We start from the raw sequence: 69,900 nt of genomic DNA, 5'->3' as shown, positions 1-69,900 counted from the left end.
ATGGGACTCTATTTTATTCCTATTTTTAAAATGGGACTCTATTTTATTCCTATTTTTAAAATGGGACTCTATTTTATTCCTATTTTTAAAATGGGACTCTATTTTATTCCTATTTTTAAAATGGGACTCTATTTTATTCCTATTTTTAAAATGGGACTCTATTTTATTCCTATTTTTAAAATGGGACTCTATTTTATTCCTATTTTTAAAATGGGACTCTATTTTATTCCTATTTTTAAAATGGGACTCTATTTTATTCCTATTTTTAAAATATGACTCTATTTTATTGCTATTTTTAAAATATGACTCTATTTTATTCCTATTTTTAAAATATGACTCTATTTTATTCCTATTTTTAAAATATGACTCTATTTTATTCCTATTTTTAAAATATGACTCTATTTTATTCCTTTTTTTTAAATATGACTCTATTTTATTCCTATTTTTAAAATATGACTCTATTTTATTCCTATTTTTAAAATATGACTCTATTTTATTCCTTTTTTTAAATATGACTCTATTTTATTCCTTTTTTTAAATATGACTCTATTTTATTCCTTTTTTTTAAATATGACTCTATTTTATTCCTTTTTTTAAAATATGACTCTATTTTATTCCTTTTTTTAAATATGACTCTATTTTATTCCTTTTTTTAAAATATGACTCTATTTTATTCCTTTTTTTAAAATATGACTCTATTTTATTCCTTTTTTTAAAATATGACTCTATTTTATTCCTATTTTTAAAATATGACTCCATTTTATACCAATTTTTAAAATGTGGCAATATTTTATTTATATTTTTAAAATTCCTCAATCTCAAAGTTTTGCTGGTTTTAAAAATTCGTGGGGAATTTTGAGATTTGAGGTTTTGAAAAGCGACATCTATGCGTGGTGCCCAAATACACCTTGACTGCCTTCCCTGAGATAGCGCGCTTAGGCCTGTATTAATAATAAATTTACTTTTGTTAAAACTTTAAAACTTTTTCGTCGTTAATTTAAGACGAATTTCGTCTCAAAACATCCTTAATTAAAATAAAACTTAAAAAAAAATATTTCCTCGTGTGGATTCGAACTGCGACCCATGGTTCTGCCGCGCAAAAGGCAACTGCTCTAACCACCATACCACGAGCCTAGTTATCCAAGCCACTATGCGTGGTGCCCAAATACACCTTGACTGCCTTCCCTGAGATAGCGCGCTTAGGCCTGTATTAATAATAAATTTACTTTTGTTAAAACTTTAAAACTTTTTCCTCGTTATTTTAAGATGAATTTCGTCTCAAAATATCCTTAATTAAAATAAAACTTAAAAAAAAAAAAATATTTCCTCGTGTGGATTCGAACTGCGACACATGGTTCTGCCGCGTTAAAGGCAACGGCTCTAACCACCATACCACGAGCGTAGTTAATCAAGTTCATATTCTAGGGGTATTTTTTTATAAAGCTCGCGCATGCGTATCAGATTCTTGGTTACACCATGACGTCAGCAAACCACCGCCGGTATTCCACTGGGGAATTTTTCATCGTTTCCCTCTCGTGGGCCCGTATATTTCAATTGACACCCGAGCGTGCTCGACGGGCTTTAAGTCTTCCGTTTATAAAAATATAACTTTTGAACGCCATCTGGCGTGCAAAAGTAAAAATGGGCATTTCTCTATGGAAAAAAATTATAGGCTTAAATAACCAGGGACAATATTCAGGTCCAAATTTTGGCGTTAAATATTTTAAATGATTTGGTAAGCTATCTAATCCCAAATTTTGGGCCTAAATAGCCTATTGTCTTATGAGCACTATTTAGTATTTGGGCACGAAATTTGTGCCTAAATACCAAAGTATTTTATGGCCAATTTTTGGATCTAACTAGTACACCTAAAGAGTATAATGGGTGCAAGCTATTTATTTTGAATAAAAATTTGGGCCTAAATAGTCGTCCCGCTTCCGCTGCTATTTAGCCCCAAAATTGTATGGCTTACATTTTTCGGCCTAATAGCTGAATTTAAGAGGGATGCTATTAAGTTCCGAAATTTGGACCCATTTAGCCACTTTGATAAAGATAAATAAGAACATAATTACCAAATACAGTTGAAGACAATTAACATTCTCACTTTCATGGAAGTCCGTCCCCTATTTGATAAAATACTTCTTTTAAACCTTACAAATTGCATTGTTTAAAATGAAAGAAAAATCGTGATCTTAGGAAAAACCCGCTTTTTAAATATCCGGACCCAAACAACGAGAAACGCATTAGAATCTTATATAAATGTTGGCATACTTTAGTCCTTAAAATTTTCTTTCATCATTTTATATTATGAATAGATAGAGGGGAATTTCTACAGCTGGAAAAGCTTAAACCCGTTTTATTAAATGAAATCTATTCTTTTAATCTTTGCTAACCGTTTAGAGAAAAATATAAAAACTACGATTTAGGCTGGGTAAGGGTTTAACCGAGAAAGAAAAGAAAAATAACCGGTGGTCATTGAAAAAAAACTAGTACCCTGCCTAATGAAGGTCAAATATACATAGATGAAATAGAATCTTTCGCTCCTTAGTTTTACCATTATAAAATTACATTTTTTAAGTGGAAAATCTTATCTAAAGTGAAGGACAGTCACGGATAAAATTTGTGGGAGCACATCACTCAAACTTTGACCATGGTCTAATTATTGGCTATAGTTTTCTTGAAAAAGTTATTGAAAGTAGGAACCATGTAGACATAAAATAAAAATTAAATTATTGGAGTAAAACTCCCTTTATACGTCTGTTAAATTGGCGGAAATAAAATGTTTATTAAATTACTCTATCATAAGTATAATATATATACTTTTAAATACAAGAAAATAAATAAAAATTGTGCCTAATAGTTTAGACTTGTTATTGGGAAAAACATATATTACAGGGTTGCCATAGTACCTGGAAATCCTGGAAAAGTCAGGGAATTTAAAAATGGGCCGAAATGGTCAGGGAAAAGTCAGGGAATTTGATCTTAGTGGGTGAAATTTCTGGGCATAAGTCTTTATTGAAAGTGTAATGAAAGTTGCTCCTCATCCTCTCTTAACACAGAAAACTCTAGAGCAATCCTTAAAAATGTTTAGAGTTGTTTTTGTAAATGTTCTCTAAAAAGTCTCTCAGGCTGTTATTTATAGTTAAAATGTTTCTTTATCATTTTGGGGAAACAAATACATTGGAAAACTTAATGTAGAGAGTTTATTTAACAATAAGCACTTAAAACGTGCTGTAAACATTTACGCTTTCGGCCTAAAAAGGTCAGGGAAAATCGAAGAAAAGGTTCAGGGAAAACCTGGAAAAGTCAGGGAATTTGGTTCTGAAAATTCCGTAGCAACCCTGTATATATATATACATTGAAAATGGAAAAGGATGTAAGTATAGCCCGTCGCTCGATTTGCTGATAATCACATGACCGTGTTGAATAAAAATACAACCTAAACTTTAGTTTCTAATTGAAAATTTCGATCTGACACCCTCGTTGTGAAAGCCCGTGTAACAAAAGCTCGGCATAATCTATCCATTATCTAAGTCATTTTATCTTTATCCGTAATCCAGAGTTATTCAAAGACGTTGTATTTTAATACTATAATATCCACAACCTTTTCTTTGTATACATAATCGATTATTCATATATTTTCAGATAATGAATAGTCGGCCCACACATAGGCTTTAGAGATAGTTTCAAAAACGTTATGTTAAGCCAGAAATGTTCAAACAGTATGTCTCGGCTAATGATGGTATATCATTGTTCAATGACTCAAAACAAGTCGTGCGACTAAACAAAACTTATTTTCATTAGATGTTTATTTTTCAGTCGTTTATATAAAATTAGGACCGATTAGGACGCGAAAATATATATTGCATTATGAAAAAATAATGATGTCTTTAACCCGTTTCAAATTTTAAACAAAAGAGACATTAAGCTTAAAAAACGAGTTATCTCTTAAATAGAGGATTCACTTTGGGCTTCAAAATGGTTTTCCCCTCTTTTGAGAACAAAACATCATTTCACGGACAACAAGCGGTATATTCCCACACCGATTTCTACCAAAATGACTTAGCATAATTTTTCCGACTTTCATTTTTATGCAAATTTTTTTATGTTGAGGTTTTTATGATTTGATACCGACGATGTAGCAGCTCGCACACAGGTGTGTTTAGTAGGTATCCTTCAAAAGCGTGTCAAACTGTCTCAAGGTTTTTATAGTTTTCAAAACTTCAAACCAAGCACGTGGATCAGAGAGGTTTTATTCATTAAAGAGGTAAGTCATTTTAAAATAACCATATTAATCATTCTGATATATTAGCGCGGTTGCAGATATATCATAAATCTATGCTTGGGTAGTTGTTAAAATAAATAAGATTTAAGGAACGTATCGAACCAAAGTAGGTTCTAATTATACAATATGTTCACAAGGAGTTTTTTTTATTATTTGAAAGGCACCCCCTCCCCTCAGCCTGTCGGAATATTTTTGTTACTTTTCTGGCCGCCATTTTTAAAGATAGCGGAAAATCGAACCCGAAATGTCATAAGATTTGTTTAATAATATTGGGAACCTGTGAGTCGGTTGAAACGCGCTAACGTTGTTCTATAACGAAGGCTTATAGCCATATCGTGGTATGATGTACATCTACGATAAGTCTCTTAGTTTGACTTGCCCTGTTGTTGTACTCGTACTCGTACTTGTACTGTACCCGTACTCCTACTCGTTGTCGTGAAAGAGCAGCGCCTTTGTCAGTATAAAAGTTTTCGTTATTTTTCGTTCCTGTGTATGAAAAGGATGAGGATTATAATAGTAAGTTTAAACTAGTAAGGTTAAACATTTTAAATTGTGTTTTACGTTTGCTCGATATATTTGAAACGGGAGAGGGGATTATGGTATTGCCTTAATTTAAATGGGAGGTTTCCTACTCCCTTTAAAATTTCTTTCACCCGTCGACAATAAGAGTTTCACCAAAAGTGGATGAGAGGAAAAATATGAAAATGGCCGAAAGTCGTGAGTTATCAGAGTTTCGCCGTAGTTGACCGTTTTATTGGCGTAGCTATGCTGGGCCTGTTCACTCCCTTAAAATAGGTCTTATGTTAATTCGCGGTTACGCGGTTACCGTCGTCTGCTATTGTGTATGCTAGAACTAACTCGATTTGTGTTTGTAGTCAGGACAGAGTAGCTGGTAATGTTTTAAAAGGTATTTGAAAGTATAATATGGATTTAAGTAAGGTTATCGAAGCAATAGAAGAACACATAAAACTAGATACGTTTAAAACAAATCTCGGTAATTAGCTATAGCGCGAGCAGCTTGCGTCGTGATGCGCGTGATCGAGTGGGCTATGGTTAAACCAAGGAGCATAAATGTCTGAACTACTTTCAGTCGCGAGTTTGCAAGTCCATCAGTCACTAGTAAACTGAATAGTTATTGGCGAAACTTTGATGTCCGCGTTTTTTAACAAAGGCTCTATGACCATTGTCATACTTTCCCTCTCATCCACATTTGGTTTCACGCTTTCAATCCCGCTCCCCTATTTAAACTTTCAATGAAATCAAGGGTAATTTTAAAAGCAAAAGCAAGTATATCCTGACGTTATTTTTAGAATAGTCTTAAAGCGGTGTTTATTACGCTAACATAAGTTACTTGCATTTCTCCCGAACTAGGAATGATTTTCAAAAGCAAAGGAAAGTATATACTTGCTTGTGTCCCTGGGATATTACAATTAAAATATTAATAAATTAGTTGAAGTAAGGATCACGGGTAATAATTTTCAGGGTAGGGCATCGAGGGGCTCTTCACTCAGATTTTCTGTACGGGTAATTATTTCAGCACAATTAAAGATAGGGCATAGTGGGGCTAATCACTCAGGTTTTTTGTATGTCTTTTAAGCGTTAGACATGTTACGGGTATTCGTTTTAGCACAATTAAAGTCAGCGCATTGTGGGGCTACTCACCCCACGTTTTCAGTTTGTGTCGCACTTTTACAATTGCAACAGAAGTTAGGATTGAACATAAGCTTGATATAAGCCCCACCCCTACATGACACATTGTACAGTAACATCCCTCTAAGTCTAGCCTCACGAAAGCACGAAAACATGATTCTATTTTTTCTTTCCCAAAATAGATTTCAAATACCAATTAGAAAATGTTTGGAATCTTCACACTTTCAAAGTTCTTAGGACGGACACTCTTCCTGGCTTGTATTTTTTCCGTGCTGGGAAATTTCTTGGAATCATTGGGCCAAGTTCTACAAAAGAAATTTATAAACGACGACAATGTTTCTCAACTAAGCATGTACAGATGGATTATTGGAGCTATGTACTTTCAACCAATTATGATCTACTCGTGGAAATCAAATCAATACAAAAATGCAACTACAAGCTTCTCCGTTTTAAAATGCGTTTACGTTGCATTGTGGCTGCTTTCTTGGGTTGTATTTCTTTACGCGCTACAATATTCTTTCGTTTATACATCAGCAACCAATTCTATGGCTGTGCGTTCGACGTATGCCATTTTAGTTAGTATAATATCACCAATCTTCACCGACGAAAAGTTCAGAAAGTCAACGCTTATTGGCAGCATATTCGCCGTGATTGGTATATTCATCATGACCAAACCGGTGTTCATTTTTGGTCATGAATACTACTATCAGAATGACACAGAAATTTATGGAATTTTGTTCGCGTTTTTGGGTGCATTATCGTATTCAACTACTTGTATTTTATCAAAGAAAATTACGGATGTGAATCTCTACGGGTTAAATTATTTTCTATATTTAATTTTATCAGTATTAAGTATAGTCAATCAAGTTTTTCAAAAAGACGGGTTACAATTACATTGTGACGTATCTCCAATTATCGTTATAGCATCTTCAATGGCGATATCGGTGTCATCTCTCTGTCTTAGTTTTGCCTATCGTATTGGTGAACCAGGTGTTCAAGCCTTGTTCGGCATGACAGATATACCCATGACATTTGTGCTAGAAATTATTTTAAATAATTACAAACCTACTTGGTTTACCATTGTAGGGTTTATTGTCATATTGCTTGGAGTGTCGTTTCGAATGATTGACAGTTATTTTAAAATATTCAGTAAGAAACGTAAGTTTTCCCTTCGAAATAATAAAAGTAGTTCTGTTTGTTCTAAAAGCAAGGGAGTTGTAACCTTAAATTGTCGCAAAACTATTGCAGTGTTTCACATATCTTGATTAAGATTTCTTAAATATGTTTGTTATTACATTTTATATAGAGCTCGGCATTTTCTATCCATTATCCACAAATTTGTGGATAACCGATTAATTATAAATAAAGTTGTCTAAATTATACGATTTAGCATCAAGTAACGTGGATAAAGATAAAATTACGTGGACAATGGATAGATGATGCCGAGCTTTAAAACATAGGATCCGTTAAACTTCAAATTATTGTTTTTAGATAAAGAATATTTTATACGTGCAGGAAATATAAAAATATATTCAAAAGTTCCGTAGAAATGAGAAAAAACTATTAACCTTAACTTTCAATTCACGCTTGATTTCATATGTTGTTATTCCATTTTATTCTCTTTCATAGATTTTAACTTTTAACAGATTTTTCTTTATCTTTAAAAAATAGTAATTTTAAGACGTACCCAAATAAACTTCCCTTAAAAGAAAACATTTATTAAACGTGTTGGTAATTTTAAAATACAAATAATAATTGAAGTTAATACTGTGATTTTATATATAAATGCTTTTTACCTCTCCGAGTGGCGTATGTCACGGAGAGGTTCTAATTTCGACGTGTCTGTGTGTGTGTGTGTGTCTGTCTGTTGTTACACCCACGTGACCGCGTTCGCAGTTTGCAAATCGGAGCAAACGTGTTCTCAATTTCCGCAAATTTCGAAAATTGTATTACACTTACAGGCTATTACTCCATTGCCTGTCTAACATCACCAGCCTCTGGTCTTTGTCCATCCCACATGGACACCAGTCTGTACACACTGGCTTCTAATCACAATCATCTGCTGCTCTTTGTCCATCCCACATGGACACCAGTCTGTACACACTGGCTTCTAATCCCCACCCTCTTGTGGTCTTTGTCCATCCCACATAGACACCAGTCTGTACACACTGGCTTCTAATCACCACCGTCATCTGCTCTTTGTCCATCCCACATGGACACCAGTCGGTACACCTGGCTTCTAACACCACCATCTTCTGGTCTTTGTTTTTGTCCATCCCACATGGACACCAGTCTGTACACCTGGTTTCTACTCCATCATCATCATTAAGGTTAAGACATACGCGGCGATCGGCCAGGGTTACGAGAAACGTCCGGCCTCCCTAAGGTGGGGCTTCCACCAAAGGTTCACGCAATTGCGCTGTTCTTATCTATAGCTGCGATTCGAAACCCCTATATACTACCTATTTTAGTAAGGTGAAGCAACCGGCGTATGCTTCATTTCAAACGCCAATATTAGTCAAGTCTCTCAAGAATGTTTAATTGTTCTTTTTTATAACGATGTAACGTTCAATAAGGCGAATAACTAACGAAGAAAATATTAAATATTAATTATATTTATTTTAATATTTAAGATAATCTCTTTTCTCAATTCAAAATTAATACAGAAAGATTTATAAAGCAGTCTATTTTTTTGTCTGTGTGTCTGTCGGTTGTCACACTAGTGCGCCGAGTTAGCAGTTCGCTTTGTTTTGATGTGTTAAGAAATCCTACAGAACCTTAATATTCACTTTTTCCATAATATAAAGTGAATATGTGGAAATCCTTTTCGTAATTACGATGCATTTAGTACTTTCGTAGCTTTAAAGCTCTGTTTCATTTTGATATTCCAAGGATGTTTTTTAATATTATTATTTGAAATGGCTGTTTATATATTACTTAAGCTATACTACATCTGTATATAGAACAAACCTTGTTTAAGTTATTTCAAGAAGAAAGCTAAGGTCTGGATTATGTCGGGTAAATCAAGTTTGATCCGCAATAGGCTTAGTGAACCATAGAGTAAATAATTGAGACCTGAGGTGGAGTAAACTTTGGGTTTTGATTATCGTGTCAGTAATGAAGGGACATTAACGGTTCAGAGTGAACCGAAAGTTAAATACACGTTTAAATAATCATATATAGATTTTATAATAGAAGAAAGCATCATGGTAGCATTTGATCAGTGAAAGGGCTAATCGTTATCGGGTTAGTGGTATGCATCAGAGAATAAAATTTAACATAGAACTTATATGTTCTTTGTAAATAATGATTTGAAACCTAGGATTAGCGGATGATTATATATTTTGACAATGTAGAGAAAACTATTCAATGACTTGAGCCTCGTTAGACAAAACAAAGGGAAAAAATGTTGCTCTAGTATTTCGATATTGAGTCGTATACTAGTCTTTTCCCCGACTCGGAGAGGTAATATTTTGGTTTTCCCAACTTGTAGTTTAATGTATGAAAACTAAACAGAAGTTTGTTTCGAATTTTGACTAAGGTGTTTGAGATTTTGAATAAGATTTCAGAAATGTTTAAATCTAAATTTCAAGATGAGATTTTTTGAGATTTATTCAGTAATTCGGGAAAGTTCACGGAATTTCGACAAACGTTGGTCTTTTCGATTAGAAAAAATTGTGTGAATAATCCTTCTTAATATAACTTGAAATAAAGATTAAATTTTAATACTTCACTTCTCAAATAATTAAATTCAAATCGATAAAAGTTTGGAGCCTTCACACTTTGAAAGATTTTAAGACGATAACTTGCTGTTGATAATTTTCTGAATTCCTTGCCCGAATTATCCACGTCTTCGACTTTATTTTTCAAAATTAAACTAGTGTACTTTATGTAATTTTTTATACTGTGCACTTGTAATTTACATATTTCCATTGTTGCAGAAGCTTTCAATTTACTCACTTTGATTGAAATATTGCTTCAAAGATAGTATTATCGTCTTTTGTTAAATGGATATTTTTATGTTACACATTGTTTAATAAACTTTCATTTACTGAAAAACGTTTTGAAAGTTGAATTTATTTCAACATTAAGAAACGCGTGCAATACGTAACGAAAAATTCGAGCTGTTTTCTGAGCGATTTCAGAAATTGATCCAATCTTAGTCATCTTTCAGACCTAATTGCAAATGCATTCACTCCAGGATTTTATACTTTCCTGATAGAGACATAATCGCACAAAAGGTTTAAGCTATAGTGAACTTGAACATTTCATTCTTGAAAATGCTTTTCTTCTAGTATGCTATTTTGAAAGTTTAAATTTCTTTAAAATTACATTAAAATTTCAATACTGCAGCTAATTCATTGGTATATATTATGCGCTTCGTATTAGAAACATAGATTAGTTCATTTTCAATGACTTCGGATTAGCTTATACAGTTTCAAATTCAAAAAGGTCTTTTAATTTGTTTTCTTATTTGAAAATCGAAAACGGCAAAGTACATTAGGTGACATCGTCATAATGATCTGAAGCTCACGAATGGCGTGTGTACGACATGAAACGGTTATTTACACCACAATAGACATTACTCAAAAGATATGACAGGTATGCGTGAAAGAGTTTTTGATAAACTATCTTCAAAATATAATATGTTTCAATCCAAAATTCAATGATTAATTAAGACGCTGTTGCCCCTTTAAAACAGCATCCAACATCATAAACAAAATTACTGGATAGCCAAAGATTTTCACATACATTTTCTTACTTTTTTGTATTATTTGCTAGATAGAAAACATAGTCCATGGATTAACTAACGCTAGGGATTGTTCACTAACCGTGTTTCCCATGTATTTCTATCACCAACTACATGTTCCGAATTATTCCTTTATTCCCCTCTTCATTCCCCCAATTTATTGGACCAAAACGGATGTAGATACAGCGCCATTACTAGGCAAAATAAATAGTTTTAGCGGACTTGAAAGAAGGCGGCGTAGAATTTAGGCAGGATTTCATTTTTAACGTCATATAACACGTGATATTTGGTCCAATTTTCTTATAACTTCCTGCTAGGGATAGTAGCTGCTGCTAGGGTGCGTTTGGAACATGCATGCTTCATCTTTTGGGGGGAAACGAACTATTCCTAGCGTTAGTTAATCCATGCATAGTTATACTTAATATAAAGTGCTTCAGTTTGAAAGTAACGCGCAAAAGGAGCTTTCAATCCGACGGTTCGGAACCGTGTTTCCATTTATAAGTTCAATCAATATTAAATGGCATAAATTTATGAGTTCAACACATTCAAAACTGTCAAATCTTAAAAAATAATAATAATAAATAAATAAATAGTAAATCAACGACATCTTTAAAATCACCGAAAGGAAAAAGATTCGAATCATTGTAAAATCTTTCTATCAGTGTTTATATAAAGCAAATTCTGTGAAGAAGCGAATATAGCAGAGCAAAAGCCAAACTAATCCAGTGAAATATTATTATGAAATATAGTTTGTTGAGTGGAATTGGTGTATAATGCTCAACATCTCTTAAGCCTAGACAACGTTCTCCAAATCTTGATTCTCTTTCCACGTGCTCCTCCAATACACGTCCTTCAAAAGTTCGAAGAGCACTAAAAATGCAGTTAAACAAAAGAAGAAATAGAAAGTAATTCATGAATTGTTTTTTGAGATAGCTCTCTTAGATAAGACTTCATACTGGCTTAAAAGTGTTAGAATGGTTTTTTGATTGAATGTAATATAACTTAGAAGAACTACAACCTATTAACGAGCTCAATATCTTCTATATATCTCGTGCATTCTCTGGAAAAGTTCAAATTTTTTCTTCAAATCCAGAGCAGTTCTGCTCTATGATTGTTAAGGAAAAGTTAAGAAATTGATTTTGAACTGCGTTTGTTTAATATATTTTTTTGGCCCTGCCTCTTAAGTTTCTTCGTATCGGTATTAGCCATTATTGAAGAGCACTTTAGAACTTTTAGAATAAATTAATTGCAACTCACATTGATTTGATCTGACTTTTGGTGATCTCATCCAAATCGCGTCTCATTAAGAACACTTGCATGGCCAGGTTAAAAGGTCTTTTTGAAAGATACAAGTCCATATCTCCGCAAAACTCTCTTATCACATTCAATACGAGCAATGGGACAGTTATTATCGCTGCTTCTCCCTGTTGCATCTGGTAAAATGTGTCCACCCAATTAAACTTATCCAAAGGTAACGCAGAATTATCACCGACTACTTTTTCCCACATGGTTTTTGACAAGGAGTCTCTTGGATGCTGCATGAAACATCGAAGAGTGTTAATTAGCAGTCAGTAGTTTCAATGGAATCTGTTCAATCGGCTAATGACTAAAGGTGATAAGGCTTCACACATAAAGTATGTCATTCTAATAATTCCATAGGTTTGACCATGAATTTTATGGATTTCCCGCCGTATAAACTGACCAGACGAACAAAAAAGCGGTTAACCAATCATAATCCTTTATCCATAGTGTTATAATTATTGTTCTTGAGCAACAACCGAAACTTTCTTTTGTAATAATCTTAATTTATAACTTAAATTAGGTATTAGTAAATTAGAGTTAAACGTATATATTTCAATTAAGCATTATTTCGTAATCTATCCCACTCGGGGTCTCGAGCACCACTGACAACTTTAAAATGATACTAAAAAAAAAACAGATTACAAAAAATAGCAGACGGCTATCTATTTCTTTATCTTATCTGCTCTACACCAATGACGTCATCAGATAAATATCTAATCTAATACAGTCTTTTATCTAACACATAGATAGCGTCTTTAATGCTAGACCAATCGGCGATGACTCCAAAAGTATTTTCTGGCATCGGACCTCGAGTCAACTTTGCCCTTGACCGAACCGGCGAGCTTCCAAAGTGAATTTGCGGTATCGATCTGTAGTCGTTTAAAGCTTAAGATTCTGAAAATTTTGAGTCATTTAATAAGTTTCCAACGAAATATAATGAAATTGTTTTTAAGTTTAAAGGAAAAACGTGCCCTGCGAATAATATTAAACTCAAAAATTACACCAGCCTTGGAAAGGTAATCAGCGGTCGAGCCTGAACGGCCCAGCGCAAGTCGCGCCAGTCGCAGCTGCCAATGAGAAAAAACCACTTCATAAAAACAGTTACACGGCGTCTTAAATAGTCCAAGCAAAAGCTACTCAGATTGACAACATCATAAGTGACTTACTCACGAATAGGCTTTGAAATTGTGATCTAATGATTATTTTTGAGACCCTACTCTATCTTTACAGGATTTCTCGTATTTATGAACCTGATAAATCGACCTTTCCTAGGCGCTTAGAGTATGTCATGTGGCTCGCCCATGTTCTCATGTTACGTACTTCATTTGCGAAGCTTTATCCGCTATTGGTAATGATTATATTTTTAAAAAATTTACTTTCAACTTGTCATATGGAGGAGTGTCTTGAATCACGTATAGCTTGATAGGATGAGTGAGGAAATCTTCTAAACTGTCATATCGAAAGGGAGCATCCTTCTTGGCCAGTTTCGACAATAACAAGCCTGTGAAGGCCATTACTAAATAGAATGAAGATATAACCCACGATATCCATAAAAGCCGGCCGTGGAGCGATTTCACTTTTATATTATCTTAAAAAACAATTACACAATATCAGAAAAATTTAATGTTAGGAAGTTAACTTCAATGTAAAACAAAACTTTGACACCTTTTTGCATAAAGACCGCAAAAACTTGAAACATTGAGTTTTCAAAGGTCTTTAAAAGCGATTGACGTGGTTTTTCACGGAAAACCCTTATTGCTGTCCAAAAACAAGTAAATGCCAGAAAGGCTAGAATCGTGGATATCCATAACTGTAATAAAGGATGTACAACAAATGAATTATCACTACAGTCAGCGTTTATACACGGTGTTTCAGATAAGTTTGCCATAATTTAAAGTGTATGTTCTATGGGTCACGCTAAATAAAAAGTGTCAAAGAATAAGGAGTATACAACATTTACTGTCCAAGATATGGGTCCCAAACATTGGCCCCTACCTAAAAAAGGAAATAGTCACAGATGGGAGTAAGACATGCAAGCCTTCAATAGTCGTCAATCTAAAAAGGTTTTTCGACCTTTTAAAAGCGGAAGTATACCATTAAAATGGTATGCGTTTCGCAGCTATCGCTGGTAAAGCAAAGCTAATTAATCCTCAAGTATAAAATCATAAGATATGCTCGATAAGTTTGTCACTGGTTACTGAGAGCTTGTCATGAAGTGTTGTAGGTGAAACTTTTTAGATTTTCGTAAAGAGACGCCTGGTGAGGCGCTGTCAAAGGCTTAGTACTGTAGGAAGATGGACCAAGTGTAGTCAATTCTCGCGTCGCGCGTCGTTCTCGAACTAGCTCTCAGCAAGTCTCTGGCATTACAAAGTATAGGTAGTGTCATACTTATGGAACATGTGTTATAAACTTATGGTCCACATGTATGGCTCTTTCCTAATTTTATGGGCTAATGTTTAGGAACCGAAATCTCCTTTAATTTAGGGCAGACCTATCAAAAACCACCGGTACATCTGTTTATTGTAAAGTTGGGTTATTAGCTCCTGGTCTATGTAATGCATATTTGAGAAAAGGTAAGTTAAATTTAAATGTTCTATCCATGAACTGTACCGTTTTTTCAAAACATTGAAGTGATTCAAAGTAGTCCTTATTGAATATTTTTGGTGGTCCAGATGCGAAGCTCCACGGAAACACATTTGTTATAGCCGAGTAGTCTAACCATTCCACCGCTTTCGTATTTAGAGTGTGGGTTAAAATGCTGAATTGAGTTTCCTGTCGTTACAGACATTTTTACACTCTGTTTTTAGGGTATTTAACAAGATACTCTCGTACATTACGTATCAGTGATCCTAGTACACCAGTTCCATTATTTTCTGATATTAGCTCTCCTAACTCGCCTTCACCAATAACAGATATATCAAAACTGTAATAAATATTGAAAAAGAAAGAAAATAAATGGGATAATTTCCATTTATGTTAACCTTAATATTTTTGAAACTCTGGCTATTAAAAATATTCGTTTTCGAAGAAAATATTCGCTAATTATGATTCTTGAATAGAGCTCGGCATTTTCGATCAATTATCCACAAATTGGTGGATAACCGATTATTTATAAACAAATTTGTGGATTATAATACGATTTAACATGTAAGTTCTGTGGATAATTTTCGGGTATGGATAAAGATAAAATAAAGTGGATAGTTGATCGAAAATGCCGAGCTCTATTCTTGAATGCACCGGTTTAAAGCTCAACCTACAAGCGCAATAATTTGTGCAAAAAACGTGGGGCCCAGTTGTTTTAAGGGTAGAGCTCGGCATTATCTATCCATTATCCACAAATTGGTGCATAATCGATTATTTATAAATAAAGTTGTGGATTATAATACGATTTAACATGTAAGTTCTGTGGATAATTTTCAAGTATGGATAAAGATAAAATAACGTGGATAATGGATAGATAATGCCCAGCTCTATTTAAGGGGACCCTACACGCTTAATAATTTGCGGAAAAAACGTGGGGCTCGTTTTTTTGGTCAAAAAAGTATAGAATAAACGTTATCCAGAATAACATTTGTGCAAAGTTCAAATATAATGCCACAATCATTTTTTAGGAAATGGAACATGATTTGCAGTAAATTTATTACAATATTTGCTTAAAAAACTGAACATGTATATTGAGTGAGTTTTTTATTTTTCAAAATGTTATTCAAACAATTGAACAATATTTCGCATTCGAATAACATAAAAGTCTGTGTATTTGACGCTTGTTTTGTACAATAAAATTGTACCTGGTCTATGGAGTCAACGTCAACTTCTTTATTGTGACAAAAAGATATTCAAATAAATTGAATAAATAATGTGGAATTTAATTAATTTATTTTTCCAATAAAGATTTATGGTTTTTTCTAAATATTGGGCATACAACATCATGATCGAATTTGATTTGCACAATTTCATGTCTGCAAAATATTGAGCGTGTAAAGGCCGCATAAGTTAGAAAATATAAAAAAACGTTATCCAGACTATCATTTAAGTTCAAAAATAATGCCAGAATATTTTTTTTATGAAAAGGAACATCAATGCGGTATATATTGGATATAATCCGCAAAAAAACTGAACATTTATATTGAATGAGCGTTTTATATATAAATATAACTATATTTCGCCTTCGAATAATATTGAAGTCTGTGTTTTTAACGCTTTTTAGCCATATCGTAGTATACGATAGGCTCTTAGTTTGACCCGAGCCGTCGTAGTAGTAGTAGTAGTAGTAGTAGTAGTAGTGGCCGGGGTTGTCGCTTCGTTATCGTCAGATTTTAGCTTAAAAGGAACTTTATATTACCACAACCCACCCATAGGGGTTACTGGGCTCGGTTAGAGATTTAATTTTAATTAAAATTTTTTTGAGATCGCAGCCGGGATTCGAACCCGGGTCCCTCACGCAGAAGACGGACATTCTACCATTGAGCTATAGAGACTCGATAGAAACCCCGAGTTTTTTATTATTTATTCTTATCTCTAAAATGTCGGGGTGGTGTGGGGTGGGGTACCTCTTAATCTGTGGGGTCGGAAACTTTTGAATTTTTATCTGTGGGGTCGGATACTTATGAATTTGTATGTTTGGGGTTTTTATATTTATTTTCTTTTTATGTATGTGCTAATTAAATAGATAACGATTTTCCCGTTTCGTTCTCGTTCGGTAGCTATCGTCATCTATGTTATGTTTGACTGGAACGTTTTGGCGGTTAATTCAAATGTGGGTTTAGATAGAGCTAACATAGTGTTAAAAGAGCGTTATGCGTTTGATCATTTTAGCATTGCTAAAGGTAATTCGAGGGGATAATCACTAAAATGCGTAATCACTATAACTAAACTTTCTCTTTCAAAAGTTTCTGGGCATAAGTCCTTGCGTCCTTGTTAGAAATTTATAAGATGCGATAAGTGTGCATCGGCATAAGTCTATGTTGTAAACTCATAGAGGGGATTATCACTAAAAACTATCTGTTCTTCGATTCGCCGGAATATTAGAATTACAGCATAAGTAAATTTATACGGTTATAATTTAATCACTGTTTAGAGTAGGGAATCGAGGGGCTATTCACTCTGATTTTATGCACGGTAAATCATTTAAGCATTGAAAAAGATAGCGCTATTCACTCATTAGGGTAAGGTATAGAGGGGTTATCCACTCATTAGGGTAGGGTATAGAGGGGCTATTCACTCGTACGATATGGCTACTATTACGAGCCCTTGGGCCGTCTTTTTATGTAATGTTTGGACAATAAAATTGTACCCGGACAATAGACTCAATATCAACATTTTTAGTGAGACAAAAATATATTCTATATAATTGAAAAAAGCATGTGGAATTTAATCAATTTATTTGTCCTATAAAGTTTTAAGGTTTTTCTAAATATTGGGCAATGAACATCATGTTGGATTTTAATTTGAGGAATTAGTGAAAAGTCTTGGGAATAATCTATAAAATAATGAATTTATAGATATCGCCCATTTAATTAGTGCAAAACATTGAGCGTGTAAAGGCCGCATGACTTAAAGCGGATAATTAATGATCTATGAATCAAGTAAGAGTTATTTTTCATAGGTTACCTTTTGTTTAATTTCATACGAAATACATCAATCGCAATTGAGTATGGGCCAATCGCTTCCTCACCGTCAAATGAAAAAATTGTAGGGATCTAATTTGTCAAATAATTAATGATCCATATTTTTTTTTATTAAAAAACAGATTTTATTTGTCTAAAACGAGTTAAATTTTAAAACTTTGAAAAAGTTCAATTTATTTTTTTCAATAATTTCGAAGATATTTTATCAATATAAATCGATTAAAAATGGTTATCTGACCATTTAATTCACCCTTTAATCGATTTTAAACGCATTTTTTGAGTTGTGCAGTTTTAATTTGTATCTTACCTCTGTAGCAGCAGCTTTCAATTTACTCATTTTGATTGAATTTTTACTTCAAAGATAGTTCGTTTTCTCAAATAATTTATATTCTATTGAATTATGCTGGATTTAAGTTCGATATTATTAGGTTAATTTTGGTCAATAAATTTTCAATTACTTTTTGTTTTGAAAGCCGAGTTGATACTAACGGCAAGAAACGTGTACAATATGCCACGAATATATTGCACCAATTTATTTTGGCGTCATTTGCGAAATGTTTTTAGAAATTGATCCGGCCCTAATTATAATACTTTCCTAGTACAATAAAGGCCCGTTTTCAATCAAGCTTTTCCAGTTGCTTTTTTTACTAGCTTCGCTTCAACAGTAAATCGCGATTTGCCTGACAAAAACGCGATTCAAATGGTGAAGCAAAATCGAAACTCTTCACCCGTTTTCAAATTCACTTCTCTCGCCTCTCCACGCTCGTCAGGACCCGTGTTTATATCAATTGTCTTCTGTTCAATATTTAGGCTAGTTAAAAAATACTCATAAATATCCTTAAAATAGTTAAAAACACCATTAAAATGCTTCTAAATATCCTTAAAATAGTTAAAAACACCATTAATATGCTTCTAAATATCCTTAACACTCCATAATGTTTTTTGAAAATTAGGCCTATTCTCACTTTAAAACACGCGGCGCAAAAAAATTGCTCGAGAGAAATAACGTACCCACGTGACTACTAGGCCAAGCGCTTTTTCGGATAAAAGCGAAAGCAAATATCTACCCGAGGTAGATACCAGCTTTTCGATTATTTCACGCGAATCTGATTCAGAAGCGCCCAAAAAAGCGCGTTTGAAAACGGGTTCCGATTTCGCTTTAGCGTTTTGCTTCAGTTTTTGAAGCAAAAGCTTCATGAAAAGCTTGATTGAAAACGGGCCTTTATAATCGCATGAAATGTTTGTTTATATCAGAAAGTTCTGGTAGCTCTAACGAGTTTGAACTACGCATTGTTCCTTCGCAATGAAGTTTATTTAAAGTGATAAAGTTCGTTGAAATGACTCAACAGCTACGATTGGTCTCAAAATACTGCGATACTCAAAATCTGTAATATAACTCTACGCATATAATGATTTCGCATAAATGAAAATTATTTCTTCTGCATATCAATATAGACGTGCAAAGATTTCAATGAAGCAGAAAGATCGTTAGCTCACGATAGGCTTGCCGTAACTATAGCAACAAGTGACCACAAACAAAGCAATAGACATGACACGTAAATTGCGAACATTTGTTATATACTATAGTCCGGAGTATTATCATTTAAATTGTTTTTTGTTTTAATTCTGGTGGAATGATCGCTATATCATTTAATATTAACGTCTGTTGAAAGTTCTGTGGGAATGGATATTCAGAACTAAGTTTCCATTGATCGCAAAAATGACATAAATGTATAAAACCAAGACATTTAAAACTTTATAGTAAACAACCATATCGCTGTCAAATCTTCCATTAAATACTAAGTAAAAGAAATTTTTTATATCTACAAAAATCATTCAAATCATTTTCAAAATAAACTAATTCAGATTTTCAATGAAGCAAATTCTTTCAAGAAGCGAATAGTGTAGTTCTTCTTCATTATGCTACGCTAGCGATATGCATTGGTTTTAAATAAGAAAATGAGATGAATGCGAAAATATCCAAATTTTAATGCTTTACGGTTGCAAGTTTATACTTCCATTTTCAAAAACGCTCTGACTCTAAGCAAAAATTTCAAAACATATTTCTATTCTTAGGGAAACTAATATTGGAACTTTCCCACTTTCAAGTATTTGGGGGTTCAATACTAGTGGACAAGAATTACTAATAAATTTAATATGTCAAAAAAAAAACAAGATTTTTCAACACCACAATATTGAACTTTCTTCGCAATATAGCAGAGCCAAAGCAAACGAATCCAATGAAAATTAACGATGAAATAGTGGTTTTGGAGATTGATTAAACGTTTTCACAATTAACGAGTATAAAAAATATATGCAACCCTAGGTCTCCTCGTTCAGCACAAGCAATGAGAATTTGTTTACATTAGGGTTTTGCGCGCATAGAACGCTAGTTATGTCAATATCACGTGGTTTGTAAATTCAAATACATTATGCATGACATCAAGGGTGACGATTTCTGCACCTCCTCCCCTTTAATTCAAGCAGAAAGACCCAGAACATGGCCTGCTAAAGATTCCAAGCAGAAGAAATCTATGCATTCCTGGCTGTATTCCTAGAGCCAAAAATTAAAGCTGAAAAAGTAGCGTCATAAAATTTAAAAGTACGGATAATGAAGATCAGTGTTAAATGGTATGCGAAGTTATTTTTGGAAAACTTTGATTTAATTAAAAAACATCTTGAGGAGAATTTAAAAATATTTAGCTTTGAACTACTCGATTTGAAATTATTTTGGAATATGTATTTTACAAAATGTTTATTACGTCAAAATCTGTGCGCCATATACCGAATGGTTTGTAATACAATAATCGATTACAAATAGGGGCCGCAATTTTTTTTATTACAACTCCTTGAAGCATCCCACACATTTTTAATTTCATTTTTCTGACGCTTCGTTTTAATCCTATCAATTTCAAACACGTTCCAACATCGGCGGCATTCGCGCATGAAATCAAGTTTTTAATTTGTTTTCACCCTACTCGCTTCTTTTGGTCGAGAGCCTTGCGTGTCTTGATTCTGTATAAATATGCAAATGAAACTTTTCGCCAAATCTAATAAACCTATTTGAAACAAAAGCAAATTTAAATAATTTTTTCGAAGAGGATTCTATTTTTCTTATCCTTCAGATTGTAGGCTGAAATAATTAAAACATTCAATTATCTTTACTATTACCATTTCAAAATTGCACCATATTATTTTTTATAATATATCGAACCATGCTTTTTTGGTTTAGAAGGACCCTCATTTCGGTTCTCAATCACCCTCACTCCGCCGCCATTCATTTGCAAGAAAATTTATCAAACCTAACTCATGTCAGTTGATTTACATCTGTGATAACTAATATCTCCTAGATTAATGCAGTAGGGTTGTTACGTTTTTGACAACTATAGCTTTACTTATGGTTATAATTAGCTTTGGGTCCAATTTTACTTCAATAAATTCAGTAGAATAATTTAAAAATGGGCAAAAATCTGAAACGAGAATTAATAATACAATAAACAATCTTAAAAACGAGCGTGGAGAAGTATACAAGTTTGAATGTAGTTGCAACAAAAAATATAGTCGGGAAACCATTGCAAAAAGACCGGCGATGAAGAAGCAATTATACACCAATAATTTGATTTATTTAAAAGAACATTTATTGAATGAGTTTAATTTAAGGATTTGTGAGGATTAAATTTAGATGAGGGGAAGGAAGTAGCGAAATTAAGAGATGTGTTTGATAAAAAAAACTTCTGTACCCACTAAAAAATCCTAGTTGGCGAATTTTTACACGCACAATTTTTAAAATTTATTGCACTATATAAAGTAGAAAATTGCTGTTGTATACCTCAGTTTGACAAAGACCTGCGGGTGGAAAGCTCATAATAATTATGTTGGCAATTTTACCAACAAATATATTTTTCTAATCGCCCATGTGCATCCTCCGTTTAAAACTGTATTTATTACAGATAATGAAGCAAAAAGGCTTACTTGATAAAAAATACGACGTGTGATATTGCCATTATATAATCAATAATGATATGTACTGACCAATAAACAAAGTGTTTAGAGGCCAAAACATATTTTTATTAGGGTTCAATTTTACAAATATAACCTGGCCTAATTAACCTTACCTGACTTTTGCTAGCTGCTGTTTATTATATTAAACATGTTTGTGGGTCTCTTATTCAGAGTGTAATTTAACCATAACAGGTATTGATCAAATTCTTAATGTACGCCACCGTAGAGCTCGGCATTTTCTATCCATTATCCACAAATTGGTGGATAACCGATTATTTAAAAACAAAAATGTGGATTATAATACGATTTAACATGCAAGTTCTGTGGATAATTTTGGAGTATGGATAGAGATAAAATGACGTAGATAATGCCGAACTCTACGCTACCGCCACCACGCCTGGAAAAATATTGTAGTTTTATTCCGAATCCTTGAAACTTCGAAGAGTGAAAGCGAGGCTTTCAGACGCCAACGTTATTTCTGCTGACGGTTATACTAAGTGCGCCTTCCAAAATTTCCATGAGTTAAGGCTCAACTTGACTGAAAATAACTGTACCTTAAGTGGTGCGAAGAAGAATTTGTCTTTTGCTACCCAAGGGGCAAGGGCCAGATTGTAGTTTTGTACTTATGCACTGTTCCAATTCAGTTTTTGCAATAAGTGTGCGTGAATTATTATAGCATAGGCTCAATTCTACATAGAGCTCGGCATTTTCTATCCATTATCCACAAATTTTAAACCGATTATTTATAAACATATTTGTGGATTATAATACGATTTAACACGTAAGTTCTGTGGATAATTTTCGAGTATGGATAAAGATAAAACAACGTGGATAATGGATAGATAGTGCCGAGCTCTAATTCTACATTCATTGGTTGGGCCTTACAGTGCCAATAGAGCGAGAGAAAAAATCGTTCATTTAATAAATTTTATTTAATTACATTACCTAAGTATTTTCGAAACTACGTCATTTTCTTACATTGAACTTGAAGAGCCTTTAAAATTTGATTTTCTCATGTATCTACAAATATTTAGAGTTCATAATAATTACAATAAATTCATTTTCTTAAATTGACTTATACAGTTTATTGATGCGATGTCATATGCCTAGTTAAATGGTGTCGTTCTCTGAAGCTCTCGTGGCAAATATCACAACGCAACTTCTCCTCCCTTTTCTTCTTTTGAAAGTCTGTCTCCTTTTTATGATGCGAACGCATGTGATAAACCAGATCACTAGTCATTCGAAAGCTAGCGTTGCACTTAGCACACCAGTTTTGGCTTGGGAATGTCAATGCCGCTAGTGATGGTGGAAGAAAAGGTAGTAACGGGTGGGAATAACTTTTTGTGACGTAGTTGCTACTGGTACCACTTGAGCCTGTAGCCTCATTGGGATCAGCTGAATTACTTTGCATTAAATTAGAACCAGTATTTCTCGCAACCGTTACTGCACCAGAATAGGTAGGATTTTGATCGTTTTTGGAGAAAGTAGGCATTGCCATTCCTATGTCCATTGCTGAGTTTGGCATGCTCAATAATGCCGAACCAGGTATTTGAAAGCGTGGTTTGAACAACATTGAGTTATCTGAATACGGAATGTTCTTATTGTTAGATTCCAAAACTACATCAGAACTGGGTCTTAAGCCACCATTAACTAGAGAAGTGTTTGGCAAAAGTATTCTAGTTTGGTTATGGGTTGTCAGAAGATTAGCATCTTCGGTAAGTTTCTGAATTCTTTGTTGCTGCGTTGAAGAGGAAGACGAACACCGGTCAACTTTCTTGAATGCGCTAACCGTTTCATCATTTCGTTCTTGATGGTCATTAGCTGACCGGTCATGGTGCGATTCGATCCTGTGCGTCTCTGCTCGCAGTTTGGAATATGTCAGATCTTCCACATTATTTTGATTATAGAATCTTGTTGGGGTGTTTGCTCCACCTGTTTTGATCCTTTTTGAGCCACGAATAACAGCTAACGGTCGTCCAGATTTCACATTGCGGTGATCATTATCGTCTTCCGATTTGCATGACGAATCTAAGGCTACAACGTCCAGCTCCGGTGATTGAGAATCAGATCGGCTGCCGGAACTAAATTAAAAATTAAGATACATTTAATTGGTAGAAAAAATGTAGAAATTGGTAGATTTAGTGTAGGAAAACCCAATGTTTATTTTATGAGAGAACTATATGAATTATGACAGATTCTTATTGTGAAGCGATAAATTTTAAAAATATCGGAGGAGCTAAAAAGGACATCAAAGATTAAGATTATCAAAGTATTATTTCACATTGGCAAAAAAACATGAGAATTCCTCATGCCACGTTTCCCATTTGCATTAAAGTTCACATTGAACAATTAAGGATAATTATGATTTACTCTGTTAATTTTCAAGAAACTCTTTTTAAATTATTGCGAAAATTATAACAGTCACCCTATATGGCTTCCATCGTTAAGCACTTAAGAAAGTGCCTTTTTCTTTCAATGAAGATTTAAATCAGAAAGGAATGAGCTAAATTTCTCGATTAACGTAGCTATGGAACCAATGAATCAGGTGATAATGGCGGAGTTAGATGAATCCGTTTTATATTTCTCCCAAAGATCAGTATGCCGTCGTAAATACTTCACATCAAAATACTTGAAGTGTTTTGAGTTAAAATTACCCAGTGGAAGACTCTTCTTCAGTAGCAGGTCGAGTAAGGAAAGCAATGTCGAATCTTTGAGCTTTCCTTTTGCTAAGATGTTGTCTCCTTAACTTGTCACTCTTAGAGGAACGTGACGGATTGATCCAGCGAGAAAGTTCCATGAGGCTTCGACAGCAATCCCCACCCTCGGGATCCGTTATATCGTTTATGTTAACAACCGAGGAGAAACCTGGGTTGACATTATTCACAGAAACGCAAGACACAGCTAAAGATGCAATATCGAAGGGAGTGACGCGCGAAACCCGACGAAATATGTCTATCTTAGATTCTGATTCACATTCACTGTTACTGAAAGTACATCTAGTTGAATGTTCTTCCTTTCGGCATTTCGTTGCTTCTAAATCAGACGTCTTTGCTGATGGTTCTATGGAGTTCATAGGTGCTTTAATCATCAGTTTGAAGCTTGAAATTCAGCTTAAATACCTGAAAATGTAAAGAAACAAATTATTGGTATAATTTAAAAAATTAAATTTTTTTTATTTATTAAACATTTTTTAATAAATCGACTATTCATATTTAATGACATTGTTTAAAACAGGCCATAAAATCATATTTCTACCAAACATTGTGCTCGTTGAGGAAAAATTCAAGTAGAAAAGTTGACACGGAAAAAAATGCGTAATATTTTTATAATTGGGCAAATGATGTTCTGCTGTTTCGAAAACATTTGAGGAAAACTGTCCCCAGCATAGCTACTTTCCGACACGTTTATGCTAAACCAATTTTTATTAGAGCTCGGCATTTTCTATCCATTATCCTCAAATTGGTGGATAACCGATTATTTATAAACATATTTGTGGATATAATACAATTTAACATGTAAGTTCTATGGATAATTTTCGAGTATGGATAAAGATAAAATAACGTGGATAATGGATAGATAATGCCGAGCTCAAATTTTTATTGTACAATCACTCGCTAGAGTTGTAGTCTTCTAGACGTACTTTTTTGTTCTATTTGTAAAATCAGTAGTCTCGAAACTACGATATTTTTGATTTCCTATAGAAAACGGAAAAGTAGATCATGATTTGTTCGAGAACCGACCGTAAACGTTCAGTGAAAATTAAAATTAAATCTGCTATAAACCCATTAAATGAAACTAAAAAGACAGTTTCGTTTTCAAACGACTTCAAATTGTTTGGTGAAATCGCCCTAAAACATATTCTCTGAATAATTTTAATTATTCAAAAGAGCTGACGTCAATCTATCGAACAATCAATCATCTTGGAAAGAAAAAGAAGCACTTGATTTCGATAATTATTTTCAACTGACCGAAGATAACAAAAACGTTTTTCTAGTAGCAAAAATGTGTCAAATTTTAGCATCCTAATTTCGATTTGTAAGTGAGAACAACAATTTACGATAAACCAAGATTTGCAATTTACGAAAACTGGAACGTTCTTGGTCGAGAAGTTTTTTTAAAAAGGAGACATATTATTAAACCATAAACAAATACATTCAAAATATAAAACAGTTCGTTTAAACATTGAAATTCAGTGGCGTCGCTAGGCCTTTTTTGGGGGGGCTATAGCCCCCCCCCCAAATTCCAAACTTAGCCCCCCCCCCAAAATAATCCGTAAACCCTACCAAAAAAACTACTGTTAGCAACCTAAAGTTCTGTAGCAATATGTAAAAAAATTTCAAATATCAAACAGTAAAATTTTGAAGAAAAAACAGATGGAGACAAGTAAAATGTTTCATGTTCTTTCGAAGAGAGTCCCAATAGTGTGAGCTAACCAAAACTAAAAATAAACCCAAGAGGAGTGAAAATCCTCCATAATCGGTTCCGTAGTCTTTATCAATAAAAGGTTGTATATCTTTAAAGGAATGGTTCACCCATAAACTTTCTTTTTTCTCTTAGCTCAATAGTACTTTTATAAAGATAGTGGTACTACTGAAATTAAATTATTAGCGATAGTTTTCATTTTATAATTAAAATAAAATTTTATATGGACATCGCCATTAACCCCTATCTCTAAACTTCACTGTCGTGCTTGGCCAGACCTGCCAGATGACTGGCTGGTTTAAATTAAGGTTTAGCCAATGAGATTTTAGCACTCCAAGCAGAACAATCTAGGTCGGGGTTTTTTTTGAGTCTGACAATTTCATCTTCAAGTATGTTTAGCTCTCGTTAGTCGTTTCGTTGATCAATTTGAATCAAATTTAATTGCCGAAATGCCAAGTTGTATTATAAAAGACTGTCAGAGTGTTAACTCTAAGTGTGCGGTTAGTTTTTATCCTGTTCCCGATCACTGTAAGTACCCTTATAGTGCATCAAAATGGTTACGATATGCCACGATTCGCTAGCGTACTAGGCCTTGCATGGCTACGGCGGTCTACTGGCTTGACTAGGGCTCTACCATAGTATCTCTACGGGCGCTGCCAACGTACCTTGTCGCCGGTCTAGCGCTCAACCGCGTAATAGTCGAGTTTACATTTTAGTAGAAGCTTGTCCTATAGATACCTCGGCCAATAAGATGGAGGACTGAATTAATATATGAGAGTGACGTATCACACTCTCTCTGGCTTTGCGGAAAAGCACCATACAGGCGCTATAAGGTCCTCAATGCAATTAGTTTTTCTGATTTAATTTAAAATATACTTAATGTAAAAAATTTTCAACTCTCGAAATCTTGGTTTTGGGTGTAATTAAAGGGATTACAGCAAAAAGTTTATGGGTGTACCATTCCTTTAAAATACGAATAATTTCATGTGGACACAAATTTACGGATAGTTTTAAAGGTCTACACATTTTCCAATGAACCTGTTATGAAATTTTTAATAATAAGTTCTTATAATAACTTTCAAATAGTTTGCCCAGATTTAGCCCCCCCCCCCAAATTTCAAACCCTAGCGACGCTACTGTTGAAATTGCTTTGATGTCTACTGAAATTTTTCTGAAATACGTATGGCCAATGCTTCACAATAAAAAATATTGAAATTTCTTGCATTGCTAAATTCGGCGCGTTCCCCTGGGGCTTGAATGAGGATAAATTGGGTTGACGGAAAAGGGAAATGAAATTTGGGATTTCAACCTTTTTCGATTCCACGCTGATTGAATTTAGGGTCGGGCCCAACGAAAAGCATTTAACCAATAAAACTCGGAAAAGTTTTTTTCCTCCCAGGTAGCTGGGAGAGTTCTTTCACGCAAGAGTTTAGACGCACGTCAACTATAATTCTTATCCACAAATAGTCTCTATGGAGCTTGGCTTGCTCCAAAATTGTCATTGGAATGGCGCTTTTTGCGGTACATTTGTGGCAAGCCAAAGCACTCAAATACGATCGTAGAACTCAAACGATACTTGTAAGTCAATAAACCCTAGTGCGAAGGGAAAATTTATTAGGGACATTCTGAACTTTTTTTTGTTAAATATATCTTTTCTTTTTATATTTAATTCACTTTTAATAAATTCAAGACTATTTTTAAAGTTTACCGAACTCTTTTTAATAAACTTTTAACTTTATTACATTTTGTTTATTACCTTTTGCTCTCATTTTAGAGCCTAACCTTTTAACATTTTATTTTATTTCATTTTCCCTCTTTAATTTTGGGGACCGATTTGAACGTCTGCCTATCCTTTCAAGGCTAAATTTTCGTCTGAATTCTTTTTCTGAATTCGGTGCGCTCTTCGCGCCCTTTTCTTTTGCCCCCTATTTTGGGGGTTATTTTCTAGGTAAAAAGGGGACCCCTTTTTCTTTTCAAAGATGGGCCTATCTTCCCCCTTTTTCCTCATATTGGTATCTTTCAAACCAGATCTACATGAATGCAAGTTTTCTTTACATGAATTTTAGAATTTATATGAAAATATATACAAACAATTTTACAAACATTAACAATTATTTCAAAGTTTTTTACACTCCCCAGAATGCGGAGTAATTATTTACAAGCATTTACATAAATAGACTTTCAAGTTAATATTTTCATTAATTAATCGTCTGGTAATTCCATTAAATATAATAGTTGAACTGGACGTCGAAGGACATTCCCGTTCGCTTGTCTTATTAAACAAGATCGAATAAGTCCGTCACGTCCAGGTTGAGTTTGTGTAATCACACCAATACTCCAATTTTGCCTAGGCTGTTTGTCATCATGAATGATGACTATATCTCCAGGTTTAAAAACAGAGTTCTTTTTTATTAATTTCTCTATGTGATGAACTGATCTCAAGTTCAATAAGTATTCAGTTCTCCACCGTTTCCACAGTTTGTCCATTAATAATTGCCTATATTTCCATCTGACAATTAATTCTTTACGTGTACTTGAAAAGGTTTCATTTTGTTTTATTTTTCTATTTGGTAAGCTTTTAATTCTTTGACCAATTAAGAAATGAGCCGGCGTTAATGGGTTAGGCTCATTATGATCGTTGTACACGTAAGTGATAGGCCTTGAATTAATAATAGCCTCTGTTTGAGTTAAAATGGTTTCCATTTCGGTGTAATTCAAAGCAGCAGATCCAATAATCTTTTTTAGTATGTTTTTTGTTGTTCTAACCATTCGTTCGTACATACCACCCCACCATGCTGCTCTTTCAGCGATAAAATTCCATACTATGCCTTCTTTTCCATAGTATTCTTCTATTTCATTTTTACTTAAATTCTTCCAAATTTCTTTGTAATCTGCGTCAGCCCTTTTGAACGTTTTAGCGTTATCGCTATATATTATTCTCGGGATGCCCCTCCTTGACATGAATCGATTCATCGCTAACAAGAATTCTTCAGTGTTCATTGATCCTACTAATTCGAGGTGTAATGCTCTTGTTACGGCGCAAGTTATCAATAATATATACACTTTTTTCATAATTTGTTTTGTTTTTGTTCGAATTAAAAGTGGGCCCGCGAAATCCAGGCCTATTGTTTCGAAAGGTGGAGTTTCAATTATTCGAGATTTTGGTAATTGCGCAATGTTAACTTTTCCGGCTCTGGCATTAATTTTATTACAAATAACACATTTCTTCAAAATATTTTTAGTTAATTGACGAGCAGAGATAATCCAATATCTCTCTCTTAAATCAGTTATAGTACTATTTATGCCGGAATGAAGCATTCTTACGTGACTACGTCTTATTAGAAGTACGGAAAGGCGTTGTTGTTTACTTAATATTATTGGATGTTTTATTTCAAATTGTAAATTCGCTTCATCCAATCTTCCTCCTACTCTCAAAAGACCTTTGTTATCTAATATAGGATTCAATGAATAGATCTTTGAACTTTTGGTTATTGCCTGTCCTTTTTTTAAACTTTCAATTTCATTACAATAATCTTCTGATTGAATGTCCTTTATCCATTTCTTTTCGGCTAGATCTAATTCCCTACATTTTAGGGTTCCCCTTTCCGTTGGGAGCTTTCGACATTTGTTTATAAATCTTAAAATATAAGATGTAACTCTAACTACTCTCGCGAAGAAGCTATAATTTTCGAGATTAATTAGTCTCTGAATTCCGACAATTTTTTCGGATTGAACTAACATTACTGTTTTCTGTTTTTCTTCATTTATTTCTGATTCATATCCAACTATACTTGGATTTCCCCTGGGCCATTCTGATCTAGGTTTTCTGAGCCAAGATGGACCCTTTAACCACATTTCGTTTTCTAGTAGCTCTGATGCTTTAACACCTCTAGTGGGTAAGTCTGCGGGATTTGTTAGACCTGTACAATGTTTCCATTGGAGTTTATCTGATATATTCTGTATGTCATTAACCCTATTTGATACAAATTGTTTCCATTCCTTTGCTTCTGATTTTATCCATCCTAAAGCTACCGCAGAGTCAGTCCAATATGTAACTTCAATTTCACTATTTTTTAAAGCATCCTTTATAAATTTAACTAGACGAGCTCCAATTAAACAGCCAGTCAATTCTAATCTAGATATTGTCAATTTTGCCTTTATTGGAGCTACTCTAGTTTTTGCGCAAACGAAACAAGTGTGTATTTTTCCTTTTATATTTTCAGTCCTTAAGTATACGACCGCGGAGAAAGCTTTCATACTTGAATCTGTAAAACAATGCAATTCGTGTTTTTCTATTTCACCCTCTAATTCCTTTATGTAATATCTGGGAATTTCAATTTTTGATATTTCATCAAGCTCTGAATACCATTGCTTAAATTCCTTGGCTATTCTAGGTGGCAATTCATCGTCCCAATCCAATTTTATTTCTCTGTTTTGAACTAATAACCAAGTCTCTTGGAATAACATCTTTGCTCTTACGACGTATGGACCTAGAATGCCCATTGGGTCGAATATTTGAGCCAGTACTGACAATAAACATCTTTTAGTTGGTTTAACTGTGCAAATGTATTTTATTAAATTTGTAAAGTCGTATGACAATGTGTCTGAACATATGTCCCATCTTATGCCTAAAACCTTCTCTACCCCTGTGTCTATTGACTTTTCTACAAGAAACTTTTGTCCGCCTTCCTCTTTTCTTATGTTTAATAATTTTTGCAGCTCCTTTGAATTAGTCTTCCATTTTCCCAGAGTCATTCCCGCAGCTTTAAAGATTTCTTGGCTAGTTTTGATTAATCCTATACCATTGTCTACGTTATTTACGCAAGTGACCAAATCATCATAATATAAATCATTGTTTAATTTTTCAAACACCTCTGGAAATTTACTCATGAAAGATTTTAAATGCATTTTAATTGTTGCTGCTAATTCGTAAGAACTCGAAGATAATCCAAAGGGAAGACGGGTCATTCTTAAAATTTTAAATTGATAAGGATCAATTTTTCCATTCCTTTCAACTATCCAAATAAACCTGACGCTGTCCCTTTCATCTTCATGCAACCCTACTTGTAGGAAAGCTTTTTCCATATCTGCTACGATGCCTATTTGACCTGAACGAAATCGTAATATAAGGGATAGCAGGTCGGGGTTAAGATTTGGGCCTGTTTCCAAACAATTATTTAAGGATGGTTTCCCCTTTTCATGTGCAGAACCATCTAATACAACTCTAAGTTTCGTCGTTGCTCTTTGTTCGTTTACCACGCCCTGGTGGGGTAAATAATGTAGCCCTTCCTTTTCTGTTTTGACATTTCCAATTTTTACTTCTTCTATAATACCTAGCTTTAGCTGTTCCTCTATAACTTTCTTATACTTGTCAAAAAAAATAGGGTCCTTTTGAAATCTGTTTAGTAAAGGTTTGAACCTTTTCATGGCTAAACTAAAATTATCAGGAAGGCTACTCTTATCTATCTTCCAGGGAAGTTTTACGACATACCTTCCCTTTTCGAAGGTAGCTTCCTTTTCAAAAGTTTCTAACATTTCTTCGTCACTTTTCTTTTGAGCAATCTCCTGACCATCTATTCCTATTGCTTCCAGTTCCCATAGGGATTTTATGTTTCGTACAACCTCTTTCTCCTCGAAACTTACTTTCATGCATGTTATAGAATAGCTAGCTAGTTCCCCCATTTTGGTTTGTGACCGACCTTGAACCACCCAACCTATTTCTGTTTCTAAAGCAATCAAACTATTTCCCAATTTTTCAAACTTACCGGGTGGTACCAATTCCCAGTAGTTATCAGCTCCTATCAATAGTTCAATACTAGAGGGGTCGTTACTATCCGTTTCTATTTCTATGTCATCTGCCAACTCAATACCCTTTTTTCTGGCGATTTCCCTTATTTCCGTATTGTTAATTGAAGTTACGCTACGACATACGTAAGGAACCTCAATAGCTTCTATTTGAATTGTTTTTTGAGGCTCCCTTATATTTTGCAGTGTAAGGGCCACTCTTCTACACTGCAAAACCTTAGAATTTTCATTTAGAAACGTATTGAACTTTATTTTCTCTTCCCCTATTACTGGCAGATTTAAATTTCTTGATACCTTTTCCTTTATGAACGTACCCTGACTACCAGTATCTAGTAAGCATCTAACTATAGTCTTTTTTCTGTTCGAGGGGTTTAATACTGCCGTTTTTGCAGTCTGTAAGATTACCGTGGCTTCAATACTACTTGAATACACGGATTTCACAGTAGTTGCTTGTTCATTAGATGCCTGATTATTTTTGTTTTGATTGTTTCCTACGTTTTGATTTTCCCAATTTACCTCATTTTTTTCACAAACTGCTACGTTATGTTTACCTTGACATAGTTTACAACTTTTAAATCTCGAATAACACTTTTTTGCATTGTGTCCCATTTTCAAGCAATTAAAACATCTGTTTTCTTTGGACAATATACTTTGCTTAGCACTTAAGTCAAAATTTGTGCAAATATTGGAAGAGTGGTTTTGACTTTTACAGAATATACAAAATACATTCCCTCCTTGTTTTTCCATGCCAGTAGCTAACACTGCAGTTGTACCCTTGGGACCTTTATTATAATCATTTTTAACTTTTAATTTTTCTGGTATCACCAACCCTTTCATTACTGACTTTTGATTTTGACTTATTTCATTACCTAACACCTCAGTCGTTTCTCTCAGAGTAATATCCCCTTTAAGAAACGTTATCAAATGATCAGCGTCCCAAGGAGAATTAGGAACCCTAATTTTTATATATTCATGTCTAATTTCCTTAGGCATTATTCTAAGAAGAGTTGGACAAAGGAACATTCCATGAGTTTTAGGATCTGCGCCTAAATGTTTTAAGCTCCTAACGTAAACTTCACAAGAATCAATTAATTTTCTTAAACCTTTAGTATCTGAAGTTTTAAGGACAGGCTCCATTTCGAATAATTTCATCATTAATGAAAATTGCATTAAATCAGTTCTATCATAACGATCATGCAATTGTTTACAGGCATCATCGTAAGCCTGATCTGAATAATTAATTTTGTCTATAACGCCTTCCGCTTCACCTTCTAATAAAGATATCAAATAAGTAAGCTTTTCTACCTTGGACAGTTGAGTTTTGTCATCAACAGTCACTTTAAATTGCGACCAAAATGCGTTCCATTTTGTCCTATCACCATTGAATTTTTTCATGGAGATTATTGGTAGTTGTACGGTATCTTTTATTGAGTGTCCATTGTTGATATTTAAATTAGCGTTAGAGCTACTAGGCGTTGAGAGTAATGAAGCCGATGCATTTAGATTTTGTAATGTCCTTTGTGATTTTGTTTTTGCCATCACTATTTTATCGCTGTATACTTCCACTGTTGCCAAATCATTTTCCAATTCCGTCAAGTCGTCCATGTAATTTTGTAACGCCAAATTTAATAAAAAGTAATCTTCCCTTTAAAATTATTATATTCCCTTTAAATATTCTATAAATCTCCTTGAGTTGGGGTCAGCGCTGGTCGCGAACCTCGGTTCAATGGGGAATTACCTCGCAAATAGAAGGCCAATGGCCATGGTCTCTAGGCGCACCTGAACGGCTTACAATTCTCTCTGGGGGTTCGTGAGAGTCCCTTTTACTTGTACATATATTTTTAACCCCTTAACTAAAGAATGGAGTTTGTCAATCGTGTTTTTCAAATGTATTATTGTGTAGATATTTTTAGTGTATTGTTAGTATCTTAGTATATTATTGTAACGTGGACGAGAGAAAAGTATTTTCTACTCGGACCACGAACAAAAACCCTGACCTCTTGGGTCACGAAATAAGAGGGCGCGTTCGCGTTCTCAAACACCTGCAACAAGTGCGTCATCAAACAAAAACGGAACTCGACTACGAACGTTGACCGCAGAAAGCTCGTCAATGATTGGCTCGATGGATGAAACCCTTGACCACCAAAAACCTATATAAGCCCAGAGTGAACAATGGACTACATTCTTATCTCTTTCACTCTCCACCATCGAGGACGCTTATGCCAGAGACGAGTCCGACTCTCATGCCGTAGACGAAGCTACCTGCCGACCGAACCAATGTCCGTTGCTGTTCCTGACCGCCTTTATTGGTGAACCGCGCCAAACCGTTTAAGTGCGCGCAAAACTTTAAAACTTCAACGCTCGCGGTAAATGTTAAGTACGGTCTCGCTGGAGACAAAGACTATCGTCATGAACATTTCGTTGGCTGGGCCCTAGCCCTAATTTCTACGCGCCACGCGTCAATCGTTCGGCCTTGCGCCGCGACCGACCTCTGGATCACCGCACCGTGGAGATGAAGACGTTCCCGCGACTAAACGAGTAACGTACCAAAAACATTTATTAAAAGTCCTTATGGACCTTTGTTTAGAACTCTAAACCCTTTTGTGGTTGAAAAGTTAAAAAGCTATTTAAAGAGCTTTCATTATGTTAACACCCTTATGTGGTGAACTATATTTCAATAATTATTACTTAAAACCCTTATGTGGTTCAGTATTTTTATAAACACCTTTCGTGTTGAAATACGATATCGTATTTAGTTAAAACAGGCCTTATTAGTATTTTATTAAAAGTGTGCATGCTATTATTATTTTCAATTACCAGTCTCATTAAGTGTGCATGCTATATTTTTGATTAGTGTTATTAAATATGTTTTATTGGCAAACTCCAAATACGTTTCCCATGAGTTATTACTCCTATATTTTAAAAACAATCCCCTAGACAACTTTGACCATAATTATATTATTTATCTCACTAACCCCAATAGTGAACGTTAAGTGAGCCACCCGGGTATATGACCTTTATAACGATAGTTAGACTAGCCATGAGCCGAAGTTAAGAGTTAAAGTAAGAAGGAATCGTTATAAATTGGGGGTCCGTCCGGGATCTTCTAATGTTACTTTATGACCAAATTAATTATCCAGTTAATGTAAACTAAACCATCTCAAAAACATCCTGGTAGTCTTTGGCGCTTTTGTTGCCACCTAATTATTAAATTACCTTAGTCGCCTTTTGTGTGCTTGGTTTTTCCCCTTTTGAGGATTTAGGATTTGACTTTTCCAGGACGTAATTTTTTTTGTCTTTATTTGACCTTAAATTCATATTTGTTTATGAATAATATATACAGTCGATTTGACGAATTAACAATAGCTCATTGTAAGCAATCCCGCTCTGAGCGTTACAAGAATCGCGAAGTCGCTAAAACCATGCCTTTAGTTCACAGCAATCCCCCTTCGCGTAGTACTTCACCTACGGGGCAACCTAACCAACAGGTACCCCCATTAAACCCAAATTTAGTTAATGTAGGCCCTAATGTCGGTCCCTCCACTAGCCAAGTTAATGCTAATTCTAATGTAAATAGCAGTATAGCCGCCGCTCAGGCTTTATCTCAAAATAGTGGTACAGCAAACGCACCAGGCGCTACCGTCACGGTACCAGCGGACGTTTTAACCGCTCTTATGACACAATTATCTCAAATGGCCGCCCAACAAGCACATTTTCAGGCTTCTTTGAATCAGTTACAGGCTACTATGGCTCAAAATACAGCCCCCTTGCAATCGCCTTCTTTGTTAGCACCCTTAACACCCTCACAGGTTAATCCAATTATTGTTAGTGGAGCTTCTCAGCAAAGCTCGCTTGTAGGGTCAAATTCGGGTTTGCCTCAGCCCATGCCTATAACGGCACCGCAAATTCCAGCTAGTAGCAATTCTAGTACAATAACCCATCTCTCAAACACTGCAGGTGGTATTCAGGGTCAGTTTCAACCCGTAGTAAACAACCCTCCTGTAGCTAGAGCGCAATTTGTTTACTCGAATCCTTTTCCCCCGCCCACCTATACAGGGAGGCCCACGGACTCCGGTCCAAAAGAATTTTTACGAAGGGCTAAACAGATGCGTGTTACGCATGGATTAGAAGAAGATGTTTTTATTCGGGATTGGGTACCCTCTTTATTGCATGGCCCCGCAGCTGATTGGTTCGCGGAACAAGACCCGTTTAATAGTTTTGATGATTTCGAAGTAGCTCTTAGAGACAGATTTGAGAGAGAATCCAATGATGAGTTTATTCAGGACAAAATAAATGAGAGAACCCAACGTTACCATGAAACCGTTGGTGAATACGCGGATAATTTGCAAAAACTTTTTAGTCAACTGAATAGCCCATTATCTGATAGAAAACAAGCTGCCGCAATTAAGCGAAACCTCCGTAGCGACATTAAGAAGTACCTAATGACCAAAAAGTACACTAGTGTAAGGGAACTACTTGACGACGCGTTTGGAGTAGAACAAATGGTTTTAAAGGAGCGTCGTGAAGATAGCGCCCATAATTCAAGTTCAAAGAATGTACCTAGTTCTTCAAATGGCAATTTTATTAAAGCCAAGAAACCATTTAATAATTCTCAAGCTCCAAACCCCCCGCCAAGTACCCCCCAGGTGGGAACAAACATTCAGGGTAGCAGAGGCACGAGTTCCTATTACAATGCAAACGTAACGTGCGATGGTTGTGGAAAGGTAGGGCACATACGTCCCTATTGTCAAGATAGAAAGAAAAATAGACACTCGGGAAACGGAGTAGCGGGCGCCACCAATCCACCAGGAGCCCCGCCCACTCCCTCGCGTCAATAGAAACAACAGTTAGCACGGGGAATTATTTTTCAGAGAACCCTAAAACTTTATCAGCGGGGACTCAAAACTTTATCAATATTTCTGTAGGAACGACCCCGTGCGTAGCTTTAGTGGACAGTGGTTCCAGTAATACAGTCCTACACAGTAATTTAAAACCCATATTAGAAAAGCAGGGTTACGTAACTCGTAATGAAAACATTACCCTAAAACAACCCGACCAAACTCCGTTGATCACGACAGGAACCGTCACGGTTCCTTTTTGTTTTCCACGTAAACAAGTCACTTTTGAAGCTGTCTACGTATCAGATATCCCTTATCAATGCATTCTCGGGAGAGATATTTTAGGCCATGTTGGCATGGTTATAGATTTTGGACAGAATAACTTTTGTTATCCTGATAATGTTTCTTGTAAGCTCCCCTTAGAAAGTGGGAATAATTTTTCCCTGTTTAATTTATCTCTCGAGGATGAAATGATAGATATTGAAGGTCTGAATGCAGCAGTAATTGAAGCACCCTTAGATGATCAACAGCGTTCCTTATTACAATCTTTAGTGCACAAATACAAACCCATATTTTCTAAACTACCTGGTCGAACTACTTGTATCGAACACTATATTAATGTAGGAGAGGCGCTCCCAATTGCTAGTGCCCCCTATCGTTATTCCCCCGCCAAAAGACAAATTATTGACGGCATAATTGACGAGATGTTGGAGCAGGACCTGATAGAACCTTCGTGTGGTCCTTGGGCAAGCCCTATTGTTTTAGTGGGAAAGAAAACCGATATACGTGAAAAGTTAGTTTTAGAGGGGGAGGTAGAGAAAAAGCCTAATTCCCGTTTATGTGCCGACTATCGGAAGCTAAATAGCGTAACGGTTAAGGATAAATACCCTCTCCCCAGAATAGATGACATCCTCGAGTCAATTAGCAAGCCAAATTATATCACCACGTTAGACATGCGAAGTGGCTATTGGCAAGTGCCCCTACACGAGGCACACAGAGACATGGCCGCTTTTGTGACGCATCGCGGTCTTTTTAGACCAAAGGTGCTGATGTTCGGTTTGACCAATGCCTCCGCAACATTCCAAAGGATGGTGAACAACTTGTTTATGGATCTTAATGACTCAGGGGTGTGTGCCTATTTAGACGATCTTATAATAGCGTCTGCCACTTTCGACCAACATATCCAAACACTAGAGGAAGTCTTTAGAAGATTACTAAACGCGGGCTTAACTATCAAAGCTACTAAAACGCAATTTTGTCGTAAGGAAGCAAAAATCTTGGGTCATATTGTGTCCCATAATGGTGTCATGGTTGACCCCGATAAAACTGGTAACATGGAAAACTTTCCAACCCCGCGAAATATTAAACAACTCCGCAGGTTTTTGGGTATGACCTCGTATTATAGGCGTTTCGTACAAAATTTTGCTAAGATCGCGCAGCCCCTAAACTCACTACTCCACAATGACACTCCGTGGAAATGGACGGAAGCCCAGGAGTCCGCATTTAACATTTTGAAAACTAAATTAGCTACAGCACCCATTTTAACATCCCCTGACTATGCATACCCATTCATAATTCACACCGACGCCTCTAATGTGGGCTTAGGTGCCGTTCTGTCTCAAAATATTGATGGTAAGAAATACGTAGTGCAGTACGCCAGTAGGGCGCTGAGCTCGGCGGAACAAAAGTATTCCACAACTGAAAGGGAAGGTTTGGGAATCGTGTGGGCCGTAGAAAAATTTAGACCTTACGTTGAAGGGACCCAGTTCGATGTTTATACAGATCACAGCGCCCTTCGATGGCTGCACCGAGCTCCTGACCCAACCGGTAAATTCGCGCGTTGGAATTCTCGGTTGCAAGCATTTAACTTTAATATACATCATGTCCCCGGAAAAGATAATTCCGTTGCCGACGCATTATCGCGTATCCCAGAAAGCGACACCCTAGTAGATGGTCAGATTTCGGCTATATCTACCGCCAATCCAGAAAATAAACCTATTCTCTATGATCGCGAAGAATTAATTAATGCTCAAACTACCGACCCTAAATTAGGCCCTCTCATTCTTTATTTGAATGATGGTGGTTTACCAGAGGACCCTAAGCTGCGTGTATGGATAGAGAAGACAGCACCTCTTTGCGAGATTAGGAATACCGTCCTATATAAGGACGTGGGAAAAGCTTGCCATTTTGGGTGGGACCCTTGTAAAATATATTTACCCCAATCATTGAAAGCTAGAATATTATTTCTTAGCCATGACATTCCTTCTGCCGGACATTTCGGTACTAAGAAAACGCTTAGGCGAGTCCAGAGTCAATTCACTTGGCAAGGACTGACAATGGATGTTATTAAATACTGTAAAACGTGTTCGGTGTGCCAGAAGCATAAAATCCCCAGACAATTACCTGCTGGCCTTATGCAAAGCAGCGACGTAACCGAACCATTTGATGTAATTTCAGTGGACCTAAAAGGTCCGTACCCACGAAGTAAACGTGGATTTAAATTTATCCTAGTAGTATCGGACTATTTAACCAAATGGGTGGAAATTTTTCCCCTTCGCAACGGTACTTCAAAACCCATAATTAGACATTTAATTGACGATGTTTTTACACGTTATGGTCTTCCCTCGGTGGTTGTTAGCGATAATGGAAAGGCTTTTGTTTCTAAGCTACTTAAAAATGTGTACCAGCAATATGGTATTAAGCAACGACTAACGTCGTTATATCATCCTCAGGAAAACTTCACTGAGAGACATAACCAAATTATCGGTACTATGATAGCTTCCTATATCCATGACAACCACCAGGACTGGGATCAAGGACTCCAACAGTACGCTATGGCCATTAGAACAGCGGTCAATGATTCCACTGGGTTTAGTCCTTCTGAACTTATGTTCGGACGCGAAATACGCACAGCGTGCTCTCTAACTGATCCCCAGACGTCAGATGTTGACGTGACTAATGAAAAAGGAAAGGCCTATGGTCTTACGGTCATGCCAAAAGTTACCCATTCTTTAGAAAAGGCATACAATAATTTGAAGAAATCTCAAATTAAACAAAAAGTTTATTACGATAAACGTCACCGAGATTTCGAGCTGTCAGAAGGAGACCTGGTTTTAAAACGGTCCCATTTTCTGTCTAATGCAGCAGATAAATTCGCTTCAAAGCTTTCGCTTTCATTTGATGGACCCTATCGAATCGCGCAGAAATTAAGCCCACTTAGCTATAAATTAGAAACAATGGACAAAAAGGCCCTCTATGGTAAATACCATATATCCCAGCTTAAACCATATGTTGCGCGTGACGAGGCGATTCTTCAACCTAGCGATGTTAGCAACCCGTCACCAGTAGACACTTGTGACACTACTGAACCTGACGAGGTAACCAATACCAGCGGACGCGTTTTGCGCCCACGAGACCCCAATACTGGAAGGGTCAAACCAATCCTAGTGTGATTGTGTTAATTTTTTATAGGCCTCACTCCTTTTGAGAGATAGTGCCTTTAGTTTTGTATTTGGCTGATTTTTTTCTTCCAAATTTGGTGCACCATTTTATTTTTGGGATGGTTTGTTATTTTCAATGTCCCATCACGCCATAAGTAACGTTAACATACTTATGGTTGTAAATAGTTTCCTAATTGCGAAAATGTACATAAAGTAACTACAGAAGTTTTTCGAATTTTTTTTTTGTGTTTTTTTTATCCCTTAGTTTTTGTATATATTTCTCCCTTAGTTTTTGTATATATTTATCCCTTAGTTTTTGTATATAGTCTCCGCGGACGTCGACGTTAGTTCCGGGGGAATTTGTAACGCCAAATTTAATAAAAAGTAATCTTCCCTTTAAAATTATTATATTCCCTTTAAATATTCTATAAATCTCCTTGAGTTGGGGTCAGCGCTGGTCGCGAACCTCGGTTCAATGGGGAATTACCTCGCAAATAGAAGGCCAATGGCCATGGTCTCTAGGCGCACCTGAACGGCTTACAATTCTCTCTGGGGGTTCGTGAGAGTCCCTTTTACTTGTACATATATTTTTAACCCCTTAACTAAAGAATGGAGTTTGTCAATCGTGTTTTTCAAATGTATTATTGTGTAGATATTTTTAGTGTATTGTTAGTATCTTAGTATATTATTGTAACGTGGACGAGAGAAAAGTATTTTCTACTCGGACCACGAACAAAAACCCTGACCTCTTGGGTCACGAAATAAGAGGGCGCGTTCGCGTTCTCAAACACCTGCAACAAGTGCGTCATCAAACAAAAACGGAACTCGACTACGAACGTTGACCGCAGAAAGCTCGTCAATGATTGGCTCGATGGATGAAACCCTTGACCACCAAAAACCTATATAAGCCCAGAGTGAACAATGGACTACATTCTTATCTCTTTCACTCTCCACCATCGAGGACGCTTATGCCAGAGACGAGTCCGACTCTCATGCCGTAGACGAAGCTACCTGCCGACCGAACCAATGTCCGTTGCTGTTCCTGACCGCCTTTATTGGTGAACCGCGCCAAACCGTTTAAGTGCGCGCAAAACTTTAAAACTTCAACGCTCGCGGTAAATGTTAAGTACGGTCTCGCTGGAGACAAAGACTATCGTCATGAACATTTCGTTGGCTGGGCCCTAGCCCTAATTTCTACGCGCCACGCGTCAATCGTTCGGCCTTGCGCCGCGACCGACCTCTGGATCACCGCACCGTGGAGATGAAGACGTTCCCGCGACTAAACGAGTAACGTACCAAAAACATTTATTAAAAGTCCTTATGGACCTTTGTTTAGAACTCTAAACCCTTTTGTGGTTGAAAAGTTAAAAAGCTATTTAAAGAGCTTTCATTATGTTAACACCCTTATGTGGTGAACTATATTTCAATAATTATTACTTAAAACCCTTATGTGGTTCAGTATTTTTATAAACACCTTTCGTGTTGAAATACGATATCGTATTTAGTTAAAACAGGCCTTATTAGTATTTTATTAAAAGTGTGCATGCTATTATTATTTTCAATTACCAGTCTCATTAAGTGTGCATGCTATATTTTTGATTAGTGTTATTAAATATGTTTTATTGGCAAACTCCAAATACGTTTCCCATGAGTTATTACTCCTATATTTTAAAAACAATCCCCTAGACAACTTTGACCATAATTATATTATTTATCTCACTAACCCCAATAGTGAACGTTAAGTGAGCCACCCGGGTATATGACCTTTATAACGATAGTTAGACTAGCCATGAGCCGAAGTTAAGAGTTAAAGTAAGAAGGAATCGTTATAATTTCTTACTTCCAAGTCCAACTTGATCAATTCCTCCTCCTTTTTGGATATGATGGCTAGGCTTTCTTCTAAGTCAGTTTTTTCCAGGCTTTTATCTTTTAATTGTGCCTCGATGTTGGTAACAGTTTTTGTGACCGCACTTCTTATAGATTTACGTGCTAATTTGGCCTTTTGAAGGGCCAAATCCCGATCCACTGTAGCCATTTTCTTTGTTGTCTCGATCTATTCTATTTAATTTCTATTATTTATACTTTTGGGCTTTTCCTGCCCCACGTTGGGCGCCATTTTTGTTAAATATATCTTTTCTTTTTATATTTAATTCACTTTTAATAAATTCAAGACTATTTTTAAAGTTTACCGAACTCTTTTTAATAAACTTTTAACTTTATTACATTTTGTTTATTACCTTTTGCTCTCATTTTAGAGCCTAACCTTTTAACATTTTATTTTATTTCATTTTCCCTCTTTAATTTTGGGGACCGATTTGAACGTCTGCCTATCCTTTCAAGGCTAAATTTTCGTCTGAATTCTTTTTCTGAATTCGGTGCGCTCTTCGCGCCCTTTTCTTTTGCCCCCTATTTTGGGGGTTATTTTCTAGGTAAAAAGGGGACCCCTTTTTCTTTTCAAAGATGGGCCTATCTTCCCCCTTTTTCCTCATATTGGTATCTTTCAAACCAGATCTACATGAATGCAAGTTTTCTTTACATGAATTTTAGAATTTATATGAAAATATATACAAACAATTTTACAAACATTAACAATTATTTCAAAGTTTTTTACAAGGTATGCAACATTGAAAATTTAATCTTAATATTTTGGCTGGGTTATCCTTCTACGAGATTGTGTTGACAAATTTATTACATACAAACGTTTGCCCAAACGTGTAGTTTGGTAAAATATCGTCAAGTTAGAAAATATTTTGGTATAGATGCAAAACGATGTGATATTTTGATTTCGTTACTTGAAATCCGTGTAATTTGGAAGCTAGTATATTTTCTCAAAGGTTGAATGTAAAAACGTTGAGTTACACTTATTTTGGTTTAACTACTACTGTAAAAAAGTGGGAAATCGAAGAAATATTCCGTCTCTTCAAATTTTTCACTCAAACCTTATTCATCGGCGGTTTTTGATCACGAAGCAGTTTTATCAATAGTTATTGAATATCTTGACGCATAGTCCATTTTACGTTAAAAATTTAAATTCTTTTTCACTTGTTGTGCGGGTGTTTGGTTGCATTTTTAAAATAAATTCAGACAAGAGACGTTATGACACCGGTCAATAATGACCGTTATCAAAAACTAACTCCAAAATCTAAAATAAATACGGCAAAATAAAAAGCGTGTTCAACTATGCGCATACTTAAGTAATCCCAACATAGGCCGTGCCTCAAAAAAGGGGACAAAATTTAAATGTTTCCAATCTCGACTAACACGCCAAACATCACCATGGTGGCATTCTTCATCCAACCACGAAAAAACCAATAAAATCACTTTATGGAAAAACGCGCAATAACGTTTCACCTCAACAATGCATAGGCTCTGAAGAGATTCAACTGTTTCCTTTCCCCAAGTTTGTTTAGTTTTTCAAACCAATGCTACGGAACTGACGGAGGAGAGATAGACGTTGGTAGAATTCAACAATCCCAGACTGTTACATAAACTATGAAGATAAGTCGTCATTGACGCCCCTAGTCTACAACGTTAGTTAAACGCTTCAATGGTGATGGTTTCGTAGATAGATAAAAGAGGGCGCTAACGTAGTTCGCGGGGGTACAAATTTGCATATGTTGATTATTTGGAAGCCGTATTGAAAAATCAATTTGCTGATAACCGATACTCCGACCCAAAACCACACAGCCTCTGATACGAAATACCAACATACAGCCTGCTTTGAAAAGATTCATTTTGCATTTCTAGCGCGATATCCTTCCCTGGGGCTTTCGTGTTTCTGGCTATTTGCTACTCGCCATCGAATAATAAAAGTCTTAATATACCTGGCCGACAAGCAGTGTGCTACCGCCTGATAAGACTCTCTGTCTATTATAGTAGGAAGATACATTTTTTTGTGAAGAACACAAAGAGAGGGTCCGATATACATTTGTTGTCGCCAGTGGATTTAGAAGACGGTCTTTTAGGGTTGAGTTATATTGGAGTTGATAGCTACCTCGAAAATAAAGTGTCGGAAATTTTTATTTGCTCCATTTTTAAGGTAATCTTAGCGATAGAATTTATGGGGTTGAATTTAGCGATACATTTTGGGCCTTAAGCTTCTGAAAGTTTCGAAAAGCACGCATTTTATAAGGAGTTAAACAGTTTTAAAGAAAATGCGGTATCATTTTAGTTAAAGAAGCTTGGTGATAAATTAGATCGTTAAGAAGCAAATTTAAGTAATATGCTAAGATTTAGAAATGAAGTCTGCAGTCCTGCCAAGGACTGTCCCCAGAAATGGTATTTGTGTAATATTTTATAGTAGTTCTAAGGCAAAGCTTGGCAAATTCTTACATGTTAATGTTTTCGTTAGGATCTCATTTCTTTTTTTTCTGGTATTGTTTCTTACGACAGCGCCATCTTGTTTTCAAAGTTAGAATTAAAACTAGCGATACATCCTCGAATTGAGGATGGTACGGAAAATCTAGTCCTTCTGTTTCGTCGTTGGAAAGATCTGCTAAGCTGTCTATTTTGAAAAAGATGGAAGATTGCAGATTTGACGAATAAACAGACACAAACGATAATTTCGAAACGAAAATCTAGATTTCTGTTAAGTTAAGGAGATGATAATGATGAACCCAAGAATAAAATATCGAGCCAAATAATAACGCCATAATATAAATCTAGCTTTGTATAGTGTTAGACATATGCGTTGATAGCATTACAATTTGAATCATGGAATGCCTTCATTCAACATGAAAATCCTAAAACCCTTCCACGACTTGTTAAATTTCATATTACAATTAATTCGTTGTAAACAAAATCTAAAAATAATGCATTAAATAATTATTTGTAAAATTTACTTAGTTATTTGTGTTTTCAAATTTATGGGAGTAAATTTTCTTGTTTCAAGTACTAGAACTAAATACCATCATTTGTACATAATGATTCCTGTTGGTATTCTTTAAGTTTTGGCTAAGACGCTTTTTCAAATACTTCGATAGCATGAAAAATGTAATCGTCATAAGGGATTGTCCACTTGAGCTTTTGTAATGAAACTGAATTGTTTCCATGGCGAATGGTAAGGTAATTCATGACTTTTTTGAAAGAAAATCTAATATATTTATGATGAAAATTTCCTTCATCATCTAAAACATATTTTTGCGTTGTATCAAACCAAATGCAGTTGGTTGCATAAAAATTTTAAAGTTTATAAGAAAATTTACTGGACTTCAGCAGATAAACCTCCCACGAGAGCATCAGAAAATAAAGGCTAAATATATTGTTGACAAAGATGTAGGTGGTTTTCCGCATCTTACGATGTATAGCGAAAGATATGTGACTGACTCACTGAGAAAGAGTTATATGGAAACTGAAAGGAGTTTTTTCCACAGCTTCTCGTTCTCGCAAAATCTTGATGGGTAAAAACGATATAAAAAGGAAAGTATCATCAAAGCTCCGGCCTTCCACCCATAACACCCTTGAAACCCTAAAGAAAGAAGAGTAAAAGTATGAAATATGTGTTTTCGCCATGGCCGGCTGTCAGACGCTACTTTCTCTCCTCGGAATGCTTGGTGCTACCCTGAAGAACTTTTTCATAGCCTCCCGACATAATTTTTCCGCCCTCGTTCACGCATCCCCTACTAGCCTTCTCAGCCTCCTAGCCGCCTAGTGGTGTCGGAGGATCCCCGCCGGCTCGTGGCGGCCGGTTGTACGCGATGGGAGACAGGTCCCATAACTCAAAACAGAGCTAAGAGGATCGGACCGTCGCGGGGGTGGCGAAAACGCGGTAAAATATCCCCCGCATATGTCAGCGTCATAGGGCCCTTCTTACGCTAATGGCCCCTGTGGCTGGCCCTGCGGCTATGAATTATGGGGGCGGAAAGTCTCGATTTTGTAAACCCCTTGATTTTTTGGAGTAGGGATGGTACAGATTTGTTTCTCAAACGCCCTATCACACTTTATTCTTGTCATTTCAGATGTTTACTTTTTTATGCAGCCTGTTTTGAAAGCACTTGTGGTTCGCTGAACTGGAATACGGTTTAAGTTCTAATATATTTCGAATGCAAGTGAGGGCTTTATGACAGATGTTTACACCTCAAATGTATTCAATAATTAATTAGTTGTTATTATATTTGGCTCGATTTTCATGTAAAAAGATTCGGTAACGATCGAACGGGTGTAAATCAAATTCCTTGAAATAAATATGTTTTCTCAAGAGTAGAACAATTTTTGATCAATAACCGTTATAATAATAGTGTTTCAATAATATGGATTGTAGGCGGGATTTAGCGTGGATGGGTATTTTCCAAGAACCTTGAAACAGACTGCAATTCTGCCACCATGGCGTCAATGCCACCGAGCTTCTATTGCTTAGTATATAAAAAACAATTCAGAAGAAATATTTTCTGAAACGTAACAAATAAGAACAGATAACATATTTTCTAAACCGTTAGAACAGTTTTTATAGTCGTAAAGTTGGCCCAAACGAATTACAACTGATACATTTTTCAATTTTTGCTGTACAGAAAAATTCTTCCAACAATTTACTGCATATCTATAATATCATAAATACATATAATTTTTGATCTTTTTCTTGTACGCATTGTTTTCAATAAAATAAACAAGAGTTGTCCACCCCTCTCTCTCAGTTGTAACTTTAGTTCCACGTTACTAGTAAAAGGTTATGTTTGTAATTCATGAAATTCACTTCGATGTTAGTTTTTCCTCACTGATTTTCTTTAATAATTTTAAGAATACATCATTTACCTTATTATTATGATAGTCTTATCTTGTTTTTGTTGAGTTATACTTTTTCCTGTTAATCTTTAAATTATTTTTGGGTGTGACTTGTGTTTTTAACTAGAGCTCGGCATTTTCGATCAATTATCGACAAATTGGTGGATAACCGATTATTTATAAACAAATTTGTGGATTATAATACGATTTAACATGTAAGTTCTGTGGATAATTTTCGGGTATGGATAAAGATAAAATAAAGTGGATAATTGATCGAAAATGCCGAGCTCTATTTTTAACCCAATGGATTTTTTTAAAGCTAGGGCTTTTAACTTGAGGTGGGGCTAGTTCATACCGAAATGCAAGACTACTTCCCTTTGCAGGTCAATTCGCAAAGGTTTAACAATATTTGAACAAGGGAAAAACCTATAGTAAAACTATCTATTCCTTAGTATACGGGAAAGGCTTAAGTATTTTTCAACTCCCACAATGAATGTAATGCTAACAAACAAGTCTTCCTGAGAATGAAGAGAATCTTTAAATGTTATTAATTAAGCATGTCTTTATTTTACTGAAGAAAACCCCAAAAGGCTCTTCGAGACTAGTGGATATTAACACGTTAGAGTTCATTTTAAAGAACCTTCGTCTTCAAGAAACTCTGGCGATCGATATTTCGAAGAGAGTGCTAGTGAACAAAGAGGAGTTCTGATGGTGGTGTAGAGTAAATGCCTTAGGGTTGCTAGCTGCGGACTTAAAAAATAGGGTCGCGAGCAGTCTTGTGACGTTATCTTTTCCAACGATAACGGACCACTCTCATTTATGACGAGTGCATCAGAGACTTGCCCTTGTGGAAAGAGCGGCATGGGATTGTTCGTAGATTTACAGCTTTTCATTCCGTCGATAAAACAGTGAAGCTGATTACTGAGCTAAGGGTTATATCTCAAAATAATTGAAATTTTATTATTCTAATGGAAAGGTAATAACTTCAATAGACACTTTCGTTCAGAAATTAGCGTGAATATGTCCGGGAAAACACGCTTGGCCAATTGAGACTGAAAACTATCCCCGAATTTTAGGAAAATGAAAAAGTCTGGAATTCACGAAAGCGTGCTTTTGCATTGAGGACATTCTGTACGTTTCTTTTTTTTTTAGTAAAGCCCAGTACATATTCTAAGGTACTACATAAAGAGTGGCCTTAGCTCAAACAATTGCCTACAAGGAAACTGTCTTCAATGACAATAGTGACTCGTACTTAAATGTATCAGATTACTTTATACTTTTTCGCAGTAATTTTGCAAAGGCTTAAGTGTTGTTGTTCAATGAAGAATATCGCGATCAAAGTTTGATGAAGAATATCGCGATCAAAGTTTGGAACTGATACAATTTCGGAACAATCTGAACTATAGATGAGGAGCTTTTACTTTGATTTATAAGGGTAAATACGAATTGCCTTGGAAATAGTAACTTCTATTCAAATACTTTTATAAATGCCACAGTATCATTATATGATGAGAATTGGTTAGTAGATTTCTGTCTCATAATATATTTTTATTTCACTCTTTCATTGCTCCGAATGATAAACAGTTTGGCACAGCTTATTAATTGCTCGGATATTTGAATTTTAGCAGGTTTTTGAAATCCCAGTTTTATTCACACACTGTACTCAACTCTGTCCTCTTTCAGTTCAATCTTTTAATCTAATTACAGAGCGACTGGTTCCTTTTCTTCAGCAGCGTATCGCGAGTAAAAAAGAATCTTGGGTCGTCCTCTTTCAGTCTCACTTTTCTTGGAACCTCGCACTGTGTTCAATTCTGTGAGCGTTGCTTGCAGGATTGGACGGCTCTATTATTTGGGTCTTCTAGAGGGGAGAGGTCTGGCGACGTTAGAGGCGCCATTCATCCGCGATGGTCGGGGAAAGACTCGTTCTATTTTACGAGTGTGTCTTACAGATTAGTGACCGCTAAGTGCGGCCTTTGAGAACAGGGCGAAAGATTGGTTCAGGCAGGAAGAAGAAAGACGGATCGCTCTTCTCAGCCATTTCTGTCTCCCTCCTTTTTCTTCTCAAAACATCACCAGGTCTTCTAAGAAGAGTTAACTAAAAAGTAGAGATGTATCCCTGGAGGTCTGATCACTTTAAATTTTTTCTTTACCAAAATAGGTTGTGCAATTTGTTAGTACTCATATATTGGTTTATTAGTTGTTGATGAAAATTTCGTTATTCAAAATCTTTTGCCGTAGTAGTTAACCCTTGGCCAGATATTGGCATAGCATTAACTATATTCAAGATAAATATTGTTATACAAAGAGTAGTTTAAGAGACAAGTGTTACAAATCCAGATAAAGTTTTATTTTCAATGAGGCTAGAAGGATTAACTCTACTTCATTTTCCTCGGATATAAAAACGTTAGTACTTTCTCTCATATTTGAATTACGAACAATATTTAAAGGAATGAATATTAATTTTGAAGCAAAAACGTAGTTTGGTTAAAAATCTACTATTAATAGAAGAAGGAAAAAGAAATATCCAATGTGAACTAGACTTGATCTAGGAGATGGAGAGGAAAAAACTCACCGTCCGCAAAAGCTAGCCACCCCATATTCCATTATTATATGGTAGGCAGTTTCGGAAAGGCCAACACACATACGTCTACAACATACACACGCTGCTGCTTCGTTTCGATGCAATGTATTATGGCCAGGCTGGATTAAGAATGGCAGGGCTATATACTCTCTAGGATGGAAATAGCGGTAACGTCATCTTCGAAAAGGACCGAGAGTGGGTGGCGGATAGATGCCGAAGAAGGAGGATATAGAACAATCCCGCATCGGTACAGTATGGACATCATCAATATGAGGGTTGGAAACAGACTAGGGCTGTCGCCGGGAGACAGGTCAGCGATAGTCCACCCCGGCGTGCGCCTAAGAGCCTATTCCACTTTATTTTCTACCCTCCACATCGAACTGGAAAAGCTGATTTTTAAAGAGAATATCCGCTGTCGGGGACCCTTTATCAATCATAAAAGCAGTCTCAGCCAGAATTATTTTTCGTACAGAAGTTCTTGATACGAGATTTCTTTTAAATTATCGGTCTGAGTGCATGGCTGATTTTGTGGAAGACGTAAGGATTTTATATTTAGCGCAAATATACATTTACGGAAAAACATATTTGAAAGAAGAATTTTAAGATGAAGCGATAGACACAATTCAATTTTATGTGAAATGAATTGGAGGAATATTTCCTTCTGATTAAATGGCTTCAACTCGTCACGGTTAATATCTATTGTTTTTGCGTGCTTAAAAAGAGAAGAAAACAATTATAGAAATTTGTACGCAAAATTGCACCTATCGACACTGTTTTAATTTAATATTTAATCTAACTTGCATAAATTTCTTCCTATGTCTTATAAAAATGTGAAAATTAGGTGCTCCACCCAAAATTTCGGTTTTTTTTTTCTTTTGAGAAAGTCTTACGATGCTCCTATTGAGCACGGGTCATACGTACTGTACCTTTCTCAGTGTTTGTATTTTCATCTATAAAACTATAATTTATAAGAAATTATATAACCCAAAATCATTTTCTAGCTTTCAGCAATTTTCAAATTAGGAAAGTACAAATGTCGATTCATTTCCATATTGTTACTCACAGTCTCCAACTAGAGCAGTTTTTGGAATAAAAAAATAATGCTTCTGCCATATCCATTTCACAATTACTTTTCCCGACCCTCTTATATCAAGTAGATCTAGAAAGCGAAAAAATGAAATCGACGGACCTTTCTGTCCAAAACCTTAAGCTTTAAAACAGTCGTTTTATAGGGTAGCCCCGATTACAAACCTCCTCCCCAGCCAGCGTAAAAAAGCGCGATTCACCATGGAAAGAGAGAAATAAGGGTGAATATGCAAATGGTTTAGAGGGAAAATATTTCCAGCGTGTTAAATTGGAAGTCCATGCAAATTAGAAGCGTTTTAGCACTGTCACCCACCAACGTTGTTAGAGTTCCCTCCAAAATCAGTCAACTTCTGCTGGGCTAGGACAACTTTCATTTTACGTCAAAGTGAAAGATCACTGATGATGAGTAGTAATTTATAGGAGGAAAATGTATTATGTAGCCTATGCATAAATCGTTCATTCCGATGGAAGTAATTCACAGTTGAAACTTTATTTTAAGCATCATGGATAATGCTACATAATTGCAAATTGATTCTAAAAATTATCCCGGATACGATGAGTCTACAGTATAGAACCGAATAGACAGGTTATATATAATTTTGTATGATCGACTTATCCAGCTCAACGCAGATAAAAACGTCAACAAACGTGTTAGGGTTTTAATAGTAAAGTTGCCATATCCAAAAATTCTAAGTGGGTTTGTAATTATTTTTTAGCGCAAATTTTAATTTTATGCAAATTTCTGTAATGGTAAGCAGCCTGTAACCCAGCCTACGCCGCCTAAATAGTAGGAGAACACCCAACCTTTTATTTAGTTCGCGGTAAAAATCCTAAAAACATGGTTGTCAATTTCCGAAAGGGCGAACCAATAAAAATGCCCCTTTACGTTTAATTTTTGTATAACCAATTCAGAGAAATTGAGTATAATTTAACTAAAGCTGCAATTTTACTAGTATTTCATAATAAAAGCATGAAATTCCATATCGTTCATGTAAAATATAAATTTTGTATCTGCTATTCGAGGAAAGATTCAACTTATGAAAGTTGAAACCATAAATCCCGAATAAATGTTTCATTTAAAAAAGAACTTATCACCTTAATCTAAACTGCTTTCACTCTGGGGAATATTTCCTTATTTTAATGGAAATTATGACTCCAAATCGTCCAGCTTTGATAGGTAATAAGATATAACTTGCCATGAGTTGAATGAACTAACAACCTGCAAATTTCGTTTCTTTATTTTTTACATTAAAACATTGGCCAGCAAATTATCGAACTGAATTTTTTATCCGCAGCAATGGGTGTAACCTAGGGAGACATAGGAATCAGGCCGAATATCTACGTTATCTGATGAAATAGATCCAACATAAGGAAAGTCAGGATAGTAAAATAAAGGAAAGTTGATGCTAAACCTCTTACTACTCTTTCAAGATACGATGGGTACTGACGCGTCGCTTCGGTCATCGTTGCTTTAAATTCGCTCGACATGGTTATAACGATGGGCTTCGACGCAGATGCTCAAGAGGCGCCCCATAAATCACAGCCTCGCAAAAGCTACTTCCTTTCGCTCCCCTATGGACCGTTTTCCGAAAATAAAAAGATGCTAGGAACTCCTAAAGTCGTTCCGTGAAATTCTCTCTGGTCGTCGTTCCTTTCATTCTTCCTTATCTTTGGTAAAAGGGAAAACCGTTATCTGTACCCCTTCTTCTTCCACTCTCTTTACTCCTTTAGCAATCTTCCAACTCCCATGAAAACGATCAAAGTGACTTTGCTCAAAACAATCATCATTGCCATTTTTTATTGCCTTTTCATCCTCCTCGTACAGGCTACTGGCTTTCCCTTCTACCAGTTCTTTGTTTTCAGTCCTTTATAGTTCCTTTTTTTTCGAAGGGTATGAGCATCGCATCGATTGAACCCTTATTTTACTCTTTACTTATTTTTTCTTTTTGTTCAGGGAGTAACAGATAAAGGACATAATACAGGCTTGGATTGTGTTCCAAGAAAATGATTAACAGATTAAACTGAGTATAGTTTTAATTGAATAAATTTTGGTCTAGTCAGCGTGTTATTTAATGCATTTCTGTTTCGATCTCTACTTTCGATACCAGATTTTATAATTATATTATTCGTGTCACTAACTTCCAAAATCCTCCCATTGGACATTCTTGACCCTAGTCGCTCGCGAGTCAAAAAAGGTGCTATGCGTACGAAGAAATGTCCTACCAAACCCTATCCTTCCCAAGGTTATTTTAGATCAGGTAAAAGTCATAATGAGACGTTTTAAATATGTAGTGATAAGAGCTTTGACATATGAGTCACTGAATCTGAGGAGTGTCACATAAGTTTAAGTGGGGAAAAATTTAGAGTGAGCCGGCGAAACAAGTGCTATTTAAGCTGGAGACATAAATTATTTATAAAAAATTGTCTTAGTGTACAAATACTAGGGAATAATACAGAATGACTCAAGTCCCAGATATTGAAATTTACCATTTTAGTGGCATGAATATAAAGATCAATTATTTGGAAATATTTATCATCTTCTTTTTTTCTCTTCAAAATATTTTATCATGAAATTCAGCAATAATTTCGAAAGAGTACCCGAGAGGAGAGCATATTCATTTATCTTAGACTTATTAATATTAATAAGTGTTAGCATAAAAAATATTAATTATTAGACTCTGTAGGTTACTCTCGTTCCGTGACTCGCTTATATACGGCCACGGTTTTCACCTTTTGTGTCGACAATTCAAAATGACTTATAAATAGATTAGTAATATTTAGATAAGAGATTTGTCGGCTTAACTAATTTGTCAGCATCTTGAACACTGCGACGCCGGTTAGATGTTGACTTACTGTTTAGCGAGGAACACACAAATAAACATGGAGAAAGGGCGTGCTGTGCATGTATTTCAATGTTGAGCTAATTTCCACAATCTCAAGCCGTATTTAAAACGAATGTTAGCTGAAACTAAACGCTTTCATCCCTTAAATTAACCCTAATCATCAAATGTTTCTTAAAGAATTACAATAGACATGATGGCGGTAAATGTAAACGATGTCGCGCGTTTTTTACCTCTCCGTGTGACGTAGTCCAGGAGAGGTTCTGTAACGGCCGTGTCTGTGTGTGTGTCTGTCTGTGTGTGTGTCTGTCTGTGTGTCTGTCTGTCTGTCCGTTGTTACACCCACGTGACCGCGTTCGCAGTTTGCGTATCGGAGCAAACGTGTTCGCCATTTCCGAACTGCTTTCACAGTCACGGAAATGGCTCCTCTACTTGAGTTCTCACACCACCATCTTCTGGTCTTTGTCCATCCCACACGGACACCAGTCTGTTCTTACTGGCTTCTAATCACCACCATCTTCTGCTCTTTGTCAATCCCACATTGACACCAGTCTGCACTTACACTGGCTTCTAACACCACCATCCACTGGTCTTCCGTCTATTCCACATAGACACCAATCTGTATCATTGGCTTCTACTCCATTATCATCGTTTGGTTTTAGGATATACGCGGCGATCAGCTAGGGTTACGAGAAACGTCTAGCCTCCCTAAGGTGGGATCGCCACCAAAGGTTTTCGCAATTGCGCTTTTTCCTTACTATTATAATGGAAACGAATCGTATATATACCCCAAATTTGAAAAAAGCGGGCAAGAGGGGTACCCTTAACTTTAAACGTCAATATTAGCAAAGTTTGAGAAGATAATAGGTATAACTTTATTTTAAACGATTTAACTATTATTAATGTTAATTATTGAAGATTAAAATAATTAAAAATAATTATATTTATTTAAATATTAAAGATAAACCTCTGGTGCAAAGAGAGAGATTATCATTGCCTCCTATATCTACCAAGGCCCGTGCATGCGATATATTTCCTTCATTGCCTCTTATATCTATCAAGGCCCGTGCATTGTGATATATTTCATTCATTGCCTCCTATATCTATCAAGGCCCGTGCATTGCGATATATTTTTCAAAACAACAACAAAAATGGGAAACCCCAACTCAGAAACATAATAACGTTTTCATTGGATACTTTAAGTTTATATAATCTTCTTGACACGGAGAGGTAATATTTTGGTTTTCCCAACTTGTGTTATATAGTAATGCCAGGGAGGACGACATGCTTTTACGCAAATCGTTCTGAAAATAATGCCAAATTTCATGGTAAAATATATTGGGCAAATGAAATTTTGGTGGGAAAAACGTAGACAAGAACTTTTTTCAAATAATTGATATTTCAAAATTATGTGTCTAAGCTGTAAAATTTCAACGTCTGGGACTTACTTATGTCATATTTTCTTCCCTTGTCTTTTACTATTCCTAGTCTTTGTCCACAAGGATAATTTTTATTAATATCTGTTCCTTCAGTCATAATTTTACTTAACTTTGTTGAGAAAGTATTGCATTTTTAAAACGTTCACTTACCAGAAGGAAGATTTATTTCGTTTACAAAATAAATCTGCTCCTATTCCAAAAATAACGCTATAACATACGTTAAACAATAAACACGCGCTTTTTCGAAAATATTGCAAAATGCATTTGCTTCCTTTAAATTTATTTTAGTAAAAATAGTTTACATTATCTGTCTGTATCATTTAAGGAGATCTCGAAATAGCTGTAACGATTAAGATACATAAGTACTAAAGATTACGACCACCTTGTTAGCACTGTATATTTAAGTGAGCGTTTTTATATCTCCCCTGTTTTGAGTAAATTAGATCACATACCGACAGTATCCTGGATTAACTAGCACTTCTGTTACCTATCATTAGGAGATAAAGAAACCAGAAACGTGACCTATCTAAAATGATATCATCTAATACAAAGCTGACTATTAGAAGATGCGAAGAGTGAAATACAAACTTGATTTTGAAATTTTATTTATCGAGAGGTTCATCGGATCCTCTCGTGGAATAATGAATTCTTTAGTAATTATTGTTAGTGAATAGTTAAGTCTTTAAGTTTTTCGTTAATTATTTAATTTGAATCATATGCAAGTTGTTAAATGCTCCACTTTTACGACCAAAATAAGATTAGTATATCATTTTGTACTTATTAATACACTTATGTCTGATCCATATAAATTTTACCTGGTCTATTTCACCTGTTAGGCTAGATTATTTTATGCGCCTACTTAGCTTACTAGAGTGAAATTTTTGACATGGTTGTTTAACTGTCTCCGAGATTATTGTTTCATATCAGAACCTACTAATAATTTTTAGCGGTATTCGCAATTAAATATGAATTTCATCTTACGCCTAACTACTAGAAACACGTTGGTGTTTCAATTTTGACATTTTGCTCGCTTTGACGATTATGTGTAGAAACCGTATGGGTAATGACATAAGATGTTTAAGATATGTTTCATAACTATGACACTTTCTATTCTTCGTAATTCTAGAGATTTACTGAGAGGTAGTCCATCTTCATATTTAGCCTGTACTAAGCCTTTGACTGCGCCTCACCAGGTGTCACTTTACTAGAATCTATGACGTTTCACCTACGTCACTTTTTGACAAACGTATGGGACATATCTCATGAACTTATGGTAATGACACTAGATAAGGGTGTACAGTGGCGAGGAAAAGGTTTTTTAACGTGTAGTTTAGTAGAAAAGCTCGTTTCGACTTTTAAAACGGGCGCTAACATATTGGGCCTACATATTAAAATATTCTTTAAGCAACCTTTAACAAAACTGTTTCTTGCTGGGTTAAAGTAATGCCACTGTTTTATTATTGAGATATGTTCTGTATACTGCGCCCATGCTACTAACCAGGGATAGTATTTAGTAGAGCTTACAAATAAAACGAAGTTCTTTAATTGCGGCGTTGGTTTACTTCGTCTAAAATTATTTTGAATTACAATGTTTAAAGTAACACCAAAAAGGAACCATTTAATCTACTATCAAAAATCACGTATTCTTTTCGAATTTCCAATTCAAACTTTGCGAGAAACCTACGTCTTCAATCCAATTAATTCTCAAAGGTACTCTTACGGATTAGAAGTGATGCTAATTCCAAGAAATCATACGTTTCAAATACGTATTAAATTAAACGTTCGAGGTTAACGGATATGTAGTTTCGTGGCTGATATCAAATCAAAAACCTCGCGGCAAACTGAACGAGACCTTCTGTTTCGAACGGTCTGGGTGCTTTAGACAATTCCCTCAGGGCGAAAAATTAGGATAAGGTTCTGTGCCTAGAAATAAACCCTCCCAGTGGAGTCAATCTCTATGGCCCGCCGTGGTTGTTAAATTCGCCTCAAAGCAGATGTTTGAGTGGGCCACGAGGTTTGGCGGAGCGCTCTTTGCCTATTTTGCGGAGAGGGAAAGTATTGCGTCATTTCTCATCAGTTTTAACGTGGGAAACAATATTGCTTACAGTTATGGAAAGAAACATTTAATTTAAAAGGGGATGTTAAATGTTATATACTAATTAGAGTTGTGAAGGTAATTTATCATTCGTAAAATAACAAATAGAGTTGTAAATTAAGGATTTATAGCATTGGGAATTTTACTATGTTAATTTATCAGGTATATTGCCGATATTATTCCAAATAACGCTGTAATTACCGTTTTGTAGCATCACATGATTTTACTACGTTAATTTTGAGGTGTATTACCAATTATTTCAGTATATGATTTTTATTATATAACTCTTACTCGTCTTAAATTACATTATATTACCGGAAAAACTGTAACTTTTTAATTTATATCGCTAATTACAGTCTTTCTGTATCTAGAAATTAGAATAGTATCAAGATTTAGTCTTCTTAAGATTTATTAACACATAAGATTTTAATTATAAATCCTACGCATTATTTTTCACTTTGAATTTATACCAAACCTAAATCATGACAGAAAGCTACATAGAGGCAGTAAAAGAGTTGAATTGTAAAATAGGTAAGCCGATGACACTAATCATTCTGTTTTTAGAGAGTGGGTTAATTTTCTTACATCTTAGGTTATATTTTTAGCCCAAGCTATTCATTAATTCGTAAGTTGCAATTCTTTTTAATATACGAATAGTCTACTTGATCTGTTCTGAGTTGACGTTAGGTAAGAAAGGTCTCTAACCAAAGAATATGGTACAAAAATAACCATTCAAGAAGTAGAGCTATAGTGAGCCGAACCCCAGATTTTGGTGCCGCAAATATGAAATTGGGATTGTGTTAATGAACTCTATATTTTCAGTTTATTCCATTCTCGGGTACAATTAAGAAAGTGACCCCATTATAACAAACAGGTGAGAAGTTATTAAATTAAATTTTTATCTGGATAGTTTGCTTTAAGGTGTTTCTCAAAACTTTTATCGAATGGCGTACAATTAGAAGAGAGTTATAAACATCTCAGACCTATTTTTGTTTAATACTATGCAGGGTGTTTGTGATAGGTCTACCATAAATTAAAGGGTACGTTTTTTGGGTGAAACTTAGTTGAAAATGTCAAAAAGAAAATCATGGGGTCTATCCCATTTAGTTACGAAGATATGGACTTCAAAACATTGCCCGATTAAACAAGGAAATAGTCATACATGTGGAGCAAAACATATTAGTCAGCCAATCTTATTAAGAAGTATTAGACAATTTGAATAGGCTTCAATCTAAGAACGTTGTCGAACCTTTATCTAGCAGAAGTGTACTATTATATGGGTAGAAGTGATACCTTGAATTAGATTTACTTTACCAGCGAACGCACACTCCTGCTGACTTAAAAATACATTTCTGCTAGATGAAGTTTAATAACGTTCTTACATTGAAGGCTATTGGATTTTTCTAATACTCAAACAAAAAAAGGGAAGGCAGGTTGACTGTATCCTTGTTTTAGGTGCCAAGTCCTGGAAGCTCATACCTCGGCTCTGTATCTAAATGCTATAGACCACATCGTTGACATTTTATGCTCGTTTTAACCCAAAGAAAACACGCTGTAATTTATGGGAGATTTAACAGAAACAACCTGTATGAATAAACTCTTTATTATAAGTCATTTTTAAATTGAAACCAAATGTGTAGTTCATATTCTATACAGATATTAAGTATGAGACTTTGAAAACACATGAAGGGTTGATTTTGCATATTCTGTATTAAACTTGCTCGTAAAATATATTACCAAGTTTGCATATGAAACTGAGTAGAGCTTGGCATTTTCCATCCATTATCCACAAATTGGTGGATAACCGATTATTTATAAACAAAGTTGTGGATTATAATACGATTTAAAATGTAAGTTCTGTGGATAATTTTGGAGTATGGATAAAGATAAAATAACGTGGATAATGGATAGATAATTCCGAGCTCTAAAACTGAGGGTCATTGTGAAACAAACGGTGCAGTTGGAATTAATTACAAGAAACGTTCAAAGGAATCAAAATAGTCCAATAAAAAATTTCACGCTAATTTGCTTGAATTTAAGGTTATCAATGCGTTTTTTTTTCTGGCAATGGAAAAATTAACCTGACATTAACAGTGACATATTCCTTAGATTGAAGAAAAACGTAAATTAGTTTTTTGGGGAACATTTTACCTCGGAAATTCGGAAGAATTGTGTTGTGCGAATTGAAAACAAAATGTACTGACCAAACTTAACTAACAACCTCTGACACGATTAACACCATTTCAAACGAAAATATTACGAAGGAACACGTGCAAGCCGACAGTTCCGTGAATTAACATTTGCGTGAAAAAATCTAATTGCAATCAAGAATACCAACATGCAAAAACAGTATAGTCGTAAATGCTTACTTTTAAAGCAGCCAGAAATGTTTACTTCAGATCTCTAAACTGTATTTTTTCCGAATTACACTACTGTTTTTACATTATCTCGATAAGCAAACTGAATTAGGGTATGAGAATAGTTATAACGCTTTTAGTTGACTTTCGGGTGTGAATGACAGAAGCAGGAAGGCAGTGTATTACAATCGGCGCTAGTGAAAGCGCGAAGCGAGAACTTCCCCGCAAGGCTCGGTTTTCGGCTAAGGACTACAGACTGTTTCGGGGAAAAGTCGAGCGACGCCAGGCCCGGGCTAGAGAGCTTCTGTTAGCTAGCGCCAGAAGGCGCGCATGCTGCCTAAAGCGTGCAAGAAGGTCCAATCGCAGATGGACTTTCCTTCTCTTCTTCGCCTGCTTTTTCTGCTTCCCGCCCGCCCGCCTTTCGAGCCCCATTTTCCACCCTCGCTTTCGATCAGTTCCTCTTATATTTGCGCCCTCCAGGAAACTTCATCCCTACTTGAATGATAGAAAAAAGAGGAGCTGGAAATAATCGGAAGGGGAAACGGAATAGAAAAAAACGGAGAAGTGGATTTTCCTGGCTATGCCCAAACAATTCTTACTCCCCTTATCACTGGGAAGAAGCTTGTTCACATCATCGCGTCATTGTTTGCAATGTCGTGTTGGAATGTGAAAATTTTTCTTCGAAACTTATCTCTATTCTCAACGACAAAGCTTTCTGGTGCACAGCAAATATAACTTTATTTTAGCTTCACTTATATAGTTTTATTATATATATATATATATATATATATATATACAGTACCAAGAATAGAATACAAATATATATATATATATATATATTTGTATTCTATTCTTGGTACTGTGGAACAGTTTTTCTTTAGTTAGTTTACCACGAATGTACGTCAATCCATGCCCCTGAAGGCCCGTAAGATCTAGGTTCACAGTATAAAAAGTGATACTGATACTAACTGCCACAGTGAAGTATACTTTTACCTACAACATACCTCCACCTTGGAGGCCCTCCTCCAATAAAAAAGAACTGGAATTATTTAGTGTGTAATGTGCAGCATTAAATGTCTGCTGGAATGTACTTACTCCTGAGAGTCAGGAGGTGAGTGGTAAGTGCTACCGCCTAGCGCAATTATGGGAGAATATATTCCCTTTTTGTTTCTATGATAACTACCCTATATTTTTAATACAACGATGGCAGATGAAGCATTCGATCATCTGGAACGGTGAGGATGACGAGTTTATTTTGTTGCTGATGATAAGCACGTTAGAGGCAGAAAACTAAAAATTGCTCCTCCAAGAATCCACTACCGTAACAACTAGGAGAATAACACATGGAAATTTAGAAAAAATTTTATCATTATAATCTAAATTAATCATCTGAACAGTACTGACTCTAGAAACCGTCATTCAAAAGTTGAAAGATTGCAATAATTACCATTACAGTACCCTCGCATATGTTCAGATAACTGTTTCCGATTATTTAGTTGTGCGAGTTGTTGTAAGAAAATATTACGCATTGAAAGATATGTGGACAACTTTACATTTACAAACTCCGTTGATTACCAAGCTGATTTATAAACGAAGACTTAAAATTTACAGAAAGAAGTAGAGCTCGGCATTGTCTATCCATTATGCACGTTGCTTCATCCATACTCGAAAATTATCCACAGAACTTAAATGTTAAATCGTATTACATAAACAACTTTGTTTATAAATAATCGGTTATTCACCAATTTGTGGATAGTGGATAGAAGATGCCGAGCTGTACTAAGAAGAAACTCCATAAAATATAATTGTTTAATAAAGAAATAAAGACGTATTAAGAATTATTACGGTGTCCTGTTTTAGGGTTTTTGCTAAGTCGTCTTAAAGACAACTCACATCAAAACTGAATTCGAACTTTCTGCAAAATTCAAGATTTAATTCATAATTCAAAGTAAATTTTTCTTTTTAAGTCTACGTCCGTATCTAATATATGAATGGTATTATTTTATATTCTTCCAGGTTAAGTATATACGTGTTCGAAGCATGTGGGAACCTCTTACTTTATATGTTTGGACTGAAACTATCCCTACTTCAATCTTCTTTCTCGCTCACTTTCCCAGCGACGTGTCCCCGATTTTCAAACCCGCTGAAGCCCGAATATCTCGACCGTGAACTCTGAAGATTGAAGTGGAAACGGGGGCTGGAGACATGATTGTCAGTACATAGACAAATCCATCCCTAACTCCAAACCCTTCGGTTTCTTTCATAGACTACATATCAAGATACATCGTGCAAAACAGACCTAATAGAATCAGAATTCCAAATTGTAAACTAGAAATATGGCTAAGCTTATTACAAAATTATATTGCTCGTTCAGTAGCGTGAATAGATGTATGTAATCCATAAACAGCTTATATAATACGAATTAGTATAGTAGAATAGGAATGATCTATCTATCCATGAAACGCACACAGATGTTTTCAGTCGTTTTGTATGTACATCAGAATTTGTATTCATAATATCTAAATTTCATAAAACTCGCTCACTATTTTAGGCGACTCATCTTTTTTATGTTCCAAAAATTCCCTCTCCAAAACGCGGAGTAAAAATCTAAATGCTACGCGCCCGTGTCCAATTCACAGGGACACTAAAAAATCAACCTGCTTCTATAAAATAGTGCATTTTCCCCTTTACGTCACCGGAACTTCCTCTCTTCTCATTGGGTGAATTATTTGGTTGATGCGCTCGAGCCGTCACAGTGACGTGAAAGGTTATTGAAAGGAAAAGTGCCATTTTGAAGTTTAAAAATGGAGTCAGGGAAACGTCTTACTGGCCCTGAAAACGTAAAGAAACGCAAATGTCTCTTATCAACTATTAACTTGCACTATAATAATGAAATTGTTGAAGAAAATTTGAACGATAGAAGTAGTTTCGTAAACAAAACTAATGCAATTACAAAAGGAATGGACTTTGTGGTTACGTGCACCGCGTGCACTGAACGCATTGCAACTCTTTAACGCAAGGATTACTCACTCACTATTTCACAACGTCAGCAGCTAACAAATCAGTAACATATGAAAAAATCACTTCTGCCATCTCTGTGGTGGTTTCATAGTTCGGAATTCAAAATAGAAATAGTTCTTTTTTTGAAAGAAATATTCAATTCTGCATTATTTAACTTTTTACTCTCGAATCCCTGATATTATTTTAATAATCCTTGGCTAGCTGACACGTAAGCCACAAAGCCTGTAAAGAAATGCAATGAAAGATACAGGGGTAAGACGTTTTCAAAAAACACAAAATTGTGAAATGTTGCTTGTCCATTTTAGAAATAAATATTCAGTCTTTGTAAATTGGTAGTTTTTCTACCACCATTAATGGAACGGTATATTGAAAGAGGGAATTATAAATACAATCAATGTCTCAGACTTTCTCTAACTAGATCTTTCGACGATTTTGCGCTTCCTTTCAAGTATATCTAACCCAATTACAGTATGGTGTTCTCTCTTAGGCTTGACTCTATCTAAACTATACTTCGTCCAATAGTAAGCGTTGGCCGTCACTATACGTGTATTCAGTTTAATTCACTTCATCTTTAATGCGGTCATATCTGCGGACGGGGTTTGGAAACTGAGATTCTTCGTCGAACCGTGAAGACATCTATGAAATATTTTTCATCGTGAAAAAGTACCGAAACCCAAGGCAGTGACCATTCATTTTAAACGCGAATAGATAGAAGGGGCCCAGCCTTTGATTCCAAATCATACATCGTAATAAATTCCGGCACGGTACTTTTCGCGAATCTTTACTGGAGTGTTCCCAAGAAGACTTAGCAATCCTCAGCGGCTAGCAGCTGCTGACATTCTCGAGACCAGATTCCCTTCTCCATTAACGGGAATGAGAGGGCCCTGTGCTGTGGTTCTACTATGTGGGAGAGTGTGGGTTACGCAATCTGCTTCGTCCCCTTCCAGTGTTCCGTCATCCTTGTTGGCCCGCGTGGATCTCTGGCTCTCCGTCTACCCTTCTCAATAGATAGGAAGGAACTTCGGGGATGCTTCGAAATTACCATATAATTTCAATTTATATATTTATGTCGGAAATAACCTCGAATCGATAGGGATCATAAAATTATTCCACCGTTCACTAATGTTTTAAACATAAATTTATCCCAGAGCATTCTACTTGTGAGTGGTCTGTCTCAAATATCGAGATTATGATTTCTTTTCTTTCTACTTTCGCTCGAATTCCTATATTTTAGATGGTTGTAACTGGTAATTAGATATTTAGGGTTATATTTAATTAGCAATAATACTTTCAAAAGACCCAATAAATTTGGAAAATCAAACTATTTCAGACACCATTTATAAACTGAGTCCTTTTTAATGGACATTATCATAAATATGAAATTTACCATATTTCGAAAACAAAGAGTTGGAAAGTTTAATACTGAAACATACTCTATCCAGGTTATTTTATATTTGTAATCTAAATTAATTTCTAGTGTTTCCTTTTCATAGAAATATTAGACATGACCGATAAACGACTTAACCCGATACCGATTGATACCGGTACAAACGACAACCAATATAGAGATCTATTCACCCAATACTTGGACCGATACCGATAGTTTTAGGCGGTACCTCCATTTACACGAGTATTAAAAATATCACAAAATAATTAAAATTAAAGAGTTACTATGGCAAATAATTGTTTGTCAAAATATCATATAATCATTGTTTTATACGAAAAACTGGCGTAAAATGAGAGAGCCTTTAGTCCATGTATGTTAAAAATTCACCCAATATTGAATTAATTATAATCGCTTTAAAAAACTATTTTAAATACTTCAGAATTCCTAGAATTTATTTACTTTCTCAAAATTACTTGTAGTACTACCATTGATGGTTCATATTTTAAGTCGTGGTGCAAAAGCTGAGAGTTAGCCTAACACTCTATTATTAAGTTACCACGAACAAGTAGCTAAAGACAAAGAATCTAATGATACTTGAGAATAATATGTAACTTTCGTCCTTCTGTACAGAATGACTTAACTAAAAATATTTTTCAAACCAGAAATTACATCTCTACCATTTATTAAAGGGACATTATTGACAGAAATTTAGTATTTTTATTCTGATTCCTTATGTTGAAATATGCCGCCCTGAATGTTTTTCTGATTTTTTGAAGAGCTATTTATAGTATTAAACAATAATTGATATTTTGTATCCAAAACATGAATTTGAATTTTGGTAAAGCGACCTACCGGCCAATCAGCGTCCGCGATTTATAAGAAGCAATTTCAAAGATTTTCTCATTTAAGTCGTCTGCCAGGGTGGGAAATAAGGGTTTTTTTAAAACTGGACATTGGGCCAACGACCCCCTTGGCCTGGAATAAATAAACTGGTCCATGACCAGGGCACGTCGTCTGCTAAACTAAAAAGTGGATAATTAAAGTATTTGATTTTTCGTCTGGACTCTGGTTACCCTTGAATTTTCTTAGTGGTCCCATGGACCACTGACTCCCCTCAGATTTAATTTTGAAACTGGTCCAGGCAATTTTTAAACTGGTCATTTGCCCTGTGCCACCGCCTTATTTCGCACGCTGTCGTTTGCATAAGGTTCGGAAATCTATATTCTACTTTTTAGAACTCGAAAGAAAGCCGCGAGTTTGATCGTTTAAGCAACAGCGGACAAGGAGCATTAATAATTAGCTTTATGCTTTTACGTTTCACTTAAACTCAAATATTTCTCTTAAACTTACTATATTAAAATGCGGCGTGTTGTAATTTTTGTTGAATGTCTGGTTATTAGTCTAAGGAATGGGAAGATCCGTGTTCTTTGTGACGTTCGGGATTGAAAAAATTAAAAAAAAACCCATCTTTTAAACCTCAGCAGGCACTCGAATTAGAAAAATTCCAAGACCCATTTCTTTGCACGATGATCGTTTCAGGTATTGAGGATGATCCGTTAAGACTCTTACTACTCAACAAGGATTAATGCTCTGGACCTAAAAACAACAATAAAAATGAGTAAAGCACATGAAAAATCTCCAACACACACGAACAAGTAATGGCAACCACACAAATTCAAATTCTACCATCAAGTGCGCCAACAATCGATCCTATACAACGTCGCCGTGATAGAAGATACCGCACAGGACACGTACGGAAAGGAGTGCATGCTTAACAAACCCCATTGACACAACAGTACCAACAACGCTTCTAGCCTCAATTTAGGCAGACAACGCAACAGAATGCATAGCGACGACAATCCTCATGCACAAACTTCGGCACGAACCACAATCCACGATAGTGCCCACCCATAGGCACCACATGTGCAAAATGCCACAGGTAGGATCATTGAGCAGCAGCGTGCCGTTCAGTATCAGAAATTCACATTCAACTCAACACAGACACGCCACCATTGGAAGGAAGACGACTACACCGCTTCAAAAAACTCATTGACAACAAGTACCCTAGTAAGTTTTTTGAAGACGACACAACCATGTACCTAAATAATCACAGTTTAAACCCATTACAAAATACTCCGCTTACGATGGATGAAGCACAAGAAAATCTTCATGCTATTCCACAGACCACATTACACAAGAAGAGCTTTTCAGTGATGAAATGTATGAAAATGTCTATCTATTTAACACACTCTATAAATTCAAAATAGAAACGGGATCTCGGGTAAATATAATCACACGCCAAAGGTGCCGATTGGGCAGCGGTACCGTTCAGTATCGGAAATCCACACACTCGAGTACCCCCATCAAAAAATGGTGTGCAAGTAGATTCCAAGAAAGTAGAGGCCATATGCTCACTATCACCACTACGTAACAAAAAGGCACTTCAAAGATTCCTTAGAATGGTGAACTATGTATGTCGTTTCATCACAACACACGCACAAGACACAAACCCCTGTAGGGGGACAAATAAAACCATACTAAAAAACTATAAATGGAATGCATCACACCAAAAACATTATGATAGACTTAAGGAAAAGATATCGACAGCTCCCATATTACACTTTTATGACCGAAAGCTGCCTGAAGTCATATCAAACAGGGGTAGGAGCAGTATTTCTTCAAAACAATCAGTCAGTAGCATATACCTCCACCACATTTACAGAATTAAGAGTAGATGTGCTCAAATCGAAAAGGAGATGCTCGCCATGATGTACGAGTGTGAACATTTTGAAAACTACATAGCTGCCGAGCAAGTTACAATTCAGACTAACCTTCACCCGCTAATGGCAATCATCAAGAAGCCGATGCACCTTCTTTCACCACGCCTACAACGCTTACTACTAAGACTATATAGATTCAACCCCCAGCTAGTATAGGTTCCGAAAAGTCAACAATATGTTGCGGACACACTTTCGCGAGCGCCACAAGAACACCTGAACATAGAAACCCACGCTCTAAATGCTCCGCGCACAACTATATATGCAGTTTCAACACTAGCACTCGTAAGACAAACATACGCTCCTGAACAAGACGCGGAGTTATCACAAGTGAAAGAAAACATAAATGAAGGATGGACGCAGCACAGAAAACCGGTGCAAACTGAAGCTCAACCATTCTGACAGTTTCAAACAAAACTACATGAAATAGATGGAACAATGTTAATTATACCCAAGGCTCTACAACAGGAACTCCTCAAAGAAATACATGGCGCTCATCAACAAATAAAAAACCCGAGCGCAGAACAAGTGTTCTGACTTAAAATGATCACTTACCTAACTCAATACATACAAAGCTGCGCCACATGTCGAAGTGGGAACCTTACAAATCGCAAACAGCCAACCAAAACCCCACCTAGTTTCCCAAAAGCCCTGGCAGGTAGTAGGCACGGACTTATATCAAGTTAATCCAAATTCATAGAAGCCATGGGACTAAATACTAAAATACACCAATGCTCAATTATCGTGGTAATTTACCAGGGTAAATTACTCCGGAAATGACCAGGGTAATTACCTTTTTCGTAATTTACCCGGGAAAATCGTAAATTACAGTTACCCCGATAAATTACTCTGGTAATTTACCGATTTAGAGCCCTAGCTCTCGATCCGGCTTGTAGAATCAAGTTAAAAAGTAAAATAGGGCCGAAGTCCCTTTAATTTTGACTCTCAAGTAGCCAATTCTGATACTATAGAGCTATGCGGGAGACCAACACTTATGCATTATAGAGTTATGATATATAGTACTTTCTCTTAATTGCCTATTGGGATGGTAATGATGTCTTTACATAGCTTGCTAGATGTATCTTTTAGTTTTAACCACGAGAAGGCAGAAAAATAATTACGTTTTTAAAGATATCGTGAAGGGTGTTTTAGCAAAGTATTGGAAGCTCAGTTAAGCCATAAGAAGTGAACTGGGATGAGCGGTTTTTTCATTCTTAAACTTAAATCAATTTTAATGGCCGCGAATCTTTTTTTTTCAAAACCAAGAAGCTTTTTGTTTCCTAGCATCTATAACGTGTTAAAGAGTTTTTTCTTACTTTAAATGGGCGCGGTAATTAAACGAAACCCTAATCTTCGACGGTTATAGTATAAAAAGTCATTTTGAGGGTGAAAGCTTGGGGTTGTTAGATTAGGAGAGCAAATGGAGACTAAAGAGAAAAGGGTTATGAGAAACAAGACGGGAAGTTTTACTAACGAAACCATTTTACCTAACCTTCCAAGAAGACCATGTTCGATCGTTTCAGTAGAAATGTAATTATTTACTTTACACATGTTTGACTTTCGATGTTGTTGCGAATTGGCTTCAAAAATATCTCAGTTGAGTTAAAATTCATATTTAACTAGTGCAAGCAGCTTTGAAACGGTAAAACAGAACAGTGATTCCCAAGATTTTCGAATTTCCGACACATCTTTCCTCGATTAAAAAATTATAGAACATCATTTCACGTGACGTTTCATTCCGATGTCAGAGAACATCATTATGAACAAATTGTTCTTAAAAATGAAACAAACATTGAACGGATACGACCGTTTAATTTCAACTTTGATAAGGATTTGATATTTGTTTTTAGCTGAAAATGTGAATATTTAGCCCAATAAGTTAGCTATGCTTATTGAATAACAAAACTATTTCTAAAACGGAAAATAGGAGATAGGCATTGACTTGATGAAAGATATCTGTAGCTTAGAACTGGCTTTGGCTTCATAGAGTTTAGCGGTACGATGCTTTAACTAAAGCAACCGCACGATGGCATAACTGTATTGACAAAAGTGATTTGTAAATAGCTATTGCTCAAAATATATGACATGCATGTATCACAAAGCTTCACTTTTTGAAATGGTATTAAAAAAAAGAAATATTTCAATACCCTGAATAACGAGAAAGATGTAATGCATAGCTATATCCGGATAAATAACCAAGTTTCGTATTAAACCATTGTATAACGAGACAATTACCATTTTTACATTAGTTTGCTCAAAACATATTAGGATGGAGCTAGAAACAAATCAGTGAAAAAATGCTGGAGTGTAGAACAAAGTAGAAACGGGAGAACTGGGCTTCTGGGAGAAGAAGGGAATTAGGGGTGTTCCAAAAACGTCAATACGCCCGTTAGACTCGCAACCGTGAACCACAGTCAAAGGGAGTGCTCTTTCGAGTTGAAGCCCATCAGTGAACGAACGTTCCGAAGCCTCGGAGGGACCCTGAAAATGGGTGGTTAGCTAGAGTGTCTCTAGCTAGACAAGATGGCCGCCATTGATGAGATTTGGGCTTAAGGGATTTCGGACGAGTTCAGTCTTACGTGACTGCTGCAGAGACCTCCGCATGCAGTCAATTCTCGGAATGAGCAAAAGACCGTAGATTTATTTGGTTCTTTTATAAATATATAGTACCCTGAAATTGTTACTGTATGTGGAACTCGTCTACTTGTATAAAAATTGCGTAAACCTTTAATATCAAATTAAATTACCTGATTCACGAGTGCTACTTGTATTCCATTGAATTAACTGGGTCGAATTTGAATTATCATTTATAATTTGAAATCTCCTGAAAAAATGTTTTTCTATTATCATGACTACAGAATGTTTGGTTAGACTGGTTATGAAAATAGCTAATGTATCTAGATAAAAGCAAAAATTACAATTCCTTTCAACAATTTTTTAACTTTTTTTTAATAACTTTTTTACCTAAAAATTTGTTGGTACATATCATATTTTAAATTAATTGCAACAAAATCCTGATGAAAGAAAAACGAAAATATCATCAGTAAAGCTAGCATCACACATTTGATATTATTTTATGTCAATTTATAGATAACTTTATTATATCAAGAAAGTATTCGTTAAAAATTAGGAAAGAATATTATTTCAGTTCAAACAGCCGTTATTTTAAGAACTAAATCAAAAAATCAATTCCAAAGACGATCAAAGCGCCAATAATGATATTGTTTCGCTTAGAGGCGTGGCCTATATTAATGATTAAATGTCAAAGTAAGAAGTTAAAAAAAACCACGTGTTTGCTAGTTTGTTTTGCACTGCAAAAGAAGGCAGGTCTAGTATAGTTTTTTTGTTAGGATATGACGCCAAAGAGGTTATAAAGAAAGGGAGTTGAAGGCAGGTCTAGTATAGTTTTTGTTAGGATGTGACGCCAAAGAGGTTATAAAGAAAGGGAGTTGAAACTAGCTGCTTTGGCCAGACATTTT

At 35.6% G+C, this 69,900-nt stretch overlaps 3 protein-coding genes and 1 long non-coding RNA gene across 8 annotated transcripts; 1 reads left to right on the top strand and 3 right to left on the bottom strand.

The window, feature by feature from the left end:
- Window positions 1–9,289: 9,289 nt before the first annotated feature.
- LOC149708818 (glutamate receptor-like) lies at window positions 9,290–17,708 on the bottom strand. Its single transcript, XM_089862834.1, has 7 exons — window positions 17,598–17,708; window positions 14,820–14,910; window positions 14,598–14,759; window positions 13,653–13,797; window positions 13,364–13,575; window positions 11,943–12,220; window positions 9,290–11,555 (listed from the first exon to the last, which is right to left on the bottom strand). Exons 1-7 carry the CDS (start codon window positions 17,612–17,614, stop codon window positions 11,351–11,353), a joined length of 1,110 nt encoding a protein of 369 aa, XP_089718960.1. The 5' UTR covers window positions 17,615–17,708; the 3' UTR covers window positions 9,290–11,350.
- Window positions 17,709–22,529: 4,821 nt separating this feature from the next.
- LOC149708816 (uncharacterized) lies at window positions 22,530–59,842 on the bottom strand. 5 transcript variants are annotated; one of them, XM_089864322.1, is made up of 3 exons: window positions 59,249–59,842; window positions 24,271–24,735; window positions 22,530–23,697 (listed from the first exon to the last, which is right to left on the bottom strand). In XM_089864322.1, exons 2-3 carry the CDS (start codon window positions 24,702–24,704, stop codon window positions 22,701–22,703), a joined length of 1,431 nt encoding a protein of 476 aa, XP_089720448.1. In that variant the 5' UTR covers window positions 24,705–24,735; window positions 59,249–59,842; the 3' UTR covers window positions 22,530–22,700. The 5 variants fall into 5 exon arrangements, with proteins under 5 accessions (XP_089720448.1, XP_089720450.1, XP_089720449.1 ...); XM_089864324.1 differs by lacking the exon at window positions 59,249–59,842 and adding an exon at window positions 49,411–50,273; XM_089864323.1 differs by lacking the exon at window positions 59,249–59,842 and adding an exon at window positions 33,149–33,278.
- LOC149708817 (uncharacterized) lies at window positions 28,241–33,448 on the bottom strand. The gene has a single exon (XM_089863872.1). It carries the CDS (start codon window positions 33,446–33,448, stop codon window positions 28,241–28,243), a length of 5,208 nt encoding a protein of 1,735 aa, XP_089719998.1.
- A 309-nt stretch (window positions 59,843–60,151) lies between the features above and the next one.
- LOC149708815 (uncharacterized) lies at window positions 60,152–61,388 on the top strand. The gene is made up of 3 exons (XR_016381223.1): window positions 60,152–60,354; window positions 60,447–61,184; window positions 61,253–61,388. It is a non-coding gene; the product is annotated as an uncharacterized LOC149708815 (long non-coding RNA).
- Window positions 61,389–69,900: the final 8,512 nt, after the last annotated feature.

The sequence above is a fragment of the Phalangium opilio genome, unplaced genomic scaffold, assembly GCF_054372755.1.
Source record: "Phalangium opilio isolate 3A_F unplaced genomic scaffold, DU_Popi_V2 ptg000013l_1, whole genome shotgun sequence".
Classification (NCBI taxonomy): Eukaryota; Metazoa; Arthropoda; class Arachnida; order Opiliones; family Phalangiidae; genus Phalangium; species Phalangium opilio.
This window is presented reverse-complemented; position numbering and strand designations above follow the sequence as displayed.

What these genes read in the sequence shown, in the direction of transcription:
- LOC149708816 (XM_089864322.1), bottom strand. Translation starts at nt 24,704, where the DNA reads ATGATTAAAGCACCTATGAACTCCATAGAACCATCAGCAAAGACGTCT. An exon ending in GAAGAAGAGTCTTCCACTGG is followed by an intron (nt 23,698 to 24,270) that starts GTAATTTTAACT and finishes TTTTTAATTTAG; the next exon opens with TTCCGGCAGCCGATCTGATT.
- LOC149708818 (XM_089862834.1), bottom strand. An exon ending in TGCGGTCTTTATGCAAAAAG is followed by an intron (nt 13,576 to 13,652) that starts GTGTCAAAGTTT and finishes TTGTTTTTTAAG; the next exon opens with ATAATATAAAAGTGAAATCG. An exon ending in AAAAGTCAGATCAAATCAAT is followed by an intron (nt 11,556 to 11,942) that starts GTGAGTTGCAAT and finishes CTGCATTTTTAG; the next exon opens with TGCTCTTCGAACTTTTGAAG.
- LOC149708817 (XM_089863872.1), bottom strand. Translation starts at nt 33,448, where the DNA reads ATGGACGACTTGACGGAATTGGAAAATGATTTGGCAACAGTGGAAGTA.